Consider the following 72,089-nt stretch of genomic DNA (forward strand, 5'->3'; position numbering starts at 1 on the left):
AGTCCCACGGAAACGCCACAGAAGAGTTAGTAGAAACTACAACGAGCTCGGAAATAACTTACATGGAGTGGAGAAGTTGAAGTTCGCTCGGAGAGGGTGACGGCTAACCCTAGCAGAGCTCTGAAACAGAAGGGGCAGTGTTTAGGTACGAATTTGCAAAAGTGAGGCTGACAAGGGAACCTTAGCAGCTTTAGGGCTTTTGCACCCTATGGGCCAGCCCTTAGGCCCAAAAGATTAAGGCCAACCCTTACACATTAGGGCAGAAAAGAGAAACTGATTTTAATGGGCCTTACATTTTTAGATTTCAATCTAGGATGAAGTTTTCAGTTTCCTTTATGTTTTTTCTAGACTAGGCCTCAACATCAACATGTTAATGTTTGGTTAAAATTTTTAAAAAATTATACTTGGGTGATGTATTTTATAAATTACAAATTATATATTTTCACACTAAAGTAATATTTTCTTTAGTTTGTGGTTGTTTAAGGAGTTTATATAAATCTTGGAAAAATGTGAAGATCAACAATTTTTTATGTTACACTTAGATTTTAAACTAAAGGAAGAGGGTGCATTACATTCCAACAAAATTATTTGGTTCTTTTATTTTTTGATTATTTCTCTCTTAAATTTTTATAAATTTAGCCTTTTCAAAATAATAATCATTTTATTATTAAACATGATTGGAAATATTTTTTAATGATTAAAACAATTATTTACTTTGTTTTTAAAAAAATTGTATTATAACCAATTAATTCTATCAATTGTTTTGAATTTTCTAACTATGGATTGTTCTTTATTCCATTATTTTTTAAATCTTTAAATTTATACATTTTCAATTAATAAATATATTATTAATTTTTAAATATTTTTTATAAATTAATTGACTTTATTATTATTTTAAATCTCTTTAATTATGAATGAATTTTTTGAGTTTATACATTTTAATTTTATTGTTCATACATGTATTCTTATATTTATTTTAATATTAATAAAAATATTATATTTATTTTAATAAATATGTATATATTGTATTCAAACCTTTTCTTTAATTATTAATAGGTAATACTATTATAATTATTATTTTTATTATTATTATTGTTATTATTGAGATATTTAATATATAAATATGGGACTTATATATCAAAATTTGTTATCTTATTAAAATTATTTTTTTTATAAAATTATATATAAAATCAAACATATGACAACAAATAAATAGTATATATGTATAGAAAAAAGATTTTCTATTTAAATTATAAATATATCAATTAACTTTCGTTTATTTTATAAATTGTTTTAAAATTATTATTGAATCATTTTCTTATAATTAAATAGAAAGGAAACAGATAAATTACATTTTTATAATAATTTTAAAAAATAAGTTATAATTTAAAATTTAAACTATACAAAAAGAGGTAATATTTTTTTAATTAACATTTATAAATTTAAAATTTAAAATAGAAAAAAACTAATAAAATATATTAACAAAATTTAAATTTAAAATTCAAAATAAAAAAATAGAAAAACGATTATAAAAAAGAGTCCACCTAATAAATTTTATTTTAATATAATATATAACTTAAAATTTTAATCGTAAATTTTAATTCCTATATTCCAAACATTTAATTTTATACAATTATTAGTATAATATGTTACTACTATTGCTGGTATTATGAAGATACACCTCATCAATAATTTCATATAGTCAATATTACAAAAATCACTATTTATTATTATCTTCATAATTATAACAATAATTATACATGATACATAGTCCCAATTAATCTTTTACATGACACATAATTCGAATTTTATTATACTACTTTTTATTATTTTTTATGATGGATCTAAACCATGTCATGAAGAGGTATAGGATGATATAATAATTTTTCAATATTTGAATTTCATTCTAGAGATCTAACTATTGCACATTCTGTTTTACTTGCAAGTGTGGCTAATTTGTTTATTGGAGTCATCAATAAGTAACACCCCATTTAATTTAATAAGCGAAATTAAAGGTAGCGTCACATAAAGATACATACTAGCGTAGTCCGGGAGTTTGAAACCCAACTCCTTACAACCCAAGGCACACCACGATGCCCAAAAGAAAACTGGATACAGAGTTTAACCAAAAGTATATAAATCTAAGGACGAACAAATACATGGGCCATAGCCCTAAAGAAACTCGTAAAGAAATTAGAAACCAGTCCACGCAGACTATGCAGCGGGATCACCACCTCCCTGTTGCCCACGAGTGTTCCTCGCATCTGCTCACACCAACAAGTTGATGATCATCGCAAAAGAGAGTACCACATAGCAGAACATACAACAATGAAAGTAGGGTAAGCTAGAGCACAAAAGATTTCATCCATACAATCCAAATATATTCACTATACCATATACATGTATCAACCAAGCATGTTATGACTTCTCAGACAATACACTAAGACACGACTCGACTCATCCGAATACATATAACCTGGTCGGATTCAACAGATGCTTGCACTTGTGGTGAATACCTCTGCTCACCCCCGAGCTATGTGTTACAAGTGTTACAATAAATCAATTTCCCTCACCACAAGGTTAGCCCTTAATGAATTTCAGGCCTCCTGCTACTCCCACCACAGGAGTCAGTCCGCTCTAGGTGAGACTAACTGACTTCTTAGAGTGTCAGGATGCAACCTTACCTTGAATCCTTACCTAGTTATACAGATGGGGCACCACCATGGACACCCACTAACAGGGGTCATGGGATTACGTCCCGACCACTGAAGCACGACCCTGAGAATCTCCCCTAGAGATTCCCAAGGAATTATGCACTGACACGGACCAAACATTCTTAATCAGTCAAACGGATTCAACATGCACAACCACAGATAGATACTTATACATCACATACAATTCCTCATAATTCACCTCTTTCGTATTCCCAGCCAAACCATACCAACTCATTATTCTCGAACCTTGGATATGGAACTCCAACTCATATTATTATCATGCGACATTGGTACCAACTCTTTCATATCTCATGTCGAACTCATACCAAACTCATCATTTCAATTCCATGATTCTTCTCATACAATTATCATACTCACATCATGTTACAACTCACAAATCATAACTCATACACCATCCCATTTAGTTCACATGCCAAGTTCCCACAATACCCATCATTCACCATTCATGAATCATATCATGCATACATAACAATCCACTATATATATTTCTCATCATAACAATCATACCCAAACAAATAGCAATCATCCAAGAGCAACAAAACAGCCAAACAACGCACTGTCTCGCCCAGCCCCTTGCTCAGGCTGAAGGGTCTCGCTCAAGTGAGAAGCTCTCGCTCAAGCGAGCTCCCTTCGCCTAGGCGAGGGCTCGAAAAGGGGAACAATAGCCTCACGCGGGATCTCACTTAGGTGAGACCCCTCTCGCTTGGGCGAGATGCTCGCTCACTCAGGAGCAACGTGAGTCGCCTGAGCGACCACTCGCGTGAAACATCTTGGGCAAGCCTTTGTTGATCTCGCCTAGGCGAGACAGGCTCGCTTGGGCAAGAAAACCAGAGCTCACCACTGTTCTCTCATGCATTACCACTCAACAAATCACCAATGGCTCAAAATTATCATGCTCAAGTTCATATCAACATACTAAACATATTTAAACGGCAAAATAGAGACGAAAACAGTATCACTCAAAAGAAAGGGCAAACCCTAGCTTCCCGTACCTGGAAAACAAGCTAGCGGAACGCTCCGACACGCACACCGTGAGCACAACTGTCCCTAGGATGGTCAACAATCTGGGACGAACGATAAAACAGAGAAAAAAAGTGAGTCATCACCAAACCCTAACGATAACAAGGAACATAGACCATGAAAAGGGGGAACATGGGCTAAGGAGTGACTTACGTGGAGTAGGAGCTGGTGTGAGTTAGCTCGAAGAAGACCTAGAGCAAACCCTAGCAGAGCGTTCTGTGAGAAGGAAGTAAGGTGACGACTGATTTTTCTGAAAGAGTGAAAGTGGAAACGTTAGGACAGACTAGGGTTCAGCTTTATACTTTGGGCCAACTCTTAGGCCCATTAGATTTCGGGGCAGCCCTTCTTGTTAAAGGCATAAAAGAATAGGCCTTACAAATAACGGTTTGATTCAAATTGTTGTTGATAGTTCTCTACTCTAATTAACATTAGGTGTATGTTTTACGCATAAAAAAGTATGTCTTAAAGTTAACATTTTTCTTTTCTTGGATGAAGGAGTCTGTACCAAAAAAATATGTATATAATGTAGGAGAAAGAAATGTTTTTCTCTTCTTTTCCAAGTATATATTATGTTAAGTTTAATGTTTATAAACAATATATTAAAATATATTTTAGATTAATATTAATTTTTAATATGGAGATAGAAATGTATATAGACATACAAATGTAGATAAGAAATGTATATAAGAAAACAGAGACAAAGAAATTTGAAAATAAAATAATAATTTGATTAAGAAAATAAAAAGTATAATAAAAATGTTAAAAAATATATAATAATGGTGGAATTTAATTTTAACATATTTGAAGTATAAAATTTTGTATTATTATTCAAGCATAAATTAATGAAGAAATGATTAACTTTTATAATATTTAGTTTTAAATTTTGTTATTTTAATTACTTAATTTTTGTGTTGATTAGATAATTAATTTTCTAAACACTTTGTGACAAATAAACTTCAAATAAGAAAAAAAAATATGAAAAATATGAAAATAATAAAGTTTCGAAATTAAATTTAACATTTAAAATATAAGATATATACAAAAAAAATTAAATTTTTTTTAATAAATATTTTTAATGTTTCTGATAAAAAATATGAAAATTCAAAACTTCAAAAGATTTATGATATAATAATTATTATAAAATATAACAATATTTAATAATAATGTAATCATTAAATAACATAATAAATTGTTCTATTTCTTTTTCAGAGTTGTTGGCAGACTTTTGGAATTTTAATTCATCAAAAATTAAAGATTTTTTCATGTTTTTGAACAATTGTCACATATTTTTCACCTTTCAGAAAAACTTAAACATTAATTTAAAAAATAATTTTGACAAAACATTGTTTACTGGAAAAAAAACATTGGTGACAAAATATTTATCTGAAGAATAGATTTAGTTACTTCTAATTCATGTTTGCTGTTTAAATTTCAAAGACAATTTTCAATATCACTATGCTTTGCATTGACATTCAACAAAAGTCAAGGTCAGTCTCTTTCTAGAGTTAGACTTTATCTTCCACGTACAATATTCGCACATGAACAACTATATGTTGTCATCTCTAGAGTAAAAACAAAGAAATCACTCAAAATACTTATTTTAGATGAAGATGGAAACGTGACCAACACAACTAAAAATGTTGTCTACAAAGAAAATTTTAATAGTTTTTAACAAATACGAAACTATAGGTATGTCACTCCTTATTTATTAGTCTTTTTCAAACTTATTTCATTATTCAATGATATATTTATTATCTGAAATTAACTACAATGATCATAAATGCATATCTTACTAATGATATTGATTCTCTTATTCGAATTACACATTACGAATAATGAACTTCAATTTCATTACAAATGATGATATGCAAAGTTTATCATATATTTTGAAAGAGTTATTTCTTTTACAATATATTCTGAATTTATTACGTACAATACATATAGGGATGTCAACGGGGCGGGTAGGGTATGGGTAGTAGCTCTCCCGTACCCTACCCGCTGGATAAATATTCGTCCTGTACCCGTATCCATATCCGCCGGGTATCCGTTATGCGGGTACCCGTCAATTTTTTTCATATCCACGGGTATCCACGGGTACCCGCGGGTATTTACAAAATTATTTAAAAAATAAATATTTAATCATAAATTCAAATAAAATAAAATAAAATACATCATTGTCATAAATTTTAAATAAATTTCAAACAAACTCAAGTCCATACAAGTCCAAATAATTATAAAAATAAATATAATTATTGTTTTGATCAACAAGCTCACTTTCTCCGATTGATTCCTGAAAATAATCAAATAATAAACCCCAACTGCCACGTGCCAAATATTCTTATTTTGATTTCATCATTTAACAACAAACATACTATAAACGTCACTTTTTATCTAGAGTTTGATGCATATATCTAATTTCAAAGAAGGAAAAGAGAAGAATGTCAAGGGGTGTACTTGGAAGAAGACAACATACCAATAGTTGAAGCTAGAAGAATTAAGACCGAAGAAGATAAGATGTGCAACTTAGAAAATATTATATCAGAATGTTTTTTACTAATATATATATATATATAAGGGTATTTTTGTCAATTAAAGTTTAACGGGTACGGGTATCCACAGGTACAGATACTATGATACCTGTACCCGTCCCATTAACATGCAGGTATCAAAAATACCCGTACCCACGGGTAGCGGGTATCTATTTTTAATATCTGTTTCCTATCAGTTGCGGGTTTTATCCGCGGATACCCGCGGGTACGGATATTTTTGACATCCCTAAATACATATAATTGTATAACAGTCATCAATAATTACTTTTATTATTTTTATTATTAGTTACTTTATTGTTTAATAATGTTTAAAACTTAGATTAATTTAAAACCAATGAAAATGTATTAAAATAAAATATGTGTGTTGCATGGGTAGAAAGACTAGTAATCATTACATATTACACTTATTTTCTTGAATCTAATCGGTTAATAATTTCTTATTTATAATAATAATAATAATAATAAAAATAAAGTAAAATAAAATTACTTACTTTAAATACATTTATTTACCAAATTAAAATTTAAGACTTATTTTTTATCTAGCTCACTGAAGAAGCTTTTTATACTTTTCAAAACCTACCTTTCATCTTCCAAAAATTAAAAGACGTCGAGAAGAATAAAAATAATTTTTTAGTATCTTCCAACATTACTTGGAAGGTAAACTTTTGTCTCTTTCAACACGTCTTCGTCATTAATTACCATTAATTATAAAGAAACAACCACTTTTTGTGTGTCTCAATGTAATGTTATACTTGAATTTATTATATTATATTTTTAAATGGAAAATGTTTTAAAAATTCTACCTACCTTTTTGAAAAATTTTCATACTGGTGTCAAAAATTTTGTCACCTTCCCATTTAGTAAAAGTCATTTTGAATTACCAAAATCTCTAATGGTATCTAATTTAATATCTAATATATAATACTATATACAATTGCAAAGCTAACAATATTGTTTTCAGTTCTAAGTTTAACCATTATTAAACATAAATATTACAAATAAATGAATAAATAGTGTATAGTAGACAACAATTAACTTATAACAAAGAACAAGGATAGAAAGAGAAAAAACAAACAAGAGATAAAAAAATAAATATATATATATATATATATATATATATATATATATATATATATTTATTATATATAATATATAATAAATACATATACTTTAAACTTTATGAATTTGTCAATAAACAAATAATAAAAGTAAAGAACTTGATTGCACACCTTTATCAATCAATTTATTCTGCATTAAATCAGTGCACATTTTTTCATGCATTGATTTAACACAAACATTAAATGAATGTTGTTTGCACTTTTCATTTTCTTTTTCATTTTTTCAATTGTGTGATATAATAAACTTTTATGCAAAGATGTCAAATGTTTTTTTAGACTTCGTCATTTGGTTGACAAGGTTAAGTTTCGTCTTTTATTCTTCTTTCTTTGATTTATTTGATATATGTAGAAAATATGAGTAAAAGTCATAGACTATATTTAGTGATTTCGAATTCACAACATTGTTAATGGTTTTTACTAACAATATTTTTTAAAATAACTTTTTCCATGATAACCTTATTTAAGTAAGTTGCATTGATAACCTTATTGGAAAAATAAATTTAAAAGATGTATGAATTAAAAAAGAAAAGTCATTTTCAATTACCAAAACATTTTATAACATACAAGACATTCAAAATAAAACCTTAATTAATTTTAGGTACACAAAGTTATAACTTACAACTTTTTAAGAAAATAATGTTTTTAATTATATAAATTAAATATATATATATATATATATAAATAATATCTAATATGAAAGTAAATACTTTCAAACATAAAAATATAATTAAATATTTCACTATATATGTTTAGAAGTAAGTATTTTAAATAATAAATTTAATTTCATAACATAAAATTTACTATTTGATAATTATAATTGTAAACTAAATGCAAATTATAAAGGCAGATCATAAACTAAAGTTTATTTTTATAATAAATGCATATCATACAGGTGGAATCCAAATTTTCAAAAAAATTAAAAATTAAAATCAAGATCTCTCCCAAATAATATTTTTTTTTCTAATTTTATTTAACATTTTGAAGAAGGTTTATACACCTTTCAAAACTTTTCATTTTTTCATAACCACTTTTCATCTCCAGAAATCAATCATGTTGACAAAAATAAAAATAACTTAAGATACATGTACCTGATCGGTACTATTTCGGTGCGGAACCAAACGATCTCAAGAACCTTCTGTGTCGAACCTCCTCCTTCTCCTCCTGTTCCTCCCTGGACTCCTCCTGGATCTCCCTGGGCTCCTCCTGGATCTCCCTGCCGTCTGTACTCCAGGGGTGCGGGTACCTGCAGGCACTCCGACGCTCAAGTCAGAGAGTGATTGATATGGGGTGTAGTAGGTTAGTGAGAAAAGCGTCCCTTTCCCTGTTCACTAGGCCTTCATTTATACTAATTTCTTAATGGACTTGTTATTAATATTTGCGGGCCGTTTGTATTTGAGGATCGATTCCTTCCCTTTCCGACTAAGGTTGCACGCATCGGTTCTTTCCTTATTGGCTGGAATTGTTCTTCTGTGCCTTTAATAAAGATCAGTTCTTTCCATTCTAAGGTTTGTCCGTTTGTACTTTTGTCAAAGATCCACTCCTTCCTTTTTGGGGTTTGGCCGTCTGTATTTCTCACATATCAACTCCTTCCTTTTTAGGGTTTGGTCGTCTGTACTTCTCAAATATCAACTCCTTCCGTCTGTACTTCTCACATATCAACTCCTTCCTTCTGTACTTCTCACATATCACTTTCTTCTTTTTTGGGGTTTGATTGCATGTTGCCCCTTTGTACCACATGTTCCGCCTGCTACCCCTTGGGCCGGGGTGTACTCGGCCAAGAGGGCCGGGAAGTACACGGCCACTGCGCTTATTGGGCGGCCAGCGTTGCGCTGGATCCAAGCCCCCGCGGCTGGGCCATCGTGTGGGGACGCTCCTACCTGGGCCGGGATGATCCCGGCCAGTTTCCCCTTGTTGGGCCGGGAAGTACCCGGCCATACACTAACACCAGCCCCCCTAGGCTCGTAGTGAACAAAGTTCACAAGAGGCTATGATGTGTTACCTTTGGAAATGGTGCCGAGGCGTCCCCAACCACTTGCGTTTATGAGATTTGCTTTAATTATGGGGAAAGAGAAAGTATTAACTTGGCTCGCCGTTCGAGGCTGTCTTGTCATAATAATGAGATGGTTTAGGTGGGGAGTTTTAAAGGAGATGTGCCGACAACCGTTGGATGGAGCGAGATGTCATGGTGATGAGGGGGTTACTTTTGTGAGAGTGGTCCACTATAAATAGAGGTGGGGTCTTGATGTTGTGAGGCAAAGGATTCATTTAGGAAGTGAGCCACCACCAATCGAGCCTTTCCTGTCTGCGCCATCCCAGGTATGTCGTCCTCCTCTGCTTATTATCTTTCCAATAGGCATAGCGACTCTGAGGAGGAGGGGACCATGTCTGACTCCCCGTGTAGTGATAGTGTGCAGAGGGACGATGAGGACTTTGTGGGTGCCGAGGAGTTCTCGGCCCTACGTCACCCGGGGTACGAGTGGGTAGATCCCCGGGTGAAACTCCCTCTGTCTAGGTTTAGTAAATCTGCCACTATAGTTGATTTTCGTAAGAAGTATGATATTCTAGCTGATACATTAGACGATCGTATTATTAGTGTAGAGCGAGCCAGGAGTGGGGATAGTGTGTGTCATGGTCGAGAAGGTCATTCGCATGAATTTTTCTACATGTACTCTACCTTAGTCTCTGATTTGCATGTGCGTCTTCCCTTCAATGATTTTACAATGGGAGTGCTACGGGTACTGAATGTAGCACCCACCCAGCTGCATCCTAATAGTTGGGCGTCCCTTCAGGCGTTCCGACTGGTCTGTCGAGTGTTCCATTTGAGACCCTCCCCGCAGGTTTTCTTGCAGTACTACTGTACGCGTCCGGGGGATATGGTTAGTTGGTTGTCTCTAGTGGGTCAAAGCCACCAGTGTCTACTCGCGTCCTATACGCAATCTTTCAAAAGGTTTAAGACTAGTTTCTTTAAGGTAGTCATCCGGTCTACTGGGGCTGGATATTTTTACTTTGAAAATGGCGAGCCCAAATTCTCGTTCTATTGGACCAAACATCCCACTCTATATCGAGTTTGGCCGAGAGCATCCCTTACCCAGGAGGATCTGTATGTGCTGTCTTATTTGGACCAATTGCCCAAGAAACTCTCCTCCAAGAAAATTATTGGTGTGTTTAGTTCCTCTTGTCCGCGCGATGACCTATTCGGTATGTATGTTCGTTTGACTCCCCATAGAGATGCGTATGGTATGTTTGGACTAACGCTTATTTCTTTTTTGCAGATATCATGGCTGCTGCTGGTCCTTCTGGCAAAGAAGTGTTTCTAGAGCTGAGGAGGAAAAAGCTAGAGGAGGAGAAGAGGAAAGGGGGTGAGAGTGCTAGCTGTGTTCCCGCGGAGATGACTTCCCAAAAGGGCGACCTGATGCCTCCTGCCGCGGCGAAGAAGAAAAGCAAGCGTAGGGATTGTATCGCAAGGCCATGTACTCCCTGGTCATCCTCCTCCAAGAAGTCTCGAGGCACTTCCTCTGCTGATGGCGCGGTTGACGCTTTGTCTGCGATGTTTGATGCGCAACTCAAAATCAACCAAGGCATAGAGGTTTCCTTATCGTCGGAGGAGGCTGAGATTATTTCAGCCATGCGTCCTGAGACTGTGTTGTATGCCCTGAATGAATTTCATGCCAGGGCGATGGTGATGGGTCGCCATCTGAACACAATGCTAAGCCAACTGCCAAAGACAAGCAAACTGGTTGCTGAGATAGAAAGTTTATAGAGGGAATTAGCCGAGGCCAATAACAGGAGGCAATAGGTTTCGCTTCAGTTGGGAAGTGTGAAAAATGAGCGATCTCAGCTGCTAGCAGAGCGTAAAGTCTTGAAGACGCGCTGCAGGGATTTTGAGAAGAAAGATAAGGATTCCCAGGCGGCCTTGGAGCTTCTAGAGGAGGAGTTGGCGGCTGAGAAGAGGGATAACGCTGAAAAAGCTGGCCAGATTTACCAGTTGGAGGGGTACGTGATGTCCCAACATGAGGATTGATATGTTATTTTGTATTTTCTAGTTTTTAGAAACTATTTGTCGAGCTTTGATTTTCTACTTGTTGGACATGTATTAACACACATTGTACGTTTGGATGTTATGCTTCGAACTTTCTTTTAGATATTTGTGTTTGCATCTGCTGCTTGTGCCTCTTTGTATGTCGCTAGCCATTTGTATTTGCAGGTGAAGGCGAGATATGCTTGGCCACTTTTGGCCGTGATGTGGCAGGCCACCTTTGGCCGGGATGTACTCGGCCACTCCTGGCCGGGATGTACTCGACCACTTCTGGCCAGGATTGCGTTTTCTTTTAGGTCGTCTGCTCCTTAAGCTTTTGTATGATTGTGCATTACCTTAGGTTTTTGCTGGTATGGGGGGATCATCTAGGGCGATGAAGCTTCCTTTCCCATTGGTATAGGTATGGGGGGGATCATCTAGTTCGATAAAGCTTCCTTTCCCATGAGAGAGTGCGAAATTTTACCGTTTATTGTGCTTGATCGGGATATATGCATTTGTTGACAATAGATAAGATAATTATAGGATAATAATGAAATAATCATGCTTTATTTATGACTATGATGCCTCGTTAAAATCTTCTTGACCAAAGACCCTCCTTAGGGAAAAAAGATCAAGGTAGGAAAGAGTACATCATTTATTGCGCAATCGAAATCACAAAAGAGTCTGAAAAATAAATGTTTGACAAACTAACTGTAATAAAACTTGAGATGTGAGGCGTTCCAGGTGGCCGGGACAGGGGCACCAGATAGGTGCTCCAACCTGTATGCGCCGTTTCCCACAGCTTCGTTGATTCGGAATGGCCCTTCCCAATTGGGCGAGAACTTCCCTTCATGCTTCCGGGCGGCACTTGCCATACGCCATACTAGATCTCCCTGGTGAAAAGATCGGGGTTTGACTTTAGTATTATAGCGTCACTGGGCCCTTAGTTTGGATGTCTCCTCCCGAATGCGCACTTGATCTCGAAGCTCTTGAACCAGGTCCAGGCTTGTTAGCATACTTTCTTTATTAAGACGCGTGTCGAACAGGCGGCGTCGGAAAAAGGGCTCTCCAATCTCGACCAGGATCATTGCGTCTACTCCATATGCTAAGCAGTAGGTTGTCTCTTGTGTTGTTGACTGCGGGGTGCAGCGATATGCCCATAAGACTTCTAATAACTCGTCGGCCCACCTTCCTTTGGCATCTCCCAACCTCTTCTTAAGTTCTCGCAGTATGACCTTGTTTGCTGTTTCGGCTTGCCCATTTGTTTGTGGGTGCTCGACTGAGCTGGTTATATGTTGTATATGGAGTCCCCTATAGAACTCAGCTAGCCCCTTGTCGATGAACTGTCTACTGTTGTCTGTTATGACGATGCTTGGTATGCCAAACCTGCACACTATATTCTTCCAGACAAATTTCTGTACGTGCTGGGCCGTGATCAGGGCTAGTGGCTCCGCCTCAATCCACTTAGTGAAGTAGTCTATAGCTACCAACAAGAACTTTACCTGACCTTTCCCTGGGCTGAAAGGCCATAGAATATCCATGCCCCACTTGGCGAAAGGCCAAGGGGAGGTAATACCGTGCAACTCCTCTGACTTGAGATGTATCATGTTACCGTGCTGTTGGCACTGGGTGCACTTCCTTACGTACTTCTCGCAGTCTTCTTTGACAGTCGGCCAATAGTATCCTGCTCGTAATACCCAAGCTGCCATGGTTCGGGATCCTGAATGTAAACCACAAATCCCCGTGTGTAACTCTTCCATAATATACCGGGCCTGGCGGTTTGTGACACATTTTAACAGAGGGTTGGAGAAGCCTCGTTTGTACAATTCTTCACCAACCAAAGTGAATCGAGAAGCTTTCCTACGCATGATAGGGTCATCAATCCCGTCCGTGTCACCGTGTTGAATGCACTATATAATAGGAGCCATCCACTCTTCCTCCTCTGGTGCGACTGTCTCAGTAGTATTGCATTCTGCCAAAGTTACAGTAGGAAGGTCCAGTGTGGCATGGATCACTGTATGATGTTGTCCCTTTACTTTGGTAGTTGCCAACTCCGAGAGCAAGTCGGCTCTGGAATTTTGGGCTCTATCAACATGCTTTACGCTTGCTGTTCTGAATCTGTTCAACATGTCCTGCACAACGTGATAATATCGTAATAAGAGGGGGTCTTTTACCTGGAAAGTGCCGTCCAAGTGTCCTACGATAAGTTGAGAATCAGTTCGGCATGTCACCGTATCTGTTCCCATGTCTGCTGCGAGGGTCAACCCTGCTATTAATGCGTCATATTCTGCCTGATTGTTAGAGGGTTTAAAGGCAAAGCGCAAAACTTGCTCGAGTAGTAAATCATTTGGTCCTTGTAAAACAATCCCAACGCCCCCGCCTTTCGCGTTTGAGGAGCCATCCACCGACAGGATCCAACCTTCCTCGCGTACGTCTGGATCTCCTATTAATTCGTTGACAAAGTCTGACAGGCATTGTCCCTTGATCGGCCCTCGAGCTTCACATTGAAGATGATACTCAGATAGTTCTACGGACCACCCAACCATTCGGCCGGCGAGGTCGAGTCGCCTCAAGACTTTGTATATTGGGTAGTCAGACTTGACTATTACCTCGTTCCCCTGAAAGTACGGTCGCAGTCGTCTGGTTGTTATCATAAGTGCTAGGATTACCTTTTCCACTATCTGGTACCGCAATTCTGCATCGTGTAGGGCTTTGCTGATAAAGTATACGGGTCATTGGTCCCCCGCCTGATCTTGTACAATGGCCGCGCTACCAGCATTGGTAGAGATGGCTAGATATACTAACAGGGGTTTCCCCTTGCTAGGCTTCTGTAGTACTGGGGGAGAAGACAAATACTCCTTCAATGCTTGGAAAGATTGCTCGCAAGCCTCATCCCATACGAATTTTTGCGCTTTTTTCATGAGCCTCAGCATCGGCTGGATTCTTTCTGCTAACTTAGGCATGAAACGTGACAACGCAGTTAGCCTCCCTACCAATCTCTGTATCTCCTTGATGTTGGTTGGGCTCCTCATGTTAACAACCGCTTGGCACTTGTCGGGGTTGGCCTCTATTCCCCTGTGGGTTAACATGAAACCTAGGAACTTTCTGCCTGCAACCCCGAAAACACACTTTTCTGGATTCAGTCTCATGTCATACCTTCGTACGGCTGCCAAGACCTCGTCCAAATCTTTGACGTGTTGCTCGAGTGAATCTGACATGACTACCATGTCGTCGACGTAGACCTCCATACACTTTCCGATGAGATGACGAAACACCTTGTCCATCAGCCGCTGGTATGTGGCTCCAACATTTTTTAGTCCAAAAGGCATGACTTCATAGTAAAAGTTAGCTTCTTCCGTGATGAACGCCATTTTTTCTTTGTCAGAAGGATACATTGGGATCTGATTGTACCCAGAGTACGCGTCCAAAAAATTAAGCACCCTGTGTCCAGCTGCACCGTCTACCAATATATCGATGCTTGGGAGAGGGTACGTGTCTTTAGGGCACGCCTTGTTGAGGTTGGTGTAGTCTGTACACATCCGCCATTTGCCATTTGCCTTTTTTTACCAACACTACGTTGGCCAACCAGCCATCCGCCTGTATCAGTTCCTTGATGAAGCCTGCCAAAATTAACTTCTGTACCTCCACTTTGGCTGCCTCTCTTTTTTCTCCTCCCATTTTCCTTCTCTTTTGTGCAACGGGCCGAGCTTCCCGAAAGATAGACAGTTTGTGACTGGCTACCCTTGGGTCAATGCTTGGCATGTCGGCCGCACTCCAGGCGAACAAATCAACGTTCCTCTGTAATACTTCCTACATCTTGGGGGTCTTTACAAGTGTCCTGCTGACATGGGTGTATCGATGCTCATCGAAATGGAATTCTTATGTGGTTTCGATTGGTTCCACCCTCTCCTCGCTGCTGACCCGAGGGTCCAGGTCTACTTCTGCTTCCCCTGGGACCTTCTCAACATTATTCACTGCACGTCTGGGAGGAGACTCGGGTCTTTCTCTCAAACTGTCCGTGTAGCATCTGCGAGCAGTCGGTTGGTCTATATGCACCGTGATTATGTCTCCTGAGGCGGATGGAAACTTCATGGCCAAGTGATATGTGGAGACTACTGCACCAAGCATATTCAACGAGGGTCTCCCTAGCAAAATATTATAAGAGGTGTGAGCATCAACAATAAGGTATCGGATTTTTACCGTTCGTGTTACCATTCTTGTCCCGAACTTGGTGAACAAGTCAACGTAGCCTTTCGTATTCATTCGCTCCCCTACGAAGCCCACGATCGGCTCTGAGTATTGCTGGATCTCCCCTTCTGGAATTTTCAGTTTTCTGAGAGTGCCCCAGTATAGGATGTCCACCGAACTACCCGGGTCCACCAAGGTTTTCCTGACCGCGAAGTCCTCGATCTCTACTGATATCACCATTGGGTCATCATGCTGGGGGTCGATCGCTTGGAAATCGTCGTCTCGGAACGTGATAGGTGGCATGTGCCGTCTGGGACATACTGTCACGACATTGACACTCTGAATCGCTCGCACATACTTCTTCCTTGTAGACGTAGTGGCCCCACCTCTTGTGAAGCCTCCTAAAATGTAATTAATTACTCCTCTCAATGGTCTTTCTCTCGTATCCCGCTCATCATCTTTTTTGGGTTCGGCCCTTCTGCGGGTGCCCTCTCCTTCCCTTTCTTGGTACCCTGACGTCCTTCGTGGTTGCTCCTCGTAGCATTTTTCTCGTTCTCCCCTTGAAGAGAATCCCCCACCTTCCCGTTTTACGAATCTTCTTAGGTGTCCCGCCTGTATCAGTTCCTCGATTTTGTCTTTCAAGGTAAAACATTCCTCTGTTGTATGCCCATAATTTCGGTGATACCGACAATGCTTGGTGGTATCGGCGTTCGGGGGGGTCGGGGCCCTTCGAGGGGCTGTTATTATATCGGTGTTCAGTGCTTCCTCCAGAATTCTGGCTCTATTGGACACGAGGGGTGTGTACCTGTTGTATTTCGGCTACCTAGAGTCTTTGAACCTGTGGTCGGATCGGGGTGCCAACGTTCACTCTCTATCATGGTGCCTCTTCTCCTGTGCGTCCGGTCGAGTTGTATTGCGGAATTCTTTCAGTTCCTCCATCTGCATGAATTTAGTGGCCCTGGTCCGAAGCTCATCCAGATTGTTCACGGGCTTCTTGCACAGACTGTCAACGAAAGGGCCAGGCTTTAGTGCTGTGATGAGGTGGTGCATGGCGACCTCAGGATTTAAATAAGAGATATTCAAGGATATCTTCCTAAATCATTCCATAAACTCCCGCAGAGACTCTCCTTTTTCCTGTCTTATATTTACCAATGCCAGAGAAGTAAGGTGGTGTGGCTTACTAGTGACAAACTGTATGCCGAAACGGGTGGCCAACGTATCGAAACAATCGATAAAGTCGGGTGGTAATCGTGTAAACCAATTGAGTGCCGGCCCTTTTAGAGATGTTGGGAAAACACGACATAGGATCGCGTCGTCCGAAGTATACAATCTTGCCTGGGTGGTGAAGACGTCCACGTGCTCCTCCAGATCAGTAGTGCCATCGTATTGGCTCATAGTCAACCCCTTCCAGCGCGCGGGAAGTTCCTCTTCCATGATCCCGTCCACGAAGGGGTGGCGTCTGGCTGCTCTGAGCCTTGCTTCTGTTTGGTTGGTGGTAGTTTGTGCTCGGGACTCGTCTCGTCCGGTACTGTCCCCTCCCTCTTCATTGCTACGGGATTCCTCCCTTTGGGGGGGATTCTGCTCAATTTGCGCTCGCATCTGCTGGTTCTCCTCTCTTAGGGCATTCAACTCTTCCTCGTTCTTGCGCTTTAATTCTTCCAACTGGCGGTTCATCTCTCATTGCATCTCTGCTGCTACTGAGTTGTGATCGACTGTTGCTCTTGTCGACACCATCCTGCTTGAGAATTGTCTGAACCCACGGTGGGCGCCAATTGTACCTGATCAGTACTATTTCGGTGTGGAACCAGACGATCTCAAGAACCCTCTATGTCGAACCTCCTCCTTCTCCTCCCTGGACTCCTCCTGGATCTCCCTGGGCTCCTCCTGGATCTCCCTACCGTCTGTACTTCGAGGGTGGGGGTACCTGCAGGCACTCCGACGCTCAAGTCAGAGAGTGATTGATATGGGGTGTAGTAGGTTAGTGAGAAAAGCGTCCCTTTACTTGTTCACTAGGCCTTAATTTATACTAATTTCTTAATGGACCTATTATTAATATTTGCGGGCCGTTTGTATTTGAGGATCGATTCTTTCCCTTTCCGACTGAGGTTGCACGCATCGGTTCTTTCCTTATTGGCTGGAATTGTTCTTCTGTGCCTTTAATAAAGATCAGTTCTTTCCATTTTAAGGTTTGTCCGTCTGTACTTTTGTCAAAGATCCACTTCTTCCTTTTTGGGGTTTGGCCGTCTGTACTTCTCACATATCAACTCCTTCCTTTTTGGGGTTTAGCCGTCTGTACTTCTCAAATATCAACTCCTTCCGTCTGTACTTCTCACATATCAACTCCTTCCTTCTGTACTTCTCACATATCACTTCTTTTTTGGGGTTTGATTGCATGCTGCCCCTCTGTACCACATGTTCCGCCTGCTACCCCTTGGGCCGGGGTGTACTCGGCCAAGAGGGCCGGGAAGTACACAGCCACTACGCTTATTGGGCTGCCAGCGTTGCGTTGGATCCAAGCCCCCGCGGTTGGGCCATCGTGTGGGGACGCTCCTACCTGGGCCAAGATGATCCCGGCCAGTTTCCCCTTGTTGGGCCGGGAACTACCCGACCATACACTAACAATACATATCCCCAAAGATGATGGTTTGTGTTTTTTTTCCATACACTTAAAGGTACATATTACCAAATTTGAAATTCAAAATATATGGTAATAAAGTTTGAATTAGAAATTCAAAATCACAAAAAACTAGAATAATATGTTAGCAAAGTTTGATTAATTGTTTAATTCTTAATTAATTGATTTGGTAGAACATAGATCGTCAATATTAATTAATCTTTAAAAGTATGTTTTATAAGAGTAGTTTCATTTCTCTATTTATGCATAGTGATTAAAAATGACAATTTCATAATTACTTATAAATTATTTTAATATTGTAGTCGGTTACTCAAATGTTATATCTTGGAAATATTTTGTGTTTTCAAAACGTTGTAATTTAAGTAACGTGGAAAGTCCTCCGAAACGATAGTTTCATAATTTAAGTCTTCATACTTAAGCTTTTTATTTATTTATTTATTTTTTAATTATTATTTATATTTGTTTATTATTCTAGTAAATGCAATGTAATCATTTTTTTTTTATTTCTAAACCACTTTTTTCATATTTTTAAATAAATATTAACATAATTGAAATACTAATAAATGACGCATATATTTATTCAATTTATTCAATGAATTAATTGGACCATCTCATTGAGTCAGGAGCACGAAGGAGCCATGAAACACCCCCCACAAAAAAAAAACTTGATTTTTTTTAATTTATGTAGTTAAAAATTGTGAAATTTTTTAAATTGTTAAAATTTTTGAAACTTTTTAAATTATGTATAGTATGTATTGTATTTCAAACTTTTTTAAATTATGTGTAGTATACCAAGAATCAAAGAAAGTTAAATTAAATCTTTTTTTATTTGATTTAAAAATCATAATATTTAATATTAATTAATAATAAAGTTTGAAATTAAATATAATAAATAATAACAAAATTATTATGATATTTTTTATTTGTCTTTTAAGTTTTTCACACATTATTCTCATATTTTACTTTTACTTGTTGTTTTTTTATTTCTAAAGAGAAAAATAATTGTTGTTTCTACTCTTATCTCTTATCACATATTGTTATGAGTCTTTCATTCTTGGAAAAAAAATACTTTTTTTTTCATACTTGATATAATGAAATATTACTTTAATAGTTAACATTATTTTTTATCTAACGAGCCTTTTGTATATTCCTTTTTATGAATATAGAAGAAAAAAGTAATGTACTATGTGTTTTTTCATAATTGATTTTTAACATGAATTTCTATTTTAGTACTTACGTCTCAATTTTTTATTTGATTATGACAAATTATTTCTTATTCTTCATCTTTTATATATATATATATATATATATATATATATATATATATATATATATATATATATGAAGAATAAAAGAACAAATTCATATTTTAAAAATGATAAAAAGGGAAACTATCTGTAAAGATGAAAATAGGACAAATTCAACATTTTCATATATATTTTGAAGAATGATATTAATGACTCAATTGTCCAATTATAGAAGCTCTTTCTTAAAGTTCAAAGAATTACAAGTGAGTCATTACTATAATAGAAAAATTATTCTTTTGTAATGAAGACTATCAAAACAAGATTGTTGACTAAAGATGGAAAGTAATTTTTTTTTCTCACAATATGTTTATTTACATTGAAAAATAAATAGCTAGAAATTTTAGTTCTGATCCAATTATTAATGAATTCAAGAATATGCAAGAACAAATGATAATAATTATGATTTCTTTATATAGTTATGGTTATAACAAATTATGTATTCATTATCTTTGTCTTAGTGACAATAATTAAATATATAAATTTTGATTGTATTATTTTGACTCCCCCTAAAGTATTAGTCAAGATCCGCCACTAGGGTTTAGGAAGTGAGCATGCCATTACTTCATAATTTCAAATGTAATTATTTTTTTATATTTACTATTTATTTTTTGATTCATTCATTTCTTGGTTATGATAATTAAAAATAAATAAATAAAACAATAATCTTAAATAATATAGTATTTGGAAACAAAAATGTTAAAATTAAAAAGTTGAAGAGCTTTGATGTTTTTTAATAATAAAATAATATGTTATAATTCATAATAATATTTAATAGTAATATGATAACATATTATCACTAATATAGTAATAATAGTAATACTAATTAAAATATGGTGTAAACCTATAAATAAATAATTGAATAATAACATTGTCACTAAACTAAAAATAAATAATTACTCTATTTAATGCAATTGTATTTTCAACCAAAGTTAATTATTAAGGTATTTATACTATTTACATTTTGTTATTTCAAAGAAAAGTTTATAAATAAGAGTTAGAAATATGAATTTGTGCTAATACACGATAAATCTGCCGAAATCTACTTTTTTTTTTATATTTTTTTTTCATGGTCTATCATTTGTACTTTTAAATTTTTTACTATTTACATTTTTTTCACTGTCTAACATTTGTATCTTTAGAGGGATTAATAATATTAATATTAAACTTGAATGTTGATTAACTTCTCTCAAAAATATTAATAATAATACTAACATCAAATATTTATTGTTATATATGTATTTTTAAAATAGAAATGAATTAATATTAAAATTTTTAAAATATTAATAATATGTGGTTTAATATTCACATATGAAACAAACTTATGAAAATAGCACATAAAAGATGTTAATATTAATAATAATTTTTAAAATATTATTTGTACTTATTTATATTAATATTAATATTCAAATTGGATTAGACATATACTTCTATTTCAAATTTGAAAAACTTCTCCAACACTTAAACCCATATCAAAAACACATTCCAATACACTTTCCTTTTTTCTATGTATTAATTGGATTCTAAGACTCCATGTTCAATGCATACCATCTTTTTAAATTCTTTTTTACTACCCTCTCCCTAAGCATTTGGGAGTTTGCCCAAAGGATGTGATATGGTAAATTGTTCTATTACTTTTTAAGAGGTTTTGAATAACTTTTGGAACTTTAATTCATCAAAAATTAAAGTTTTTTTTAATATTTTTGAACAATTGTCACATATTTTTCACCTTTCAGGAAAAATTAAACATTAATTTAAAAAATAATTTTAAAAACATAAACATAAGTGTATTATTACAAAGTGAAAATTATAGATTCTTAAAACTTTTAAAGATATAAAAATAATTAACGATTTTAATTTCAATTCTTTCCCTAAGATTAAGATAAATATTTCCAAATTTGAAATTTGAAATATATGATAATAAAATTTAAATTTGAAATTCAAAATCGCAAAAAAGTATAAAAATATGGTAACAAATTTTTAATTTGAAATTCAAAGTCAAAACAAAAATAAAATCCAAACTTTGCCAAATAAATAAGAAATGGATCTAATTTAATATATAAATATGGTACTTATATTTATCAAAATTTATTATCTTATTAAAATTATTTGTTTTGTATAAAATTATATATAAAATCAAACATGAGAATAAATCAATAGTATATATATATATATATATATATATATATATATATATATATATATATATATATATATATATATATATATATATATATATATATATATATATATATATATATATATATATATATATATATATATATATATATATATATATATATATATATATATATATATATATATATATATAAAGATTTTCTATTTAAATTATAGATATATCAATTATTTTCTTCTATTTTATTTATTTTTTTGAAATTATTATAGAATCACTTTCTTATTACTAAATAGAAGAAAAAAAAGGATAACACTTTTATAACCATTTTAAAAAATAAGTTACAATTTGAAATTTAAAATATACAAACAAGAAATAATGATTCTTTTTAATTAACATTTATATTGTCAAAAAGCTGGTTTATTTAATCAACTTCCATTACTAAAACTACCACGTTTGCTTCAAGATTTGTTAAATGGTGTTGATCATAAAACCAAAATAATTTTACAAGATATAAGAATATACAATAGTATGTTTTCATTTACTTCAATTGGTGGTAAGACAGATGCTTCGAAGAATAATGGTTCTGCTCCACCACAATTCATTCTTAATGGACATAACTATCACCACATTGGAAGTTTATTGTCAGAAGATGGATCAAAGTCAAAGTTTGCACAACTTTACATATATGATACTGAAAATAAAATCAATAACAAAATGAAGCATTTCAGGTTAGTTAACATATATTTTATGACACTTAAATGAATTCTTTAAATATCTTTGTTGACAATTCTTCTATTAAATATTTTTTAGGTCCAATTCAGAAGAATCAATGGTAGATAAATCATTGGTTGTTGATTTGATCAAAATGATTGATGATCACAATTTTCTAGCTAAATCATTTCGAAGAGTTAGAGATTTATTAATGAACCATTTCAAATCAGATTTCACACTAAGAATATTTAGAGGTAGATACAAAGACCTTAAAGTCTAGAACACACCTTCATGTGATGAGATAACTACAATAATAGTTGGAGATTTTGGTAATATGGATGTGGGAAGAGATATAATTGTCAAGAAATGTTCTGGTGAATTGATAAGATTGCATTAAACTCATACTGCATTTATTCTATTGCAATATTCTCTAATGTTTTCATATGAAGAAAATGGTTATCAAGAAAATATTCTAATAAGAGAATCTCATTCCAAAAGTCAAACAAGGACAAAAGTTCATATTTATTTTAGAGAATTCATTGCATTTAGAATCCAACAAAGACCTCTGGTGTTTGGTAACATTGTCAATGCTTGTAGATTGTTACAACAGTTCTTGGTTGATTACTAGACAATGATTGAAGCACAATGATTGTCTTTCATTAGAGCTAATCAGAAGTTAATTCGTGGTGATATTATGAATGGATTACAAGAGGTTGTTAACAGAGGAGAGATTGATCCTTCTTTAATTGGAAGACGAACAATCTTGCCTGTTTCATTTATTGGTGGTACAAGGTACATGTTTAACAATTGTCAAGCTGCTATGACAATTTGTAAAAAAATTGGATATCTTGATTTGTTCATAACTATAACATGCAATGTGAATTGGAGTGAAATACATGATTTTGGTTTGGAAAGAGGGTTCTTTGCTTAAGATAGACTTGATATTGTTTGTAGAGTCTTCAAAATGAAAGTTGATCAAATGATGACAAATTAAAAAAAAAACGATTTCTTTGGAAAACCTAGTGCAAGTATGTTCTATACAAATTATATATATATATATATATATATATATATATATATGTATATATATGTATACATATATATACATATATATACATATATATATATATATATATGAAATTATAAATGTATTACTAATTGCATCTATTTTTTGAAAATCAGAAATGTACATAGTAGAATTTCAAAGAAAAGGTTACCTCATGCTCATATACTATTATGGTTAGATGGAGAAAGGAAACTGCAGAATCCAATAAATATTGATAGAGTAATCTCAGTTTAATTACCTAATGAAAATGTGTACCCAAAATTGCGAAAAGTTGTTTCAAGTTACATGATTCATGGCCCATGTGGACTTGCAAGATTTAATTCACCATGCATGAAGGAAGGTAGATGTTCCAAATTTTATCCAAAGAAATTTACATGTGCTACAGTTGATGAAGATTGATATACATGTTATAGAAGACGTGATAAGGGTAGCTTTGTTGAAAAAAAATGGAATTAAACTTGAAAATACGAGTGTTGTTCTTTATAGTCCAGCTCTTCTAATGAGGTATCAAGCTCATGTTAATACAAAGTACTGCAATAAGACAAATTCAATCAAGTATTTGTTTAAATATGTAAAAAAAGGTCCTGATAGAGCTATAATTAAAATAACTAATGCCTCTGATGAATGTAACAAAAATAACATTATTGATTAAATAAAGAGGTATTATGATTGTAGATACTCTCACCATGTGAACCAACTTGGAGAATATTTGGTTTTGACATCCACCACAAATGGCCTACTGTTCAAAGATTAACATTCCATCTTCCAGCACGACAATCAACTTTGTTTAAAGATGATGATGATGTTAATGTTATTTTCAACATATACAAATAGAGTAACACAATGTTTCTAGCTTGGTTTGAAGCTAATAAAATTTTGTGTGGAAGGACAAAATTTGTCTTATTCAGAAATTTAAACCAAATTTGTGTGGATGGCTAAAGAAAAAGAATTGAAACCACAGAAGAAAGACTGCAACAACGGAAAACTTACTTATATTCCTTCAGGATCTAGAGAATTATATTATTTAAGAATATTATTGACTATTCAAAAAGGTTGTATTGATTATGAGAGCATAAAGATAATTGATGGAAAATTTTTGAAACCTACCAAGAAACTTGCTATGCTTTAGGATTATTGACTAATGACAAAGAATTTATTGATGTAATAAAAGAAACAAGTGAAATTGCTTCTAGATATCAGATTAGAAGATTATTTGTTACATTATTAGGCATGAATACAATTTCAAAACTTGATTAGTTTGGAATTCTACTTGGAGTTTATTATGTGATGGTATTTTATACCAATAAGAAAACAATTGAACTTGCCAAGTATTATATATTGTAATTTACTTTCTTCAATGTTTTTTAAAATAACTAAATGTTTATATGATTAATTAAATTGTTGTTGCTGCTCTTCAAATTGTAGAAGGTAAATTACAGAAACTTCGTCTTCTTGAAATTGAAGAAATGTTGATGTCAAATGGTAGGTCTTTGAAAGATTATTCTTTGTTACCTCAACTTGATATTTCATATTCATTTCCATTCCAAAATAAATTTATTGTTGATGAGCTACAATATAATAAAGAAAACATGGCTAAAGAACATGCAATTTTGTTCAAGTCACTCACCAAGGAACAAGTCCATGTATATGATGATATCATGAAAGCAATACTTTCATAAAAATAAGGATTCTTCTTTTTATATGGTTATGGTGGGACAAGAAAAACTTTTATGTGGAAGACATTGTCAATTGCTTTTAGAAGCATGGGAATGATTGTTTTAAATGTAGCATCAAGTGGAATTGCTTCTTTACTATTTCCTGTTGGAAAAATAACACATTCTACATTTTGCATCCACTATTAATTAATGAGGAATCAACTTATAACATAGCTCAAGGCAGTCTTCGTACTAAGCTTTTTATGGCAACAAATTTGATTATATGGGATGAAGCACCAATGGTGAATACAATATGTTTTGAGGCATTTGATAGAACCCTGAGAGATATTATCAAAAATGTTGATGATGACAATAATGGCAAACCATTTCGTGGTGAAGTTGTTGTATTGGGAAATGACTTTAGGCAAATTCTACCTATTATAAACAAAAGATCTAGATATGATATTATTAAATCATCAATACATTATTCTTACCTATTAAAGAATCAAAATATAAAAAAATATAACCGTATTCCCCAGCAACGACGCCAAATTTGATATCGTTGTCGTGAAGCGATCAAATTACAACTACTTAACTATAACAACTTCAGTATTGCCAAGTTAGTAGTGAACAAACTAGATAAGGTTAAGCTAACCCTGAGTCGTCTCTCAATGAATACGAAATTGATTTCAAATATCTGATTCTTATAAAAATCTATCTTATTGCTATTAAAATTAGTAACTATGAAAATATGGGGTTTTGATATGCAAAGAATAAATGTCACACAAATAAAAGATTATAGACACAATAATAATAAATAGGTCAATTCCATTACTTTTTCAAAATTGGATTCATCATTGGTTTCCTAAAAATTATTGTTATTGATTTCTTATCTAACATTTCAAATTAATCAATTTAACTTCTCAATTAATTTGTTGACGTCCTCACTTTTAACCAAAGTAACTTCTCGATCAAAAGCAAAAACTTTATAGATTAATCATAGTAAATCTAACCAAAGTAACTTCTAAATTATATATTATTAATCCTAATCATGTCTATTCTTTTACCCCTTATATCTAGTAAAAAGCTAATTGATCAAAGTAACTTCTTAATTAATTCTAATCTAAGTTTTCACCTCTAATCAAAGTAACTTCTCAATTATTAGAAAAAACCCCATTCAATCATATGAAAGTTTCTAAATTAACCAAAGTAACTTCTCAATTAAAATTTAAAAACCCTTGGACTCATATGATTGTTATGTTATGTAGACTTAACACTATGCCAACTTGCTACAATGCAAAAATCATTACTTTTGCTAGATTAAGAACCAAAAGACATAGATGAAAATAAATCACAACAAGAATTAAAAGAATAAACAAATTTATTGATCTAACCTCAAAATCCTATTAAGAAATTACAATGAAATGAAAAAGTAAAATAAAAATGGTATAAATATACATTTAGTACCCAAATTTTTTCGGAAAGTTCAATGTGGTACCCGAACTTTAGAAATGTTCAATTTGGTACCCCGATTTTCTAAAGAGGTTCAATTTGGTCATCTCCGTTAAGTTGGAGTTAACACCGTGTCCGTACAGGACACTGTCAAGCCATAAAATTTTTATTTTTTTTAAAATTTTTTTCAAAAAATTATTTTTTTTTTCAAAAAATTTAAAAAACTGCCACGTGTCAGTTTATCATCGTGCCACGTGGCAACTTACAAGCATGACACGTGGCAGTGTAATAGTTGTTTTCAATTTAGTACCCCAATTTAAATTTTTGATTCAATTTAGTACCCCAATTTTTTAAAATCATTCAATTTCGTCATCTTCCATTTGAGACCAAATTAGTAAATAAGCTTAATTACAACCTATATATACATGTTACAATAACTTTTTATAATATATATACATCAAATCATTTCACCTAAATACTTAAATTATTTTATTTTTTTCATTTTAACATTTGTAATTTTTTATACATGAAATTTTTTACACTTGTAAAAAATAAAATAATTTGAATATTTATGTGTAGTGATTTGATGTATAAATTCAAAACAATTATTTTAACATGTTTATATAAATTATAATTAAGCTTATTTACTAATTTGGTCTCAAATGAAAGATGACGAAATTGAATGATTTTAAAAAATTGGGTACTAAATTGAACCAAAAATTTAAATTGGGGTACTAAATTGAAAACAACTATTACACTGCCATGTATCATGCTTGTAAGCTGCCACGTGGCACGATGATAAACTGACACGTGGCAGTTTTTAAAATTTTTTGAAAAAAAAAATTAATTTTTTGAAAAAAAAATAATTTTTTGAATAAAAATTAAAAAAAAAAAAAAATTTCATGGCTTGACACGTGTCCTGTACGGACACGGTGTTAACTCCAATTTAACGGAGAGGACCAAATTGAACCTCTTTAAAAAATTGGGGTACCAAATTGAACATTCCTAAAGTTCGGGTACCACATTGAACTTTCCGAAAAAGTTTAGGTACCAAATGTATATTTATACCAATAAAAATTGAAGAAAAAAGTAGAGAGAACGAAATTAGGCCCCCTAAAGAGTTCTTAAACTCCGAAGTGTCAAGTTTGTCCTTTCTGTTTCTCCCTTGGTCTCTTTATATAGGACTTGGACTGAGCTTTTCTGTTGCTAAAATCTCTCAAATATCTTTTAAAATAAAGATAAAGATAAATATTATTTATCTTTATAGTGATTATGAATATTAAAAATATTAGGAGAGATATAGTCATTTTATCTATTGGTGCAATATCTTCCAAATAATTAACATTTTTTATCAGTTTCTAAAATATTTGGAAGATTTTCTCTGTTAATAATTTGAGATATATTAAAGATAATTAATTACAAATCTTTAATAAATTATTTAGAAACTTAATTTATGTCCAATTTCCAATTAAGCCCTTGTAGTTTGACCATTTGACCAGCTTTGACCAAAATTTGTCCAAAGTTGATTGCTTTGACCAGTTTTGAATATTTTGACCAGACTTTGACTACGTTTTGACTGTCCATTGAGAGGCTGATACATGGCAACATATTTATGGCCAAATTTGAAAGTGGTGGATTGATGACATGATGTGATTTTGGCTTGATTTCGTAACTTTAAACAATTCAATTTCACACCTTTAATGAACTAAATTTAACTTCAGCTGCAAGAACAAACGTTAGAATATCCAAGAATATTTTATGCAACTAAAATCACCTTTTAAAACATTTTTATGGCACAAGTTCAATAAACCCAATTATCAGAATTTTCAATTTAGACATTCTTTTAAACACAAAATTTCAATGAAATACCCATAATTAAACATTAAATGAGGGCATAAATATGAACTCTTCAATTGTGTTGTAAAGCGTTAAAGCTTTCCAAAAACATGAGATTAAGTACTACTAAAAATAGTCAAACAACAAAGGGTATGAAAGAATTTGTACTTGGATCCTAAAGATTGGAGCAGAGAGATTAATTTAAATGAAAATGGTGAAGGCATTGTTGAAATTCCACAAGAATTGTAATTATAGTGGAAAACATTGGTGACAAAATATTTATCCAAAGAATGGATTTAGTTCCTTCTGATTCAGATTTGCCTTTTAAATTTTAAAGAAGATAATTTCTAATCTCACTATGCTTTGTAGTGACAATCAACAAAAGTGATGAAGGATTGACCCCAACCAAGGATGGAGGCACATGCTTAAGAAGACTAAGCATGTTTAGAAAGGAAGTTCACAAATCCTTCATCCTTTTCATTTGTGTTTGTTATTTTTGATTCCCAAAGTTGACTTAGTTGAATAAACTTTAGTTGACTTGTTGACCTTTGACTAGGTTTGACTATTTGACTATAGTTGACTTGACTTAAGCCAACATGCTAATTTATGTTTATTTGCTTTTGTAGGTTAATTAGGAGTAAGAAAGCAATGCTAGGTGACGCGTGATGATTGGGGAACATAAATGATGTGGAGGAGAGAGTAAAGCAAAGGCATAAAGCATAAAGAAAAAGGCATAAAGCAAGTGTACCTATGTACCTTTGGTCTCCTTTGTTTTTAGCACACTTTGGCCACTTTTTGGAGACATATGAGACACATTCTTTGTCTCTTTTTGTGCTAGAACGAAATTAGCCTTGCACACACCATAGTTAGCTCTTTTGTCTCTCATTTTTGTAACCTTATTTGACCTAGTTTCTAGAAGCTACGGTTAAGTTTTTGTAGAGACATCCTTAGGTATCTTTTATTTGCTTAGAGGCCCCTAAACTCTTATATATAAAGGGTGTTCCTAGACATGTAAAAGGGTTGAACATTTTGAAGTAAAAACACTCTTGTGTCTCAACCATTTGTGAGAGTTTCCTCCCTAGGGAGTGAATACTTTTAAGCCTTATCTTGCATAGCAAGTGGCGACACACATCCACTCATCTTCAAGGTTGCCATGGCTTCTAGCCTAGCCATGTAGTGGCGTGCTTCTCACATTTTTACCATTCCTTTCCTTTCCATTTTATGTCTTCTTCTTCCTTTAATTGTTCTTGGTTTTCTATGATTTATGTGCTTTCCATTTCCTTTTTGTTTTAAATTAATCCATCATCTTCTTCTCTTGAGCTTTGTGAAAGGAACCTTCACATCTAGATAGCTTGCTATCTTAATGTCCAGTGGGGATTTCATTTAGCTTTCTTAATCAACTCACACCATATTCAATGATCTTAAAAAGGAAGAAGATAATTCTTCATCATTTGGTATCTAAAGCCTAGGTTATCTTGAATATGATGTTTTTCACGTGCTAACCTTGTCTTGTTGTAGCTATCTTTGTATGGTTCAAATCCATTTTCATTGCACAAAAAAATAGTGTTGCACTACAAAAAAAAAAGCTAAATTGTGGAGGTTTTAATTTTGTTTAGTGGGGGTTTTTACCCTCCACAAAATAATTTGCAGGGGTTTTTCAAACCTCTACAGTTAGGTTCCCCACAAGTTATTTGTGGAGGTTTTCTATAACCCCTAGTATCATGTTTATATTGTGGAAGTTTTTTAATGGAGGGTTATAACCTCTCCTATTCATGACTGTTATTTTGTAGAGGTTTAAAACCTCCTTTATTTCCATAAACCTATTTGATTCCAAAATTCCTATTTTTCATTTTTTTGTGGGGGTTAATACCCTCCTCAATTTGAGGATTATACTGTAAAAATTTTAACCTGTTTCGTTTGTATTAATTAATTTGTAGATTTAATCCTGTATTTTTCTTGCATTATTCAAATCTCATAGAAAAACAATATTTTGTTTGTAATTAGAATTTCCTATTATACTTGACAATGTATGTCATCATTTAAGGTACTTATATTTTTACATCAACAATATTTTTTTGTAAACTTCAATCAAATACTTCAACCAAAGTTCTCAAATATATATCTTTAGAACTTTTGATTCTCAAAATCAACATATTAACATAAAAGCAATTTAAATTGAAACAATTACAACTTAATCCATACTTACTCAAAGTTCATAATACACTAAAATAGTTTCATCCAAAAAACATCATAAACACCCTAAATGTTGCTACCACCAGATGATCCTCTTGTACCCATAGAAGACTCAGGCTCATTTGCATCCCCGGTTTACTGAAATTATAAAAGATAAATATTAGCTGCAAGAAGGACGTCAACCTCAAATCATGAAATCAACATGCATATACTAAAATAGTTTATTACTAGATCATTGACCTGCACAAAAATCAGGATTATTTGGTATCGATGATTAACTCACACCGATACAGTATAATTCTTGTATCAAAAATCACATCACAAATAAGTACCAAGATAATTAGTTTCCAAAGGCTGGACATAACTTACTTGTGGTTGAGGATCAAAGAAGGCAGTTAATTCATCAGGGATCTTTCTTTCCTTCATTATCATGTAGGCTTTTAGTTCACCCAAGGTGGTTTGAATTTGGGATTCTAAATTAGTGTACTTTTGTTACCACTGATCAGAAGATGTTGATGATGTGGCAGCACTAGATGAAACAATGCTTAAATCCGAAAGTCAAAATCTTGTATTTCTAAATGAGTTAGTAGGAGCTGCTCCTAAACCCATGCATCGCACCCTCCCAGAATGCTTTGGGCCTAACACTTTACCAACAACATCATTAGGGGAAACCTCTGATTCATCATTAGTGCTTTGAGTCAAACCCACTTCAATTTGTTCCTATAGGCATACAACAATATATAGTGAAAACGCTAAACATTGAAGGAAAATGCACAAAAATATCATATTATGGTACAACTAACCGATATAGCCTTTGCCGCATCATTTACAAATGATCCATCCTTTCTTCTTTGAGTATCAATGTATAACTTTCCCCGACTAGGCAGCTGTCCAGTTTCCAAAAACTAAATAAAAAGAGAAGTTAAGTTAAATAGTAAAAATTAAAAAATAGTATAGTGTCATGTTAACTAATATCATTACCATCTCATGTCTTCTTCTTGACATAGGTTTAGAACCACCGGTATGAGGAATTACTTGCTTTTTGTGATTTTCTCTATTTTTTATTACAAATCTCCTATGAATAAACAAAATTGTAAGTTCACACAACAAAAAAAAAATATCTACACAAACAATTCACACCATTCAAAATAATGTAACTTGTACCAATGTTTCTGGTTTTAGACGATAAGTAACAAAATGAGCCCACTGAGTTCTATCTATACCATTTGGCACATTACTTATGATTTCATTTTTGCTTTTTGTTGGATCATAGAACGTATTCCATAAATTCTGCCTATGTGCAGCCCACTTCCTACCAAGAGTTAGTTTGCAATACCGTGGTGCACTAGCTTCACCAGTCTTAAAAAAAACCTAGGCTTTTGAAAAAAGAAGACATAGTTAGTGTGTAAACATTTGAGTAAATGTAACATTTACAAAAGATATAAGGTCATACATGCATAAAGATATACCTGTAATATTTCCTTAAAGCATTCCAAAAAGTAAGTGTCAGGCATGCCTGTTTTCCCAGACCATCTTTCAAAATTAATTGGAAACAAATTACAATCAATTGCCAATGTACCACAATATCCTGCAAGCACGCCTTGTCCTTCACCAATTGCCATGCCTAACTCATCATAGTCCACAATGATGCGTTCCCCACGAGGTAAGTTATTTACTTCTCTGACCTTCACCTTAATTTTCTTGATAACTCCTTCTAAGTCTTTAACCATAAAACAACTTACTTAACCATAAGTAAAATTTTAAAAATTATGATCATGTAAAAATAAATATGACATATACCTATTGCATGAACAGTCCAAGATGATGAAGATTCACGTCGAACATATTTTGTAGATGTTTCAAGTTGCTGTGAGTTCTCGGTGGGCAATGAGGAATCTATTGGTGGTGTTGTGCTCATTGAAGTGTGGATTTCAGAAATGCTTCACCTTTGGCATGGCTACATATATTTATGAGAAATCAAAAGTGAATCACAACAGTGAAAACTAGATATAAAGAATGCATGGGGATTATCCACGAGGAAAAAAAGTTTATTCAGTGAAACTGGGTCAAAGTATCTATAAATTAATAACTTAGTTTAAGAGTACTATGCAGTTTTAAGAAAGTAAGGGATTGAGAATTTTTGACAATATTTATTTCATGCTTCAAATCAGGAAAAAAGAATAATACAGCAAAGACTCAATGTTCTAAAAGAATCTTTGGTCACACCACAAAAAGTTGAAAATAAATGCTACAATTTTGTTAAATCATATGTTAGGTCAGTAAGTCATGTTTGAAATAGAGGAAAAAATAATCGAATGAGTGGGGAGGGTAGGGAGTGTGATACAGGAATCATGCAGTGTGGCCAAAAGAGTGTGGCCAAAAGAGAGAAAAGGAGTACATACGAAAGGTGGGTAGTTCTAAATCAAGGAAATTAGATAGTATTTAGGAAAATCAAATCCAAGGGTGAGACTTACCTGCAGCTTGATCACTTTCAGCATGGGGGAGTACAACAGGAAAACCAAGTGAAATCCAAGGGTGAGTACCGTCAAACCTATTTACATGCAATGAATTTGTCATTACAAAAGTACACATACAATAGAATCAACTTGCTTGTTCATATTGCAAATACATTAACATAATAACAGAGATGGAAATAGAAAAATTTTGGAAGAGTCAGTGGTGTGGGTGAGGAATCCTTCTTCTTTGCTCTTTTTGTTAGTTATGTCTCTTTTTTAAGTGTTTTTGTTTTGTTTGGTGGTTTTGTTTACTTGAGGTGTTGCTAGACGGTTTTTTTTGTGTAAAGTTATAATGAGGTGACCTAAATGGTGTTTGCAAAATATTTCATTTGAAAACAACCACACCTAACAAATATTTCATTTGATAACATGCCTTTGGAATACTCATGAAGTCAAAGATCAAAACCATGTATATTTTAATGGCTTTTGGACTCAAGACTCAAGTTGTACAAACTCAACTCTTGGAAATATTTGAGAAGCTATAAAAAATAGTTTATGATATTGCATAAGATGTTAATGTTAATATGTTACAAGAAAATAGTTTCACCGTATTTTCTTTGACTATAAACTAACTTACTCAAATATTTACGCAAACACTTAACTAGTGGTTCATTATACACTTTTAGTAACCTTAGAATATTTTTTAATCTATGCCAATTACAGACCAAGACTTTACCTTGCCAATAAAACTTTCTTTAACATAAACTAAAGGATCTTTACAATTTCAACCCCTTCACATACTTAGTCCATATTCAACTTATTTTTAATGTTTGACAAACCTACTATTCCGCAGGCACTCTGATATTATTTTAATATATAACATCATTAGTCGTGTCTTTTTTTCTTCTTCTTTTTCATTCCACAAACCGCGGAAACAAGAATTTTCTCGGAAAAAATAATAATTTAAAGAGACAATGATGTTTATATTATTAAAATAAAATAAAAAAGAATCAATTTACCTTACTCAAGTATATATACATTATTTATATAAACAAAGAATGATGCATCATGAACATTTTAGAACTCATTTAATATTTTTTTTTTGTGACCCTCAAAAATCAAGCCACTCTGCCATCTCAAAACAGAAATATGCAGCTCCCTTGGTTAGTCAAATATCAATATGCAGCAATACTCTTCGTTACCATTGCCCTTACCAAAGTTACTGTTTTTATTTCAATTTCCCTACCTTCAAACCAGAGAATCAGTCTAATCTATGGCTGCACGACAATTCAAAAATATTCTTAGATGCCATCCAAGTAACCCCTGATATTCGTGGTTCTATGGAGAATTATTCTGGACGTGTTATCTACAGAAAGCCATACCGACTTTGGAAACAGAAGAATAACCAAAACAATTTAGGTATATTCAATTTACTTTCAAATTTACTTTAGGAATATTTCTTCCTCAAAGTTATGGAAAAAGGTTATATTCAATTTGCTTTTATTTTCTTCTACTATGAGTGATTATGGATACAACCAAACAAAGAGTATATGTACATGTTGATGTGGCAAGGAGTTTTAACACATGTTGATAGTTCACTAATTCTCAAAGTGCACTCAGACAAGTTTCTTCATAAACAAACATGTAAATTAACCAACATGGTATAGATCAGATAGAAGACATTGCATTCATGAAAGCAAACCAAACAGAGATAGGGCACTTCAAAATATCTATAGAAAAATCATAGGCAGTACTTCAGAAGAAACCAAAATGGAATCACAAAAGCATAAAACATGAAGAAGTTCATGCAAAGGAAGGTGTACATACGAGTATATGCCAAAGTTGCTCAGTACTCCATAGTTAGGAATTTCACCAGAAAAGAAATTGATAGTCAAGTTCCTAAGACAGGAAGGAAAAAATGAATCATAAAGTGTAGAAGCAAGCTCAAAGAATCATAAAGAAATAAAGAGAAAAGCAAGGATTGTGATATTATTTGAACATTTAGGTATTAAATTATCAGTGCCTCACATATTGAAGGACCAAATTGATGATTAGTGTTGTCTTGGTTTACCCTTTATAGGAACTAAACACATGATAGCCAACTCTGAGTCAGGCTGTTATAATTTCTACACATACTTGTTTGTAAAGATGATAGCAAAGTCTTTTGAGAGAAACTGAAGAAGTGGTCATGATTATTTTATTATATTTTTCAATTTAAACAGTTCACAGTTAAAAATGAAACATTCACAGATTTCAGTGAGAGAAAAGGAACTGAGGACAAAACAAGCACTGTTGCCATTAAATCTACCCACACTAATAACAGATTAGCACCCAATACAATTGCAGCTATATCACACACTAACTACCTACACTAAAATACAAAAGAAGCACAATAGAGCTTTGAGCAAATCTAATGTAGAAGCAAGTATTCCTTCTCTTCTTTTCTCTCTCTTTATTGATAAGATATTACTGCTTTTACAATACTGCCAAACAGAAGAGATAAGAAGACCTATACTTAATTACCAACCCCAAATGTTTAAATTGACTTTTGATTATATAAAGACAATTTACAGCTACCCCAGGGCTTTATTTGCCTATTTTCTTTATTAGGAATTGAACCCTAAAACTTCATTTTACTTTATTCACATTCCAACCTTTTAAACCAAGTTGATAGGCTTAGATTCTCACAACACACTAAATAACAAACAGTATATGACAAAGAGGGAGAATAGTGGCATTTGATCTCATCACTCTGCTGCATGGTGTAGACCTACCTCACTTGAAGGGAACACTATCACAACTTATAGAATTTGATTATAGAATTTGATGATTCACTTGATGAAAGTACCAAGTGACTGTAACAGAAAAAATCATTTACAACATGTCTATTTTCAATTTCAGTTTTAGTTTTAGTTTTAGTTTCAGTATCATTTACAGAAAAAATCATGATGGATAACATAAATGCACTGCAATTTATAGGAAATTAATAAATACTTCTTTAGGAGTGAACCATTTCACTTACAGTGCTCTTAGATCAGAACAATTGGTAAGTTCACAACAAGGTCAGACCTAACAGATGAAAAAAATGCTTTAGATAGTTAAAGTTCACAACCAGAATGCATTTATTCTCCCCGCACAAAAAGGAAAAAAAAACTAAATAAAAAGTATAGCAGAGAATTTGTAGCAGAGAAAAAAATAAGAGATTCATAGTTCTAACCATCCATGGTGAGAGCAAGAGAAGAAGGACTGAAAACAACAGAAACCACCTATGGAGCCTTCAATATATGCTCTCTGTTGCAGAATTGATTCTGACAAAATGAGGTTTATAAACTCTACAAGGACAAATTGGTTAACATCTTAATTATTGAGAAAAGTCAACTAAGAATATGAAGCAGAAAATTCTAAAGAAAATTCTATAATGACATATTATCTAACTGTATATAATGAGGATTTGTTATGCTTTTCTAGAAGCTAATGAAGTGCAAGAAATTGTATATAAGTTATAACTTGTGAAGAGAACCAGAGAAGAAAGAGAACTAGAGAAGAAAGAGAACCAGAGAATAAAGAGTACACTTTTTATTATAGGTTCTTTATATATATGTCCTTCCTAACCTGAAATTGACAAGAGTAAGCAACATATAATCACCTTAAGAAAATAACATTAAGAAATCAAACATGAGTCAAGTATACATGCATTGAAAATAACTTTGAATATAAAAAATATTACCTTTAAGAAAAAATTTACTACTAATTATTTTTTCAACTCATACATTTGAGTCAGGGATATCACCATCTAAATGGTTTGTAGCCAATTGCACATATTCATTGTCATTACTATAAAATTTTTTCTAGCTCTTGATCTTGGTATGGCTCATTTTCATATACCTCTTCTACTATTTCTCCCATTTCATACAAATCTCTTGGCTTTAAATGCACAACAACACTCCATCCTTTATTGACCACATCATCTACATAATATACCATTTGTGCTTGAGATGCCAAAATATAAGGTTCATGTTCTTCACGATCTCCAATATGAATTAGTCTATCAAAGTTAACACAATTAAAATTCCATTGATCCTTTTTATATCCTCTTTCTCGTGTAGTATTTGCCCACTTACACTTGAAAAGAACAACTTTGAATTGACCATAATAATTAAGCTCAATGAAATTCTCCAACTTTCCATAATAGGATAAGTCCACTTGCCTTAAGTTCCTGTCAACACTGCTTGATACACAAGCTGTATTAGATGTTAAAAACACACCACTATTTTTGTGTTCTCAATCCCTCATCTCGAGTCAATGTTCGAAATTTAAACCCATTGATGTTGTACGTAGTAAATCTGTTAGCATTTTCCAATGGACCTCGTGCTAGAAACTTTAAGTCATTAGACATTGTATTTGTTGTGTCTGGATTCATAATCTAAATAAAGAAGTTATGTTAGCCATAATTGAAAGAAAACATAGTAAATAATAGAAAGTGTACTATTTGATAACCCACCCGCCTTTGAAACCAATCAACAAACTCTTTAAACACTCTAGTTTCGATCTCAGTGGTTGAAGGTCGCCTTCCCCTTGAACTTCTTTTTATTAGTTGTCTAAATTCACTACATATATAATCAAACAAAATGACTAATATAATTTAATTAGTTTAAATACAAATCACACACTTAATATAGATTACTCACTCAACAAATGGTGTGACTATTGCACAATTTAAAAGCACATATTGATGGGCTTGTAGTTTTTGCATCCGAGTTAAAGTAAAATTCGAGGAACCTCCTACTGGCTTCCCACCTTGTGGGAAGATAGATGACAGAAAAGGCTCATTATCACCTGTTTTATCACAAACACGTCTTGGTCTATTGAACCTTGTCTCTATATCTTCAATGTATCTAGAACAAAAGGTAAGAGACTTTTCAGCTAAGTATCCCTCAGCTATAGAACCTTCTGGTTTTGCCTTGTTTCGTACAAAGGTCTTTAAATGACCTAATTCCCTATAATAATGAGAAATTATTAGAGTAAACTACTTGGATATTTATGATAATGATACCTTAATATAAAAGTACTAAGCATTACCTTTCTATAGGATACATATATCGATAATGAACTGGACCTCCAAGTTTTGCTTCCTCTACCAGATGGACAGTTAAATGAACCATAACTTTGAAGAATGATGGTGGGAATAACATCTCTAAGTGGCAAAGTGTTAGCACAATGCAATCTTGAAGCATTTCAAGTTCTTGTGGATTTAAACTATTACTACAAAGGACTTTAAAAAATGAGCAAAACTCCACCAAGGTTGCAATGACATGGTTTGGTAACAAATTACGTATTGCCAGCGGTAGTAATTGCTCCATAATAATATGGCAATCGTGACTTTTTAGCCCGAATATTTTTTGTTGCACCTCATCAACACATCTAGAAATGTTACTTGAGTAACCATCCGGTACTATAACATTTTTCAAAGTTTTGACAAACAACTTTTTGGTATCACGAGTTAGTGAAAACAAAGCAAGGTGATATCTTCCATTATCATCTGGCCAAAGATCCTCTCTTATGCCCATTTCCTTTAAATCTTTCCTAGCATTTACATTGTCTTTGGATTTAGGCTTTTCATTTAACAAAGTATACACCAAATTGTCAAATACATTTTTTTCAATATGCATGAAATCTAAATTATGGCGTAACAAATTAGACTCCCAATACGGAAGTTCAAAGAAAATGCTTCTTTTTTTCCATTGTTTAACTTCTTCTCTAGATCTTTTTCCTCTACCATCCAAAATTACTCCTCTCCCAAATGTAACATTAATATTTTCAACTTGCCTAAAAATGTCAGATCCTGATAATTTTAGTGGTGGATTCCTTGTTTCAGTGCTTCCATCAAAGCGAACACGATTCAATATGAATCTATGGTTTCTACTAAAAAAGCGACGATGCCCCATAAAACACCACTTCTTATTATAAGGAAGACGACAAGGTTTTGCATCAAAGTTACAAGTAGGGCAAGCTAAACCTGTATGTGTTCCAACCAGATAAAATGCATAGGCCAGGAAAGTCACTAATTGTCCACATAAGAGCTACTCGCATCCTAAAAGTTTCATTCAATGAAGAATCAAAGGTCTCCACACCATCATTCCATAGCTCACGTAACTCATCCACAAGGGGTTGTAAGTACACATCAATATTATTTCCTGGCATTTGCTTGCCTGGAATGATCATGGATAGGATCAATGAAGTGTGCTTCATACATATCCATGGTGGAAGATTGTATGGAATTAAAAACACTGGCCAAATACTATAAGTAGAACTCATAGTACCAAAAGGATTAAAACCATCACTAGCAAGGCCTAAACGAACATTTCGAGGATCAGAAGCAAACTCAGGGTGCAATAAACTAAATGTTTTCCATGCCTCACCATCCCTTGGATGCCTTATGAACCCATCCTTGTTCTCTAAAGAATGCCATCTCATATGCTCTGCAGTCTTAGAACACATAAACAATCTTTGCAATCTTGGTTTCAATGGAAAGTAACGCAAAACTTTTGCACGTTGCTTTTTTTTTCTTCTTCGGGTTCCATCTAGATGTACCGCAATGTTTGCATGTTTGCAAATCTTTTTCATCATCTCTTAAATATAACATACAATCATTCGGACATGCATCTATTTTGGTATAGTTAAGACCAAGTTTGTTGATGGTTTTCTTAGCCTCATAAAAAGAAAGAGGCAAGTTTGCTTCATTAAATATTTTAACAAATCTAGGATCATAGTCATTGCCTTGTCACTTAATCCACACAAAACCTTGATGTGATATAATTTGATTACAAACTCTAATTTTGTGTACTTGCTCCCGTCACACAATGTTTGATTTCCATCATTGAGAAACTCAATAAACTCATTATAATGCTCCTTTAGGCTTTCATTCAAAACATCATCTACACCCAATGGTTGTGTTTTGCCTAGATTAGTACCTTCTTGCCTATAGTGCCCAAATGCTTCATTGATCATTGTTTCCATTGGATTTTCATAATGAAATGCCTCTTGTATATCATCTTCATTACTAGAAATATCTTCTATTTGTTTCTCACCATGAAGATTCCATATAACATAATTTTTGGGAAATGCTTTTAAAATCAAGTGCTCCTCAACTACGCCTCTAGTTTGCCATTTCATAAACCCACATTTGGGACATGGGCATTTAATTGTATCTCCTACAACCCCATTTTCAAAAGCAAAATCTAAGAATTTTTTTAAACCAATTGAGTATTCAATTGTATTCCGAGGTTTAACAATCCAAGATTTATCCATTGAAATAGATACCTAAACAAAATGACAATGAGTATTTTATAAAATACACAAACACTTATAAAACATAGAAGAATATAAGAAATATGGTTCACCAATAACTAAATAAGAAATATGGTAAATTAATGTGCTCTAAAATTGAAAGGAGATACTAATAATAAAGATACACAAATGTATTATAAAAAGACTATTCAAAAAAGTAAATTATATTCGATTAATTCGTTAGGAAATGTACTCTCTCTCTCTCTTACAATAGTCAAATCTAAGATAGATAAGGCACAACATGGAAAGATGATGAAGCTGTCTATTTCCTATGCACACAACTTTTGGTCTGAAAAGGTCATGTGGGATTTTTGCTCTTTGAATGGAAAACTCAACGCAGACCTTCACATATATCTTCACTATCATGAGTTCCTATTTCTATGCAATAACCTATTATTATTATTCAGTTTTTGTGGTTTCAATTTCCCAACCAGAACAACAGTGTGTCAGCATATTCCATTCCATTGATTTCTTCATATTTCATTCCAGTTTTTAAGTTTATACCATCTCAAATCCATAACTATTCATCTTTATATAGTTTTCTTTTGTCTGTTTATGAAATAAACAATAAAGCAAGGATTATTATAGCTGGGCTTCTATGGTAGTGAACAATGACCTACAAATTAGGGCACTCTTAAAAAGGTAAAGTTGTACATATATATGGATATGTGTACCTGTATCAATACACGTTATTGAGTACTTTGTATTTAGAATTTTTTAAAAATTTTGAAAAACATATCCAAGTTACTATTAGATATTACAGTTAAAGAATAATAGAGAATATATTTAAATTATCATGTCAACTTTGACAAATAAATAAGTAACCAGAAAAAAAGTATGCAGAGTAGGAAGGAGCAACAGTGTATCCATTTTCATGGATATCAAAACTCAATGAATGTACCTTTTACCTTTAATAGCTGAACAAAATTATGATATCCGATAATTAAACAAATATCGAAGTGCAAGAAAGCATCAACCATAATAGAGGAGGCTATTCTTTCAACTATAATTGTCATAATTTAACTTAGGGGAGACATCCTTGCAGCCAGGCCTTTTGTTCTTTTAGCTACTGGGGGCCACTCAAAAAGTTCGGTTCAGTGGTAAATAATAAAGGACCAGTGATGCAGTACGATCCATGTCTAAGAAAAATGCACAGTTGTAGTTATAAGCATGTGCTCACTTTAAGTCATAAGCACTAACAAATGGGGAACTTCCACTGGGCACAGACGATAAAACTATGAAAGTACAATACACCCCAACTCACTCTGAAATAATACTTCTATTTTTGGAGAGCTTGTAGAAAAGATGAATCCATGCATGACTTTAACAAAATGGAAATGTGTGGCTTACCACACTAGTGGTTAATAGCTTCTCTTTTAAAATAATAATGCACATAAACTCATTGACATTCCTTTTCTATTTTTGTCATGAAATATAAGGATGCAGAAAAATGTCTCAGAATTGTAAAATCATGAGAATTCAAGATTTGCATAAAACTTAAACATCAATAAGAAAAAAAAAATCGTCTAAAAAATTTTATATAAAAAATATATAATTATAATTTTTTACATTACTTTTTAATTATGGAATCAAACACTTATAGGTAAATATGATAGTTTACTGGTTTCTAGCTAGCTTTTTAGTTAACTACTAAAGACCACTCAGAAGAGCATATAGCTTATCCATTTTAAATAACTTTCATCCTAAGATTTAATTGTTTTGCACGTATTTACAACAGAAGCCTCTGAATTTTAGCAATTCAAATCCCTGTCAAACTGGGAAAGGTGATATTTCTTACTAAAAAACACAGAATCAACTATGAAGAAAAAGACTAAGGACAGAAAACACATAATCCTTTTCTCTTTACAGACAACTTTTCCACCCTCTTTAAAAATACATTTAAATTACCTTCTCAATTTAGAGGTAAAATGGATTTTCTAGAGCCATTTCTCCCCTGCTCCAAGTGGGAGCAACAACCTATCAGTTTTCAGTGACATCAAAACTTCACGAATGTATCATACAACATTTCATCATTTCATCATCACCCTTTCACATTTCATCATTAAATATAGAATAGCACTTGCTATTTTCAATACCCACTAAAGAAATTGTGAGCATCATTAAACATATTGAAGAAGTTCATTTCACTTTATCTTCTTCTTTTATTCACATAAAATAGCAACAGAGCAAAATTAACCTTAATGTTTATCTACTAGAGAAGTGAATAACTACCAGGACAGGAAATAGAGGCAGCACCCTTTGATAGCAATGTATGAATCGCCTGTTAAAGAAAAAACAAAATATAACATCCAACACTTCTACCTCACACAGTGAACATAAAATCTTAACCAGGAACATAAAAGGTATATGGATAAGGAACCTCTAGATAACGAAAGAGGCTACCACAGAAGGAGATGGCGCGATGACAGAAAGGGGAAACAGAGACAACGCGACATAGATGAAACGAAGAAGACAACGCCGTCGGAGATGGCGCAACGATGTGATTGTGATGGCGTGATGAAGATGAAGGGCGCAACGGAGATGGGAGGGCGCGACAAAGATGGGAGGGCGCGACGGAGATGGGAGGGCACGACGGAGATGGGACAGCGCGACGAAGATCGGACGGCGCGACGAAGATCGGACGGCGCGACAGAGATCGCTGCACGTGATGGTTGACTTAGGTTTTTGATTGGTTGAGGCTACGACACTGAACTTCGGTCTTCGATTGGTTGAGGCTGCGACACTAAACTTAGGTTGTGGGAAAATTTCATTCTAATTTTTCTGATTTGGGAGGAACACGTGTGTTTGCTCGAAGAAAAATGTATTCCAATTTGCGGAGGTTATAAACCTCCTCAAAAAAAATAAAAAACCTCCTCTGTTATCAATTTTTAAATAAGAGCTTTATTTGTGGAGGTCTTTTTAACCTCCATAAAATGATCCATGCAATATATCTTTTTTTTTGTAGTGTTGGCAGAAAACGTAACGATTTTAAAACATTAAATTGCACCATCTTAACGGTCCAAAAATTACGTTTTTGGTGTCAAAAGAAAGCTCTTTGAGTCTAGTTTCCAGAAAAAAAAGAACCAACGCATTTGGAGTTCTGTGGAGAAATGTATGATCAAATAAGTGAGCAAAGATCAGATCTGCCAAGAATACGTGAATCAGCGTTTTCAGGTTCTGTTGTGACAGTTTGGCTACCATTTTTGCATCTCTTTAAGCTCCTAAATGTGGTTGGGTAACATGTCTTTGGATGCTTAGTCTTTGAGCCTCAAATCCATGAGTTTAAATGCATGATAGCTACATGTTTGTATCTTTGTGTATGTCATGTTGAGTCTTTAAATGTGTCTAACTTTTGCTTGAGTCATATGTCATATGTTAACTTGAAGTTTTCTTATTCTTGTTTTTCCAAGTATTTGAATCTTGCTTTCACTTTATGTCTTGCTTGATGTATTCTCCATGAAATTGATTTTGGCCTAAAACTTGAGGAACTAAGTGTTCAAGCCACCTAAAACTCTTTCTCACCATTTTATGAAACTAGTTGTGAAAAGAAGAAAATTTTTGCACAAAATATTGTCTAGAAACCGAGAGCAATCTTGCTCATTGGTGAACTAAAAGCGTGTTTTTCACTAAGTGTTATGCTACTAGTTTTCATGCTTGAGAAGTGGGTGATATTGGCAAATTAGTTCCATGCTTTAACTTGGTTATGATCTTTGTTGGTGTATGCATGATTTAAGACTTGAAGATGTTTGTCAAGTGCTTTCCATAGAGTCTTTAAAATGTGCTTTTCTTGTTTTAGTCTTGTTAAAAGTTTGAGTTTTGTCTCAAACTTTTCTTCTTTAGAGTTTAGCATTTCTTCTTTTTATGCTTTTCTTTCTTGTCCTTAGGTACTCTTGGTTTTGTCATAGTAAGTTTGTCTTCTTTAAATTCTTGAGTGTTTGAACCGAGCCACTTGTATGCAAGAAAAGGATTTTTGAACAAAGTGTTTTCTTCACTCCTTGGAGGAGCTTTGAGTGTAGCCTTGCCTTGTTACTTTGGGAGAGTGATCTAAACACTTGGGTTACATTTTGGGTTGGATTTGGTCTTGGTTTTCATGTTGTCTAACCTCTAATCCATTTATTTTGTCTCAGATTTGAGTGTTTTAGTTGTAGGAATCATGGAAAGTTCATCAAATGCACTTACTCCAAACAAAAATAATACATTGATGAGATTGCTTCGGGATTTGGAGTTGTCTAGGAAGGAGGCCTTTGTTTGAACAATTTATAAAAGACAAGGAGCAAAGTGACCTAAGAATCCAAGAGCACATTCAAAGGCTTGAAGCTAAGGAGAAAGAAAGACAGCCTAGGAAAAGAGGGCATTTTAGGCGCAACCCATCACAAGAGAAGCAAACTCCAAAGATTCCTAAGTTCTATGGTGGAAGTGATCCCAAAATCTTCCTTGATTGGGAAGCTAAAGTTGATCAAATTTTCATTGAAAATCATGTAAAGGATCAAGCACAAGTTGATCTAGTAGTTTTAGGATTTTTAGAGTATGCCAATACTTGGTGGCATAAAGTTTGTAAGAATTATGACCAAGGGCCACCCGCGGCTTCTTGGATGGACATTAAAACTCTTATGCGCGCTAGATTTGTTCCTCCCTCCTATAGGAAGGAACTTATTTTGATGCTTCAAAGGCTTCACCAAGGTCCTATGAGTGTGAGTGAATACTTTAAAGAATTAGAGTCTCAAATGCATATGGTTGAAATAAAAGAAACTAACAAAGAGAAAATAAAAAGATTTGTGAGTGGTCTTAGGAGAGACATAAAAAGATCAAGTAGAGTTGTATGAGTACTCCACTCTTGAAAATGTTTTCACACTTGCCCTTGGGATTGAAATTCAATTGAAAAGAAAAAGAAGGGCAAAGAAGAGTTACTCACCTAACCACTACTCTAGTCACTCATGGAAGGGAAATGATAAAAAGAAACATGATAAATTCCCTTCTAACTCTCATCAAGAACCACCAAGTAAAAGTAAGTCACCAAGTGATCACATTCACCATTCCACTTCTCAAAGATCAAGTTACATGAAATGTTTTAAATGTTTGGATTATAATCACATTGCTTTAAATTGCCCAACCAAAAGGACCACGATCTTAAAGAAGAGTAATGATGTTGAAAGTGAATACTCATCTCCCCATTCTCTTTCAAAAGAATCTTCTTCCTCTAGTAAAAATAAATTTTTTGAGAAAGACCCTATGTTATTAAGGCGCATGATAGGTCAAGATCAAAGTGAGCTTGAGCCAACTCAAAGAGAAAACATTTTTCAATCTAGATGCAAAATTAACAAATGGGTTTGCTCTCTAATTATTGATGGAGGAAGTAGTACCAATGTAGCTAGCACAAGGTTGGTGGAAAAGCTTAGCTTAGAGACCATTCCTCATGCTAAACCCTACAAGCTTGCTTGGATAAGTAAAGAAGGAGAAATAGATGTCAATAAACAAGTCCTAATTAACTTCTCTATAGGAAGCTACAAAGATGAGGTGTTATGTGATGTTGTTCCCATGGAAGTCACACATATCTTACTAGGTAGGCCATGGCAATTTGATAAACAAACTTTACATGATGGTCATACCAACCAATACATTTTCTTCATAAATGGGAAAAAGACCAGTTTACAACCTCTATCACCTCAAGAAGTTAATAAGGATAGAAATATAATAAGAAAAGATAAAAAAGAAAAACAAAAGGGGCAAGCTTTCACCAAGGTGTTACTTGCCTACAAAAAAAATCTTCCAAAGCAAGATGTGCATCACCCTTCCTTCTCTTCCCAAGCCAAAAAAGAAGGCCCAAAGCAGAAGCAAGAGAGGAAGAGTAGTCTAGAAAATAAAGATGGCCTAACCAAAGCTAGGGGTAATACCCTTAGAAAGGATGGAACAAGAGCTCATAAAAGGGAGGCGCAAATCCTCCTCCAAATCAAGTCAAGCTCCATCTACAAAGGCTTAAAAAATTTGTGGTCAAATTCTCTCCAAGGAGGGGAGGATGATGAAGGATTGACCCCAACCAAGGATGGAGGTACATGCTTAAGAAGACTAAGCATGTTTAGAAAGGAAATTCACTAATCCTTCATCCCTTTCATTTGTGTTTGTTATTTTTGATTCCCAAAATTGACTTAGTTGAATCAACTTTAGTTGACTTGCTGACCTTTGACTAGGTTTGACTTGTTGACTATAGTTGACTTGACTTAAACCAACATGTTAATCTATGTTTATTTGCTTTGTAGGTTAATTAGGACTAAGAAAGCAATGCTAGGTGGCGCATGGTGATTGGGGAACATAAATGATATGGAGGAGAGAGTGTACCTATGTACCTATGTACATAAAGCATAAAGAAAAAGGCATAAAACAAGTGTACCTATGTACCTTTGGTCTCCTTTGTTTTTAGCACACTTTGGCCACTTTTTGGAGACATATGAGACACATTCTTTGTCTCCTTTTGTGCTAGAACGAAATTAGCCTTACACATACCATAGTTAGCTCTTTTGTCTCTCATTTTTGTAACCTTATTTGACCTAGTTTCTAGAAGCTAGGGTTAAGTTTTTGTAGAGACATCCTTAGGTATCTTTTATTTGCTTAGAGGCCCCTAAACTCTTCTATATAAGGGGCGTTCCTAGACATGTAAAAGCGTTGAACATTTTGAAGTAAAAACACTCTTGTGTCTCAACCATTTGTGAGAGTTTCCTCCCTAGGGAGTGAATACTTTTAAGCCTTATCTTGCATAGCAAGTGGCGGCACACATCCACTCATCTTCAAGGTTACCATGGCTTCTAGCCTAGCCTTGTAGTGGCGTGCTTCTCACATTTTTACCATTCCTTTCCTTTCCATTTTATGTTTTCTTCTTCCTTTAATTGTTCTTGGTTTTTTATGATTTATGTGCTTTCCATTTCCTTTTTGTTTTGAATCAATCCATCATCTTCTTCTCTTGAGCTTTGTGAAAAGAACCTTCACATCTAGATAGCTTGCTATCTTAATGTCCAGTGGGGATTTAACTTAGCTTTCTTAATCAACTCACACCATATTCAATAATCTTAAAAGAAAACAAGATAATCCTTCATCAAAAAGTCAAGGCCACAATCTCTTTCTAGTGTTGAACTTTATATTCCATGTTCAGTATTCACACATGGATAATTGTATGTTGCTATTTCTAGAGTGAAAACAAAGAAAGAACTCAAAATACTTATTCTAGATGAAGATGGAAACGTAACCAACACAACTAAAAATTTTGTCTACAAAGAAATTTTCGAAAGTCTTTAATAAAGACGAAACTATAGGTATGTCACTTCTTATTTGTCAGTCTTTTTCAAACTTATTCCATTCTTCAATGATATATCTACTATATGAAATTAACTACAATGATAAAAAATACAAATCGTACTAATGGTGTTGCTTCTCTTATTCAAATTACACATTATGAATGATGAACTTCGTTTTCTTTACAAATGATGTATGCAAAGTTTATCATATGTTTTTAAAGAGTTATTTCTTTTATAATATGTTATGAGTTTATTACATATAATACATATAATTGTACAACAATCATTGATAATTACTTTTATTATTTTTATTATTAGTTACTTTATTTTTTCAATAGTATTTAAAACTTTGATTAATTTAAAACAACCAAAGAAAGTATATTTAAAAAAAACTACGCGTTGCACAGGTAGAAAGACTAGTTTATGAACAACCATAAGCACAACTAGAGAGATATCAACACAAGCTTGGAAAAACCATTCAAAAACCTAAGAACAAGCAAGGTTAACTCCCCTTACCTTAGGTCCTTGATCAAAAGCTCTTTTTCCACAAATGTCATCTCTTTCTTCCTTCCTCCCATCTCGCCTTCTTAGAACCTCTGGCCACTATTTTTCTCAACTCACATGCTCGCGTCTATGTTTAGTGAATCTGGCCTCCTTCCTTCATATCCGTGAGACGTCTTAAAAAAAACTAAAATCACCTTGCTTACTCTAGATAAGGTTCAAACCCACATCCTTAAAGCATTACCAAGCACTTCAAAGCAACAAGCTAACACATATTTCTTGCCAACCACAATCACAAACAAGCATTACACTACCAACCCACACATAAGCATATTTTTAAATTAATTATTTAACATAAAATGCATAAAATGTACAAGACAAGAATTGAACACATATCCTTCAACATTATCTTAAGGCTTTCAACCAAGTGCGCTATACTTCACATGCATTATACTTCATAAAATATTTCCTTCTTTTTAAACCATTTCCATGTTCTACTACTTTTCTTGCATAGATTCTAATTATTTTCCTCTTCGATCTTACATTCTCCCCAACCTGAAAAATTTTCGTCCTTGAAAATTGTACTTACCAAGAAACATGTAACGATATGATTTCTTAATGTCTTTCTCCAACTCCCAAGTTGCTTCTTGCGTTCTTTCATCCCATAGTACCTTCACAGTACGAATTTCTTTTCCTCAAAGTTTCTTAACTTGAGAATCCAATCTCGTATTTGAACTTCATATGCTTCAAGCACATGTCTAGGATTACGAATATGCCTCCACAACTACGACACATCAAACCCGTTATGCAAGTTTGCCAACTACGATGGTAACACATTCTCATTTGCCACTACTCCAACTCTCCTAAGAGTCTGATACAGTACAAGAAACTTAGGCATCAACTTCTTCGATCTGATAGCTCTTCCAACATCCGTGGTCGGAGTCACCTTAAGAAACACATGATCACTCACTTAAAACTCAAGGGATCTTCTTCTTTTGTCAACATACAACTTTTGTCTACTTAGAGTTGCTCGCATTCTCTCTTGAACTAGCTTAACTTTTTCTATTGTTTGTTGCAACAATTCAGGCCCCACTGTAACCACTTCCCTATATTGATACCAATACAACGGTGTCCTGCATTTCCTTCCATACAAAGCTTTGTATGGCGCCATCCCAATGATGGAGTGGTAACTATTATAATAAGTGAACTCTACCAAAGGTAAGATCTCACTCCAACCTCTAAATGATCTAGCATAGAAGTTCTCAACAAATCTTCTTAAGATTGAATAGTCCTTTCACTCTGTCCACTGTCTAAGGATGATATGCTGACTCATCCTCATCTGTGTATCCAACGCCTACTACAACATCTACTAAAACCTTGACGTAAACCTCAGGCCACGATTTGATACGATGCTAGCTGGCACCTCGTGCAACCTAACAAACACACTGATGTAGAATTCTGTCAGCTTATCCATTGACCACCTTTGGTTGATTAGCAAGAAATGAGAACTCTTGGTCAACCTATCCACAATCACCCATATGGCGTCATAACCTTTTAGCGACTTCGGTAGATGAGTTAGAAAAATCCATTGACATACTGTCCTACTTCCATCAAGGAATGTCTAACTGATGCAACATACCTCTAGGTCTTTGATGCTCGATCTTGGCCTTTTGACAAACCAAGCAAGAAGATACAAACTCCTCACATCCTTGTTTATCTCACTTCAACATAAATATTCCTTAAGATCTTTGTACATCTTAGTCATACCTGGACATATGCTAAGATGAATATTATGCCCCTCTTCTAGAATAATCTTTTTCAACTCACTCTTTGCCAAAACACAAACATGATTTCTGGAGCTCAAGGCACCGCGAAGTCCTTCACCTGATATGAACCCAGTGACTTTATTGTTTGTTGTAAACTAGAATCCTCCAACTAGTCCACTTTTAAGTTCTCTAAGAAGTCATTGGTTATAGTCAATCGACTACACCCGATATCCTTGTTCATTTGTATCCTTTGATTCATATCTCTTAACTTCTCGATCAGTTCTGATTCTTTCATCATCAACACACTCAAACACTACAGATTTCCCTGGGTAGACCGCTAAGGTCAATTATATATCTTCTTTTGGCCCTGTTATTGCCCAAAAAGCTACTCTTTTGTGTCTTGATGACATGCTATAGGTCGTCTTGTAGTTGTTCCACCATCTTGCCCTAGTCCACAAACACTGAAAACCCCTTAATCTTGATCGACACTATCACCTTCCTCAGCTCGTGCCTCAACCCTCTCTCGAAATTCCAACTCCTCCACCCCTCGATTATCCCTTGCGAGTAGAACCGAGCTAGATACTCGAATTGGTTCACATATGCTTGCACAATCATCTTCCCCTATTGTAGCGTCATGAAGTCAACTTCGTTCTAAAACTTGGAATTGTTTGGAAAGTATTTTTCCAAAAACCTCTCCCTGAAATTGGCCCAGTTGATGGCCTTTCCACTAGCTTTCATCATCAACTACATACCTCTCCACCAATACTCTGTTTCACCCATCAATATAAAGGTTGCATATGTGAGCTTTTGCTCCTCAAGGCATGCAATGACTCTCTCTATCTCCCGAATCCACGAGTTTGCCTCATCCGGAGTATCCCTCCTGTTAAACTCCGTCAAATTGTGCATCATGAGATCATTCATGCTTGGCTAATTCCTAGGCACTTAAGTGGCTTGCTACTACTACATCACATTGACCATTCTCTCAATGGCCGAGTGATCTGATTAGTAGGCGAGTTTAAGGTTGAAGCATTAGGTCCACGTGCCATTCCTTACTACACACACATAATAATAACAAAACATCAAAATACAATCATGAGTCACTTCACAAAAACACACTTAGAGGCTATTCCAAAGAGACCCTACAAACTACATATTCATGAGTCAAAAATCACCACAATCACACAATAAAAGCACATCGTGCTCACTCCCCAAAGCCACTAAAAATATTTTCAAACCAGGCTCTAATACCAAAAATGTAACACCCCTTTCGAGATGCCACCGTGAATTAAATGACCATGAAATTACTTCAATACCATCCTAATAAAATAGCAAATTTTCAAAAAAAAAAAGTTTATTTCAATACAATTCAAAATTTAAACCTGAACCAAATTGGTATAAGTCATTGAATGGAAACTTTTTACAAACTCATCCAATTTGAAAAATTATAAAATTGTCAAACCATTACATCTTATTTAAAAACAACAATTCCAAGTGCTTTCTAAAACTCCCATAAGCTTCTCCCATGAGAATCCTCACGACTATGCTTCTCCATTTGCATTTGTATCAACATATGCTCCCGTATAACATTTATACGATTATCGCACAAACACAAACAATATAACAATGAGATAATAATTAAAAAATATTATATATCAAACTATTATATTCATGCAACTCCCGAAGCGTAATTATCAATACTTATACAACTCGTTGAATGGAAACTTTTTACAAACTCATCCAATTTGAAAAATTATAAAATTGTCAAACCATTACATCTTATTTAAAAAAAACAATTCCAAGTACTTTCTAAAACTCCCATAAGCTTCTCCCACGAGAATCCTCACGACTATGCTTCTCCATTTGCATTTGTATCAACATATGCTCCCGTATAACATTTATACGATTATCGCACAAACACAAACAATATAACAATGAGATAATAATTAAAAAAACATTATATATCAAACTATTATATTCATGCAACTCCCGAAGCGTAATTATCAATACTTATACAACACATGAAAAACACATATAACCACTAAGTAATATCAATAAACATTATGTTAGTCTCTCATAACCAACCAACAACTTTCTTGCGCACCAACACCTCTTGAAAAGGATATTTCCCCTACTTTCATAGATTTACAAGCAAAAACTCCTCTACCCGACTCACCAAAGCCCTCTAGGTAGGAGCACTATTGCTAAGCTCATATCAAAGCCTTACAGCGGAAACAAACCTCTTATACCCAGCTTACCAATGCCTTCTTAGTAAAAGAACAATATGCATTTCAACGTTCTACCACTTTGCTTGCAAAGATTCTAATTATTTTCCTCTTGGGTCTTACACTTGCTTGGCACACAGATTTGGTTCCTTTTAGGAACCCATGCGACCCCAAAGTGGGCAACTCCACGTGATGTCTTCCCGAGTGCAAACTCAATCCTTGTTTGAACATTGAATCAGTTTTGAATTAAAGTTTACCTTGAATTGTTGATTTCTATGAAATCATAGTTTGTGTTTACCATTTTACTTTGTTGTCTTATGATTCTAAACCAAATTTACTTCTCTTGTCTTAGCTTTAATTTCTTGTAGTAATTAGTGCTTGATTCATGCATTATGTTAGTGGTTTGGTTGAAATCTTATTTCCATGCACTTGATATAATTCTACCCATGTTAGTTTCTTTCTTTATAGTTGTGTGCATAGCAGTTCCAATATCTAGTGCATGAATTTTGAATTCCTTGGTTGAGACATATGATGTCATGTGGAGTTTGAATGCTACAAAATTTTGTTTTCTCTAGTCATTTTAAGAGTCAAACATTATTCTAATGCATGTATTGCATTGCCAATTTCAATTTTACATTTTGTACTTATCTGAAACCACTCATTAGCATGTTAAACTAATTCATCTTAGCCATTCTACATTTAGTTTAAGTAGTGTATTTTCATGATAATGCACATGTTTAGAATTGCATCTTGTTGGAGCACTATGTGTCACAACCAAGATCGTGACGGGACGGCGAAAATAATTTAAAAAGGTACAGAGGAGTCGCCACCATAATTTATTATGGAAAACTGTAGAAAAACCTTAAAAGAAGAATAGTCTTCAAAACCAAATTTGGGTTTGGGAGTAGGTTACGTGTGGGGAAGGTATTAGCATCCCACGACGTCCGTCTTAAGACGGTTCACTGTTTAATTAAGTGTGCAAGATAGAATTTAATGTTTAAAATATTCGTTATTCCCCAAAAAATCAAACAAAATAAAAAACACATACAAAAATAATAAAGATTAAAAACAAAATTATTTTTTTTCTTTTTTTTGCCCGACGAGCATTGTACCTCGCTCCTACGTATTTCCATTTTGAAAATCAGGGATAACGCAGTTCTTTATACAAATATTTGTTGTTTGATATTATTATTATTATTTTTTTAATTTTAGGTATATATATATATATATATTATTAATATCAAGAGAATCCGAGATTCTACATGATAAAATATTTAGTTATCAAGCAAATGCCATACTTGACATGATATTAAAAATAATTTTATAATTTTTATTTATTATTATTATTATTATTATTATTATTTTAAGAAAAAAGAAATAAAAGCCTATGAAGGAGTGTTTTGATTACCAAGTAAGTCTGAGACTTGACATGGTATGCAATACTTATATCAAAGAAATAATAATTATTTTTTTTATTTTTTTTAGAGAGAATTAAAAGCCTACGAAAAAAAAAACCTTTTTAATTACCAAGATAATGACATTCGAAAATAGAAGGAAAGAGAAAGGTTGAACATATCAATGACAAACCCAAACCCAAAATCATCTAACGTCTGGATCCCAAACCCCCAAACACATTTAGTCGTACAACATGCAATCGATCATACAATTGACATTATAAGAGAATTTAAGCAGTACATGAATAACATTAGGACCAAAGAGAATTTACCTTAAGGTGACTCCCTTTTGTGTGTGTCCTCTGGTAATAAAAAAGAGAGAGATTTTTCAAATATTTTCTGTGTCTTGCATTTGAGAGGTTTTGTGCTTATATAGGCACTTTGGGATACCACTGAAATCCCAATCTTTAATTATAATAAAATATATGAGGAATGAATTGGTCCCGATGAAACATATTATAGAAATTAAATTGTTGCATAATATCCACGGTATTGATTATAATTATTAATGAAATATTGCGTGTAATTACTAGAATCATATTTTCCTTCAGATAAAGATCGTGATCAAATCATAACATATTATTCATATAATTGATTATAATTATTACTAGGAATATTTTCTTTTAACTATTAAAATCATACCATTCTCTAAAACACATTATTATCGGGAACATTTGCTTCTAATTATTAAAATAATATCTTCCCTTCCTGACAAATCAATGAGACACATCACATAAGCATAAATGCAAGATATTTATTCAAATTATTATAAAAAATATTGCACCTAATATTATACCATTTTCTAACAACGGAAATTATAAAATGTCATTTTCTGACATGTCATGTGAAGAGTGTAAATAGCAAACAATGGGGGTGAAAATATGTATAAAACATTTGAGCTCATGAAAAGCGTGTGATAACAAATTAGATTCTCCCTTCTTTTCCTTTTTTATTTCATGGTATAATTAAAATTAAAAAAACTACCATCAATCAAAAACATATTTTTTATTTTATTTTATTTTATATATATTTTTATTATTTTTATTATTATTTATTTATTTTAACAAAACAAATACATTTTCTCAAACGAAATTGGCTGTTGACAGCTGCCCCTCTTTACTTAGATTTGACTAGATAATAGGAAAGTGAAATTTTCATATTATCATAGTAAAAGATAAGTAAAGATAAAAAACACTAATTTCGTTTGGGTTTGAAAAACGAATATCGAAGAAAATAAGAGAAAAATAGTCAAACATATTTGAAGATAGACATGACCACTCCCAAGGAGAGGGTAATATATCTGAAAGAGAGGAACTCAATGATCATTACCATGTAGAGGGTCCCAATGTGACATAAGAAATCAATGACCATTGCCTCATAGACGACCTTCATTTAAAGAGATCGATGACCATTGGCTCCTAGAGGGCCTCGATGTACCAAAAGAAAATCTGAACTCGACCATTGCCTCGCAGAGGGCCGATATACCAAAAGAAAACCTGAACTCGACAATTGCCTCGCAGAGGGCCGATATACCAAAAGAAAACCCGAACTCGACCATTGCCTCGTAGAGGACCGATATACTAAAAGAAAACATGAACTCGACCATTGCCTCACAAAGGGCCGATATTGAAACGACAATTTGTAACCATTTGATAAAGAAGGTCCTAATATGAAATTTACATGTGAAAGTCAAATTGAATTTTGTGAACGCATGAATGAAAGAGACTCATATTTTTTCTTAACAAATCAAGTGATAAGTGTATACTTGAATCTTTAGATGGACAAATAATATGAAACCCCAAAAGTTACCTCAAGTTATATATATGAAGCAAAATAGATGACTCAAATGAATTGGTTTGGGAACCTTGTTTAACGTAAGAAAAAATGTAAAAAAAAATGGCAATATGTGAAAACTTTGACTAGCATATAAACAATGTGTAGAAACCTTAGCAAGATGTGGAAACCTTGACTAACTTAGACAGAAGGTGTAGAAACTGTGAGACCCAGGAACAACTTGGAATATTTTAGGTAAAATTAAAAAATGATTGATATTTTAGTATGGATCTATAATAAGTAAATTTAGTCATGACAAAAGACTAATTTAATTAAATGAGTAATTAGAGTTGCTATTTATCTACTTTAAGAAATTATGGTTTGTGGAGTATAAGTGCTTTAATTCTTATAATGCATATTATATCATGTATTTTTGTGGTGGAAGATTGTGTGCATTGTGTGCGAGAGCGGGGTTCGAACCTTGTTGGCTGAACTTTGTTTTGTTTTGGTTTTAAAATCCAAAATTTTTCTCCTTTAAAGAAGTAGGGCCATGGAACGTGAATTGGGTGTTTCCAGTCACGAATAAAAGCAAGTTGCAATATTAGATTCAAAAATGCTGTGGCATAAAATCAGTTGTTTTTCTTCCTTTTTTGTTTCATTCTTTTCTATCTTTTAGAATTGAATTAGATAATAAAGAAAAAAAAAGGTTAGAGAAATAAAATCAAATTTTTAGAATCTTAACTGAAAGATTTGGGTGGGATTAGATAAAGCTAAACCCTAGAAGTTTTTTCTAGAAAAAAAAAGGTTAAGACGGGAGAAGTAAAAGAGAGGAAGAATGCAAGTTCGAATTTTCAGTGGCTGCAGTAGAGAAGATGAACAATCTAGAAAGGTAGGGGAAGCCAACTTTATTTTTCTACTCTTGTTTTGTTTGCTTGAGGAATGAAACTTGACAAGTATGCATGTGTAGTGTAGGTGAAGCTGACTTTATTTTCTGGTTTTTTGTAGCTTAATCTTGTTGTTTATCATGTGGGTATACTTGTTTTCTATTTATTCTTTCGTTTTCATTGGTGATGTATGCCATGCGTGTTTTAAGTGCTGGGAATTCTTGAGTGGGTTGTTCTTGTTTTCGTGTTCAGGGATGCAGTTGCGTAGTGTTTCCGTTCAATTTTGGCAACGTGTGAATCCATGTTGAAACAGTAACTTTGGAGAGTGTAGTTCTTAGGTGATGCAACGATGAAACAAATGAAAGGTGGTGTTGCTCTCGTGTGACTACATATGCTGGAGTGGAACCTTGCAGGGTTGGTTCAGACGCGGATGGTGGCCGACTATGTTGAGGGCTGCGTTTCCGGAGGAGTGGCTGCAGGCATCTTGGTGACGTACAGTGTTCTTAGATATAGGTTCACGGTGCAACTTAGGTTCAAGGTGCAACAATAGGTTCATGGTGCAACAATAGGTTTATGGTGCAACAATTTTGTTTGCATGGGTTCATGTGTTGGTTCTGAAATTTGTAAAAAGGGGTCACTTTCTCATCTTATTTGTAAAAAGGGGTCTGTTTCAATTAATATTGTAAAAGTGGGTCGTGTCGTCTGGTGGGAAGACGACATTAAGGTGAAGTCGTCCACCCAGAGGCCGGTTTACCTTTTTTTTTTTTTAATGAAGTCGTCCGGCCTCCGACCGGTTTTTGCATGTAGCATGGATGAAGTCGTCCGGCAAGACGCCAGTTTCAGTTTTTGATTTTTTTTTTCGTTTCAATTTTATTTTATTTTTTATAAATACTCAATTTTCAGTTTTTTCAATGATTTACATTTCTTAAATTTTTTGTATAGTATATTTAATTTGTTGGGATTCTTTTATTAGTATAATAAATTAATTTAAAAAAATACATTACATAATAAAAATAACATAATAAAAATTCGCAACCAATACATAATAAAAATGACATAATAAAAATTACATAATGAAAATAATATAATAAAAGTTACATGAAAATTTGATAAAGTAATAAATTACTGACGGTAGGGACAGTTGCCCCTATTATGTCCTTCATTTCTACAATATGAACATTTGCTTCGTCTGTTTGGATTTGGTTCATCCATCTCATTATGGATTCTATTAGTTGGTGGTCTTCCCCTTACCCTACGACGCATGTTTGGGTCTGGAATAAAATTTGGTCTGGTGTATATGGACCAATATTCTTTATTCCTAACCGGATGAAACTGTATTTCATTTGCTTTGTTGATGTTGTAGAGACTATAAACTGGGTGGATGTATGAGGTTAGGTCTATATGTGAGAAAGAGCAAACAACTATTACGTGATGACAAGGCAGTCGAACAGCTTAAAAATGACCACAATCACACCCCCAATCATTTAATTTAACTGTAAAAGACATTGGTAGGCGGTGATCATGTGGAGAAAACATCTCTTGAACTTGAAATTCATTATTGTCTCGTGAGTATCGACGCACCTGACACATTCCCGCTTGTTGTTGATTTTTTCTAATAATAGTATTAATTTCCTCGGGATACTGGTGGCATGCTCGTAACATGGAGTCTGCCTTAACCCCTCTCTCAACAAACCATGTTGCGGTCCTTTCAAATGTTGCCTTAATTAGAGCACAAATTGGTAATGAACGAGCTCTTTTCAAAACAGAATTCATACATTCTGCCAGGTTTGTTGTCATGTGTCCGAATCTACTACCCCCATCGTAGGCCTGAGTCCATTTTTGTAGTGGTATCCTATCGATCCAAGATGCCACTTCTAGTGAATGTGATCTCAAAGCCGCCAATTTAGCATCGAATATCGGTTGTTTGACCTCGTAAGCTGTAAAAATGCAATTATATTAGTTAATTTAATTATCGAATATGGTGACTGAAAGAAAAAAATTTATTACCCATATTCGTGATTCTTGAATTTTTTGTTGAAATTGGAAGCAATATGACGTATGCAGTATATTGATTGCAATCCATCTGCTTCCCATTGTACTTCTTCAGATTATAGGGCTGCCAATATGCCTTTCCCCCTGTCTGTTATCAAGCAGAGGTTTGATTGTGGTGTAACGTGCTCCCTTAAGAGTTGAAAAAACAATATCAAGGCCTCCTTTGTTTCTCCTTCCACTATCGCGAAGGCCAAAGGGAATATATTACGTGACCCATCTTGAGCTAGTGTTGTTAGCAATGTCCCTTGATATCTTCTTGTGAGAAATGTGCCATCTACTTGGACAATTGGCTTGCAATAATTAAACCCTTGAATGCATGGTCCAAAAGACCAAAATACGCGTTCCATAATATAGCAAGAAGGGTTAGGTTGGCCACTAACAAGTCTAGGAGATCCAGTGCATTTAATTATTGTGTCGGGATTGCTTTCTTGTACAACTTGATACCACCTTGGAAGTTCATTGTAAGAATCTTCCCAATCTCCAAACTCCTTAGCAAGCGCTTTTTGCTTACCATTCCAAGCTTTGTCACTACTCCGGCTTCAGCATGAGCATATCACTCACGACTTATGGGAAGGACGAGAACGAGTTCTTAGACCGAGAAGAGCTGGAGTTTGGATACTAAACAATCAAGACATACTTGATCCCCGTGTCATAAATTTAATGCATCAAGCTGGATTCGGACACACCTTGTACATCCCAGACATGGATGTCAACCACTTCCTCATCAGTTCTCTATTAGAAAGATGGAGATCAGAAACTCATACATTTCACTTCCCCCATGGAGAAACCACCGTGACATTAGAAGATGTAGCCGTCCTCCTTGGCCTACCGATAGACGGAGATGTGGTAACTGGTCCCACTACAGTTGACGACATATTCGCCACCTTCCATGAACATCTAGGTGTCATTCCACCACCGACGGTGATAAGGGGGAACTCAATTCGAGTATCTTGGTTAAACACTACTTTCCAACAGCTTCCACCCAATGCAAACAATGAGGTTATTGCTCAATATGCGAGAGCGTACATTCTCACATTGATTGGAAGAATTTTAATGCCAGACACGTCTGCAGCTAGGGTACGTGTCATGTATCTACTTAGGCTAGCTGACTTAGATGTCATCAGAAATTATAGTTGGGGCTCTACAGTCTTGGCTTGTCTATATCGTTGCCTAGATCATGGCATTCACCTACGCCAAGAAAATATTGGTGGATGCATGATTTTGTTACAATGTTGGGCTTGGGAAAGGATTACTTCTATAGCCCCACCACTTCAACCTTTAAGTGATCAAGAGGTGGCTGATGGAGATGGTTTCCCTGTCTATAGAAGGTAGAAAGCTAACTTTTAAATTATTTTTTTTCTTGTCATTTAACTAACTTTAAATTGCAACATTTTTATTTAGGTGGATGAACGTAACGCATCGGATAAATCTAGCTTCAATTTTAGTTATTGATTTTCGGTTGAGATTTGATCAAATACGTACAAGACAGGTAATACTTAAGGTAATTGCAAGTTTTTTGTTTTTAAAAGTTTAAAACTAATGTCTACAATTTGGTTTCAGTTCTTGTGGAGGCCTTACATTCAACCCAAAGTTAGTCGATTGATTGTGGTTGACATCCCTCCGGTGTCCAGAGCAACAGTACCAATAATTTGCTTCACGACAGTAGAAATCCATCAGGCGGATAGGGTGATGCATCAATTTGGTTTAAGACAAAACATTCCGCTTGAGCCGATTAACCTGGATCAAGGTCACAAGGATGACTTGAGGGGGAGAAACGACAAAGATTGGGTGGCGCATCATCACCAATGGATTGCAATTTGGAATGATCGACAAAATCAGATCATTCAAGGTACACCGTTTAGCGGAAACGGTCATTTGCGTGATGAAACACCGTATATGCAGTGGTACATCAACCACATTATCCGTTATATATCTCCATCAGAATCTGATGGCTTCTTCTTGTCTCCATTGAAGCTTGCATGAAGAATGGAGGCTCCATGGATGGTGTTAGATGCGGAAGCATGAAGGAAAGAAGCTTAAGGTGTTTGGTTTGGTGTAGGTGAAAGGTTTCTTAAGAGAGGTGAGGCCAACTCCTAAGGAAGAAGACTAGAGTAAACTAGAGAAGAGTTTACGCTATGGTGAGCTCAAAAGAGATTTGTACACAAATTTGGGCAGCAATTCATTACTCAATTTCAAGCTGAAAAATACAACTCCTAAGCCTTCTATTTATAGGCTAAAATGAGACCAAGGAGTCTCCAAAAAGTGGAGGGAAAAAGGAGTCTAGAAAGTTGAATTTTGGAGCCAAAAAGGAGGATGTGGGAGGTGTGACTTGGTCCAAAATTACTTTTAAAGCCCAATTTCCTCTAAGGCCCAATACATGGCCCAAAGAAAACCCTATTCTACTGGGCCCAAAATACAAAGCCCAAAAGTTAAATTCTAATCTAATATTTAAACAATTTTGGCCCAAAAGATAAGAGCTTGGGCCCTCTCAACAGTTGAGGACCACTCTTCTTGTCTGCATTTGGCCAAGGCTGGCGTTTGTCATCAGAATCTTCCGATGATAAGGTTATTTATAATACATTTGTAGTACATTTGTTTATCATACATACTTATTCATGCCAATAACCATGTTATTTATTTTACAGTACGACATATCACAAGAACCTTCTCAGCCTGCTTCACAACCCTACACTGTCCATGTTGGGTCTTCTCCAGATTTCATGCATCATCACCAACCTTTTTTCGGACAGTCCCCTATGGGTCAAGGTCAAATGTTTGGACATTCACATCCTCAATTTGGCAACCCATCAAACACATCATTCCAACACGTCCCTTCCTCATACAGTTTCTTCTCGCATCAGTCAACTTATGGTGCTGGTCCATTACATATGTTTGGAACCACAACCATGACACCACCATCTGCCTATTATCCAGGATCTTCATCATCAATGTCATTCTATCCTCCACCAATGCCTTCCCAATCACCACAAATTCCTCAAAATGTCCAAAGTCATCAAGATGAAGATGACGATGACGATGATGAACCACAACAACAACCACTAACACGTCCCAACAGATCTAGAAGAAGACCAACATATGGAACCGGAGGACATAGATGACTGTTTCATTATTTTCAAGTTACTAAATTATTGTATTTTAATTTTTAATCATTTTAAAAATATATTAAAGTTTATTTTTATTTTTATTTCAATTTATTATCATTTACTGTTAAAAAAACTAAAATGAATTCGTCATCCACAAAGACGACTTCACCAACGCCAAACCAAAAACCGGCCTTCAGCCGGACGACTTCATTTTAAAAAAAAAAGGGGAAACCGGCCTTTGGGAGGACGACTTCACCTTTAAAGTCGTCCTCCCCCTGATGACACGACCTAGTTTTACAAATAAAATTTCAAAGGACTTTTTTTGCAAATTCTTGGTAATTCACGAGAATTCATCTTTCTCTCCTCCTTCTGAATTGTTTTTGGTCTCTTCATGCTTTTTTTTCATCCTTTATGTGTGAGGGATAATGCAAATCAACCACCAATTGTCTTTTGAAACAAAGTCTCTTTTTTATTTTAATTTCCGCATGGGGCGGGCACATTGAATTTTTGGGTGCAGACCGTGTCAGGAGTAGTGAAGTAAGATTTCATGTCTAGTTTCTTTGCCTTGTTGATGAAACTTCTCTGTTACCTTTTTATTAATGGTGCAAGTTTTCCTTTCTTTTTCATGCCACATGCAAATTATTTTATCTCACATATTCCTTTACTTGTCATCCGTGCTGCAGCAAGTGGTTTCATGATATAAATTTGTTTGTCTCTCTCTCCTTTTTGCTTAGCTTGTCACGTGAATAAAGGGTGCAAAGTCATTAGTCTTTCTCTTGCTTCTTTTTAGTTTTATTCGTGCGTAAAAAAATTGGGGCCAGCGCATTTGAATTTACTATGCATGATAAGTTATTATCTTTTTATTCTCTTTAAAAAGTTTAGGTGCAGGTTCAGTATTAATTTATTTTCTTTTTCTTTCCCATGTATTTTATTAAATATTTGGTGTGTATTAAATACACGTGTGATATATGAATTGGGTTTTGTTTTGAGACTTTATTTTTGAAGCATGATGTGATGGTGTGTATTTTGTTGGCAATAAGAAATCTTCAGGTGTTGCATGTTGAGAGTATTTTGCTTTGCTTGAAAGCGCTTCGTGGAATTAAATGTTGTGTAAGGTTTTTCGTACCTAGGAACCTAGTGAAAACTCTTTCGCCTGTGTGAAGTAGTGGAAAGGGGTCCTCTTCGCCTGTGTGAAGCAGTGGTAGAGGATTGGTTCGAGTGTTGTACCCTTTCGCCTGTGTGAAGTTGTGGGGAGGAGATAGATGTTTCATCTTATTTTGGCTTGTTGCGAGTATAGTGCCCGATGTGCGATGCATCGACGTTTTTACTCATAATTCCTTGAGGAATAAGGGAGATAGTCTGATTGCGATAGTGGGACACATTAAACCATCTGTTCTAGGAAACTAGATGTTGTTGTGGGATGAGAGGCCACGAAAAACTAAAATTTGATTATGATCACTATATTGAAAGAATTTAGATGAATGTGATGCTATGTTTGGTTTGACATGATTGATTGCATTTTGATTAAGTGTTATTTGAATGCGATGTTGAGTATTATTGGACATGTTTTATTTAGAAATTTCTTTTATGAATATCATTGTTTATGGTTAGCTTACCCTTATTTGTTTGTTTGGGTGTTTGTTGCCTGTGCGATGATCGTATAACGTGTGTGTTATACGGGAGCAGATGGTAATACAAATGTTTTTGGCTCGAAGTAGATTACGAAGAAGATGGTGTGAACTCGGGGAATTATGATTTATTTAGTTGATTTCAATTGAATAATGAAGATTATGAAAATTTCATTTGATTCCTAGTTTTTAGTTGGAACTTTGTTTTTTTATTACTATTTCAAATCATGTTTTAGATTATTTACTTACATTTAAATTTTAATTTTAATACAAGTGCCTTTTTGTGATATAATCGTTTTACTTTTAAACAAAAAAGAAGCAATGATAGCTTCCATGACATCCTAAATTTGGGGTGTTACATCGGACCGCGATCCGAGGTTCACATCCAGGTTCTGGCAGTCACTACAGGCAGTGTTGGGCACTCAGTTGAGAATGAGCTCGGTCTATCTTCCTTAGACAGATGGTCACTCTAAGAGAACCATATAGTCGTTGGAAGACATGCTGAGGACTTGTGTGTTGGATCACCTGGGCACTTGGAGTGATATGTTTTCATTGGTGGAATTCACTTATAATAATGGTTATCATTCCAGTATTGGAATGGCACCATACGAGGTTTTGTATGGTAGGAGATGCAATACACCATTGTGTTGGCAGCAGGATGGAAAGTTAGTGGTGCTTGGACCAGAATTCTTGCAGCAGACCACTGAGAAAGTGAAGGTGATATAGGATCAGATGCGTGTAACTCAAAGTCGACAGAAATCTTATGCAGACAAGAGGAGGAGGCCGTTGAAGTTTGAGGCAGGTGACCATGTATTCCTCAAGGTCACCCGATGGCAGGTATTGGGAGAGTTCTCAAGTCGAGGAAGATGACTCCTTGATTCATCGGGGCGTACCAAATCACGAGGAGGATTGGACCAACGACGTACAAGATTGTTTTGCCACCTCACTTGGCAAATCTGGACAATGTCTTCCACGTATCACAACTGAGGAAGTACATTGTAGATCCTACTCATGTGCTAGAGGAGGAGGATGTCCAAGTGCGCGAGGATCTTGGATTCTCAAGTCAAGCAACTCAAAGGGAAGGAGATCTGGACCATGAAGGTCCTCTGGAACGAGGCAACATAGGAGATGACATGGGAGATGGAGGATCTCATGAGGAAGTCGTATCCTCATCTTTTTTCTGGTAAGTCCTATTTTCGAAGACGAAAATTTTTAAGGTGGGGGGAATGCAAGACCCATGAAAATTAATTAATTAATTAAATAATTAATTAAATAATTAATTAATAAATGGGGTAGTAGAAGCCTTTATGGCATTTATATTTGACATGTATGATGTAGAAAAGTACTAGCTCAAATGGTTAAGAGTACTTGATTGTGTGAGAGGACTTGGGTTCAAGTCCTATGTATGCCAATTGTGAGTTTTTTATTTTATTAGTATTTTAATAGTATGCTGGATCATGATGAGTGATAACATAACTATAGAATTATGTGAATTATCATGAAACATGAATTGGTTAAATGGTTGTTCATTGAATTGAACGTTGGCATGGTTATGGGTTTGAACCTTGGTAGAACCAAATTAGGCTTTTTTTTGTCAAAATTACTTTTGGCATGAATATGAAAGGGTAGAGAAAACTCTAGCTGAATGGGCAGCCAAGGGAGGCTGGAAAAATAACCATAATGGTCCATTAAAAGGCCAATTTTACTTTTGGTCATTAACTTATCATTAAGGCACCATTAAAAGGCCAATTTTAGGTGAGAGGAAAGGTTTTCTATGTTGCCATTGTTGAGCATTGTGAGAGGTGCGAATTCAGAGAGTGTGTGGTGAGAATTGAGTGCTTGTTTGGAGCTAAATTGTGGGAGCACTAAGGAAAGCCACTTTTGGATCAAGAAGAACTATCACGTATTCAAATTGAAGAAAAGGAAACCAGGTTATGGGAGCTTTACGCGTTAAAATTAATGTTTAAGTGTGAAATGCATGATATATATTGTGAAATGCATGAATACTTCCCGTTCTGCTTGAATTTTTGCGTTTCTGGAAAATTCCCACTAACCGCCTACTGCCAAGCGACTTATCACGGATATGCGAATTTTGGGTTCCTGAAGAGGAATCACCTGGCGATAGAGTCCTGGCCGCCAGGCGACACAAGGCTACAACCCATTTCTGGGTTTTTCTTGATAAACTGCCTGGCAGTGATGAACACCCGCTAGGTTCGATTTTTGGTTTCTTCGAGTTCTGGGCTATGCTTTATTAGTGGAAAAGGTGTGAAAGTCATTAATTAATCAACTAGAAGTAGAGGATTCATAAAATTCATGAGAAGCTAAGGAAAATTGGAGGGTGGTGGCATACTTTTGTTTTAGGATTGAAAATTTGGGAAATTGTAGATTCGGAATCAATGGCAACTGCAATTGGATTGGGATGGAAATGTTGTATGTTAAATTACCACTAGAGTGTAGTTGAGTATGTTAGGATTTGTTGAGTTGGTCAAATTTGGGTGAGGGGGATTTTGGGATTTCGGATAGGTGTAGTATCAAGTCTGGAAAATCTCCAAAAAATAACGCAGCGCCTGGCGGCTCCTAGGCTCCGCAAGGCGACACCGCAGTAGTGACAACCATGGAGTTCTCTATGGATGGAGATTCGCAGGGTTGGGCTTCCAGGAGTGGTTAGTGTAGTTCACAAGTAAAGGACATGAAATGAGAGAAATATAATAGTGTAGTTTCATTGTGAGATTCATGCATGAAGAGTGAATAGTGGTGTAAAGGGGAGTGGATGGGTTATTGGTATTATTTGGTTTGAAAATAATTGCAACATGAGCACTACAATAGTTAAAGGAGACACACAGTGTATATACTTTTTGGCATAAAAGCATCTGGACAAAGAAGGCTATGATAGAATGACAAAAGGTTCCATTAAGAGTGTCTAGTTTTACCATAAGTTAATTATGTTGAACCATATTAGTTCTCATGCTTAAATCTATAAACTAAGGAATTGAGGTATGCAACTTAAGTAGGATGAATTGGTCAGGGTCGGAAAAACCTAGTAATGGATGTTGTAACTTTGGAACTATTTTTTGTAGACTAGTGACTTAGACAACTTTCAGAAATGTGCAAAACCAGTAACCATAGTGTGGGAGCTACCAGGCGATAGCGTGATTCCAGAGGGAAAAGGGACGTGTGGCGCTTAGCGGTAAAGACAATTCCGCCAGGCGATACCTACAGAGGCAAGGTGTTTTGAGGCGATTGGCGCCTGATGGTACATCTCCCCTGCCAAGTGATCTGGAAACGGCAGCGCCTGACGCCTCTTGAGCAGCACTAGGCGATCTCAATGCAACAGAAATTTGTTTTTTCTGGCATTGATGTGCGTGGTCCACATGGCTTCTATGATATTTCGAAGGTTGGCTTGCTGGTGTTCCTTAAGTTGTGCCTTAGAACGTATCCCTTGAGTTGTGGCTCGGGATAGGGGTTAAGCACGTGGCATTCCTTGATTTGTGGCTCGAAATGGCATCTCTTACGTTGTGGCTCGAGATGGTGGATGAACATGAGGAACTCTTGAGTTGTGGCTCGGATTGGCGAGTGTTGCCGGTATGAGTGTGCACATTGTGGCGTGTATGGATGGGTCCAGTTAGATTGCCCTCCTTAGTATTAAGCTGACGAGTTTGGTAGTCTTCGGACGTTACGAATGATATTTTTATTGGGAACTCTGATGAGTCATTATTTTCCTTCATTCCACTAGCCTTTGTGTACCCATTTGACAGTTGTTCAATGCTTAATTGTTAATCTTTAGTGTGTTTTCATCTGCTGGCCTTTATTGGGCCATTGTTCCAAATTTGGACTAACATAACATTATTTATCCTAATTTTCATTTTTAATTATTTCTAGGTATTTGGGTGAAGCAATTTTGGAGCTTAAACATCAATATTTAGTTGAAGAAAGTCGCCACATCATCGCCACATCATTTCCACGTCATCTGAGTGAATGGGCCGACATTAAAGGCTTAGGAGTGACATTTTTGTAATTCTGAGTGGCAGAGTGGCAATATTGTAAAGATGAGTGGCAGATTTGATGTGACCACGAAATTAGGCCATTTACCATGCAAGAAGCCGCACTCTCTTCTTCTTCACTCATTTCCAACCTCTATTTTCGCTCTCCATGCCTTTGTGGGTGTTCATGGAGGTTTTCCACTCGTTTTTTATGTTTTTGCACTAGTTTTTGCCATTTCTGTGCACATTTGACAGCACACATTGAGGGTTTTACGTTTTGAATTCGTTTTCTATCTTGGGAAACTCATTTTGTGGATTTTATTGACTTGGAACAACACCCATTCATGGGGTTTTCAGATTTATATATCATAGCACCGTTTTACATTCCATTGAAGCTTTGAAATCTCTCTTTTGCTCTTGATTTGCATCTTTAAGAATTCATAAGTTAGGGTTTTTAATTTTGATGTTCTGTTTCAGATTTAAAGTGTTTGATTGTTCCATTTTGATGTCTAGCTAAGCTTTTTTGCATTAATTCCTTGATGAAATTGAAATGAAACCATGAGATTGTTGATCGATTTTGGGTTGTATTCGGAATTGCATTTAATTCAGATTGCGTTTTTTTATGATAAACACATTTTTGATGCATGCTTAATCTCAAATTCGTGTGTGCACATTGATGGGCTTGTATTCATGCTTAATGTTTATGGGTTATGTCACAGCTTGCTTCAATTTGTGGGTGTTACTTGCCTGAAATTTGTTATGCTTAATGACAATGATTCCATGGTAATTTTCGCTTAGTTGATTACTTAGGGTTGATGAGCGCAAATTCGAATAGAACAATTAATTTGGTAATTTTTGATTGGTGGACTTTCAATTGAATCAAGGAATCATTGCGTTTTCATATAACTGTTAAATTTCTCTACATTGCGAATTTAAATTTGTTGTGAATCTGCCTGCCAAATCCCCCAAGTGTTGTATTGTTGTGTTCATTTGGAAATTGAAGCTTTGAACAAGAACATTGGTCGTTGGGAGACGACTTGGTTCCACTTTCATATACTACATTTAATCTGTTTTAATTTGGTAGGGTACGGCCTCTATCAAATTTGGCGTCGTTGCCGGGGACCAATCGTTTTGTTCAAAGTAAAATTTTCAGTGTGTTTGTGTTCAGTGTTTTGGGTATGTGTGTGTGTGTAGTTCAGGTGTGGTTGAGTTGGTATATGTTGATTATGGTAGTGTTTCTGTGTGTTTTCATGTAGTGTGCGTGTTATCTGTGTAGTAGAGTGAATAGTGTCGCGGCGCGCATGAATAATGTCATTTAGAGTAGTGAATAGTGCATGAATAGTGTCCGATTCTGGCATTTAACTTCTGGAATTTTGTTCTGGTAGCTACGGTGCTTGTTTTGACTTGAAATTTTTCCCCCCACTTCTAAGACATTGAACTTGATGGGAAAAATAGCTGGAGTAGTTGGTATGGTCTGAGTTGATAGATTCAAAAAAATTTTGGACTGATTTTTAGTCAAACTTCAGAGGACCATAACTTTTGCTCTGGTTATCAGAATCAACATTATTTTATATGCATTTGGGGGGGAATTTAATTTCCTACCTTGTTCTAACCCAGTTTACCAGTTTGCAAACTCAGATTCTCCAGAAAATGCCATTTTCTACATTTGAGCGATGTTTTTTGTGATTTTTCTTCATTTTTTCCACTTTTGAAAAATTTTTAAAAATACTTGTACTTTGAGTTTTGATCTGATTTTTTTGTGGTACTGTTTGAGCTCTCAAAGGACAATCCTACCAATTTCAAGTCATTTGGAGTTCGTTTGAGTATACTTGTAGTTATACCCTATGTTATGCCAATATCACTAGAATTAATGTATTTTGGTGCATGACTAGGGGAAACCCAAGTGAATTACGACCATTTGACCCTGAGATTGATAGGACATTCCACGGAGGACGTAGGCATCTTAGGAATCCATCTTTGCATGCTAAATATTCAGTTACTTTTCCTGACTCTTCTGATTCTTATCACACTCCTAACACTCATCATTCCTTGCATTCTGAACATACTGTTTATTCTAAGCATTTTGATTTTCATACTGATAACATGGCTCAACCTCCTCCACCTCATGAAAGGACCATGAGTGAGCTCACTGCACCAAAGTTCACTTATGATAGTTTATGCATTCAATACCCTGAGGAGGAAGTTCCATATGTGTTAAAAACAGGATTAATACACTTGTTGCCAAAGTTTCATGTCGTGTGTTCCACCATGAAACCCACAAATGTCCAAGAAGAGCATGTATACTTGAAGGTTTTCCCTCATTCGTTGGAGGGCAATGCGAAAGACTGGTTGTACTACCTAGCACCCATGTCCATCACGAGCTGGGATGACCTGAAGAGATTGTTCCTTGCCAAGTTCTTCCCTGCTTCAAGGACAACAGCCATAAGGAAAGAAATTTCTGACATCAAGCAACAATCTGGGGAGACCCTCTATGAGTACTAGAAGAGGTTCAAGAATCTCTGTTCAAGCTGCCCTCACCATCAAATCTCTGAACATCTCCTTCTATAGTATTTTTATGAAGGCCTGCACCACATGGATAGAAATATGATTGATGCCGCAAGTGGTGGTGCTCTTGGTAACATAACCCCAACTGCAGCCAGGCAACTAATTGAGAACAAGGCTTCCAATTCTCAACAATTTGGCACAAAGAGTGATGCCATAGTTGTTAGAGGAGTACATGATGTAGGGGCAGCCGAATACACGAAGAAGTTGGAGAGTAAGATTGATGCTCTTACCACACTGGTCAACCAACTTGCTTCCAATCAAAGAGCTCCAGTTGCAAGAGTTTATGGCCTTTGTACATCTGTTGATCATTTTACAGACTCTTGCCCAACATTGCAACAACAGGCTGCTGCTTCTTCTTCTACACCAGTGGATACTCCTCAGGCTTATGCAGCTAATATTTTCAACAACAATAGGCCCCAACATCAACAACAAAACCATAATTTGTCAACAAACAAATATAATCCAGGATGGAGGAATCACCCTAATTTGAGATGGGAAAACCAAGGCAACTAGCAGCAGCAAAACCAACAATTTCAAAATGTGTAGCCACCTCCACAACAAAGACCTGCACCTACACAAGCTACTCTTGTTCCACTTGTACCCACACCAGCGCCTGCTGCAGCACTTGCACCTTCTTCTTCTACTTCATTGGAAGAGTTGGTCAGAATGATGACACTTCAGAATATGTAATTCCAGTAGAAGACTAGGTCCTCAATCCAGACTTTACAAATCAAATGGGACAGATGGCCACTCAACTAAACCAAGCACAGGCTCAGAATTATGACAAGTTGTCATCACAGACGGTGGAGAATCCGAGAAATGTGAGTGCCATTACATTGAGATCTGGGAAGAACATTGAAGTTCCCACTCCTGAGCCTACACCTCAAAAGGAAGTCGACCCTGCCACACTTTAGAGAAAGCGTGATGCTCATACAGCTGGTCCTTCCACATCTAGTGTGACTTCTACGCCTTCCACCTCTACTGCTGCACCTTCCATACCTCTTCCTTTCCCTCCAAGAGCCATTCCAAGCAAGAATATGGAAGAGGTTGACATGGAGATCTTAGAAACATTCAGGAAGGTGGAGGTGAACATATCTTTGTTGCATGCCATCAAACAGATTCTCAGATATGCAAAGTTCTTGAAGGAGTTTTGCACACACAAAAGGATGCTAAAGGGAAACGAGAAGATCAGCATGGGGAGAAATGTGTTAGCATTGATAGGTAAATTTGTTCCTTAGATTCCTGAGAAATGCAAGGACCCAAGTACATTTTGTGTACCTTGCATCATAGGTAACAATAAATTTGAAAATGCAATGTTTGATCTTGGTGCTTCAATAAATGTAATGTCTCTGTCTATTTTTAAATCTCTTTCTCTTGGACCCCTACAACCTACGGGTGTGGTGATTCAATTGGCAAATAGAAGTGTTGCCCACCTCACAAGTTTGGTTGATGATGTTTTGGTTCGTGTTAGTGAATTGATTTTCCCTGCTGATTTTTAAATTTTTGATATGGAAGAGGGATTTTCGCATGGTTCTGCACCAATCATTTTAGGAGACCATTTTTGAAAATTGCACGAACCAAGATTGATGTCCATGCAGGTACTTTGTCCATGGAGTTTGATGATATTGTGGTGCGTTTTAATATTTTGGATGCCATGAAACATCCTTCTGAGGATCACTCTCTTTTTCATGTTGATATTATTGATGATATTGTTGATGGACTTATTTCTGATTTTCACTCTTTGCATGAATTAAAACATTCATTTGTGTTTGACCTATCTAAATTTGCATGCATTGGTGTTGACTGTGATTCTGATTCTGATTTCGATGTTGATTCTGACTCACTGGGTGCTATACCATATGATTTTGATGTCATACAATCAGATTGCACTAACCATGTTGCAGGAAGTACATATGCATCTGATTGTTATGTTGAGGTACAGGCTGTGGAACCCATTTCTCACTCCCCTCCAGTTCTTGATATTCAGCCAGCATCCAACACTCTAGAGTTGAAACCCCTGCCAGACAACCTCAAGTATGTCTACTTAGAGAAGGAGGACAAACTGCCTATCATCATTTTCACCTCCCTCATTGCTGAACAAGAGCATAGGTTGTTGCATGTTCTTAAAAAGCACAAAAAGGTAATTGGATGGACATTGGCTAACATCCCTGGTATTATCTCATCAACATGCATGCACATGATATTGTTGGAAGATGGAGCAAAGCTAGTGAGACAGCCAAAAAGGCGACTCAACCCTGTCATCTCAGATGTTGTCAAGAAGGAGGTAACCAAGCTTCTACAAGCTGGGATCATCTATCCCATTTTTGATAGTCAGTGGGTCAGCCCCATCCACGTTGTTCCAAAAAAGACAGGCCTCACTGTAGTCAATAATGTGAAAGAAGAGTTGATTCCAACAAGGGTGCAAAACAATTGGAGGGTTTGCATCGACTATAGAAGGCT

The 72,089-nt window shown here is 34.8% G+C and overlaps 2 protein-coding genes and 3 pseudogenes across 3 annotated transcripts; all 5 read right to left on the bottom strand.

Annotated features, from left to right (window-relative positions):
* Positions 1-13,347: 13,347 nt before the first annotated feature.
* LOC146886912 (uncharacterized) lies at positions 13,348-14,091 on the bottom strand. Its single transcript, XM_085671937.1, has one exon. It carries the CDS (start codon positions 14,089-14,091, stop codon positions 13,348-13,350), a length of 744 nt encoding a protein of 247 aa, XP_085528063.1.
* A 1,225-nt stretch (positions 14,092-15,316) lies between these two features.
* LOC114180581 (uncharacterized) lies at positions 15,317-17,299 on the bottom strand (annotated as a pseudogene).
* A 13,215-nt stretch (positions 17,300-30,514) lies between these two features.
* Positions 30,515-43,238, bottom strand: LOC114181025 (uncharacterized; annotated as a pseudogene). Its single transcript, XR_014994324.1, has 13 exons — positions 42,798-43,238; positions 42,650-42,698; positions 36,288-36,402; positions 36,093-36,139; positions 34,898-34,969; positions 33,089-33,165; positions 32,415-32,571; positions 32,084-32,334; positions 31,779-31,985; positions 31,596-31,689; positions 31,418-31,519; positions 30,984-31,334; positions 30,515-30,752 (listed from the first exon to the last, which is right to left on the bottom strand). The product of XR_014994324.1 is annotated as an uncharacterized LOC114181025 (transcript).
* LOC146886913 (uncharacterized) lies at positions 36,730-37,490 on the bottom strand (annotated as a pseudogene).
* Positions 37,755-42,643, bottom strand: LOC146886914 (uncharacterized). The gene is made up of 2 exons (XM_085672230.1): positions 38,150-42,643; positions 37,755-38,067 (listed from the first exon to the last, which is right to left on the bottom strand). Exons 1-2 carry the CDS (start codon positions 39,013-39,015, stop codon positions 37,755-37,757), a joined length of 1,179 nt encoding a protein of 392 aa, XP_085528356.1. The 5' UTR covers positions 39,016-42,643.
* Positions 43,239-72,089: the final 28,851 nt, after the last annotated feature.

This window comes from Vigna unguiculata, chromosome 4 (genome assembly GCF_037176805.1).
Source record: "Vigna unguiculata cultivar grain cowpea cultivar isolate G323 ecotype 2 chromosome 4, ASM3717680v1, whole genome shotgun sequence".
NCBI classification, from domain to species: Eukaryota; Viridiplantae; Streptophyta; class Magnoliopsida; order Fabales; family Fabaceae; genus Vigna; species Vigna unguiculata.

Bases quoted from the DNA above. Each gene is read 5' to 3' on its own strand.
- LOC146886912 (XM_085671937.1), bottom strand. From the start codon at position 14,091: ATGATAACAACCAGACGACTGCGACCGTACTTTCAGGGGAACGAGGTA.
- LOC146886914 (XM_085672230.1), bottom strand. From the start codon at position 39,015: ATGGGGCATCGTCGCTTTTTTAGTAGAAACCATAGATTCATATTGAAT. The intron at 38,068-38,149 runs GTAATGCTTAGT...TCATTATTATAG, and splicing joins TATATGTATCCTATAGAAAG to GGAATTAGGTCATTTAAAGA.